Here is a 72,089-nt window from a genome sequence, read left to right as displayed (position 1 = left end):
ATGAAAACACACAAATAAACATGCTCATTGGCACTGTTCCTGGTACAGAGCTGTGCCCAGTTGGAGGGGCCATTTTGAGCAGTGTTCTTGGAGTTCATTGTGTCAACCCTGACACATTAGGCACCTTAAATGCACATAAGGGCTAATAGACCCGGCAGAACTGAATTTCTCTTGCACTTGAGAATTCATATTCCCTGACAATAAGGGATCTAGAAATGGAGACATCTTCCAAACGCACATGTTTGAATGTGATGAGAACAATAGTGACATCCTTGAACCAAGGGGCAGGCAGAGTGTTTGCTGGGAGTGTGTGGTTTTTATCCTGCATTTGAGTCATCATGAAGCAGTTTTTCACACAAGGAGCAAGATGTTGTTCACTGTGTATTCTGTTCAGCTGTGCAGTGAAGAGGAGAAAGAGAGGTACTGGGCTGGGTGGCAGCAGTTGTGTGGTGAGCCACTGAGTCTCTGTGATGAGATATTGCAATAGGCAGAATCAAGGCACCCTAAAGATGCCCCACGTTGGTCTCCAGGACCCATGAATATGTCTCCTTATGTGGATAAAGGGACTATGCAGATGTAATAAAGTTAAAGACCTTGAAATGGGAAGATGATCCTAGTACAGCTGGGAGGACACTAAATATAGTCACAAGGATCCTTAAAATCCATGAACCATTCCTGGCTGAGTTCTGAGTCAGAGGGAGAGAGGACCATGAAGAAGGGTCAGAAAGAAGCAATGTTGCTGACTTTGAAGAAAGAGGAAGGGGCCCGTGAGCCAAGGGATGTGGGAGGCATCTGTGACCTTAAAAAGGGAAGGACACGTTTTTCCACCTAGAGCTTCCGGAAAGGAATGCAGCCTTCTGGAATCTTGATGTGAGCCCAATGAGACCCATGTCTGATGTCTGTCCTGCATAGCTGAAAGAAAATAAATTTGTATTGCTTTAAGCCACCCAGTTGGTGATAATTTATTACAACAATGAGAGAAGACACATACAAACATTTCTTCTGAAGCTTATCCTGCAAACAAACCAACACACACATAAACCAACACACACATAAAACAGTACAAGGTCTACCTTAGTCATGGTTACCTGGTGCTATATAGGATGTGACCCACAATGCCCTTGACCTAGACAGGAACTTTCCAGAAGGGAGCAGTGAAAAGAGGCCATCCACAGGAAGAGACTTGAGCTGACCCTTTGTGGTTGGGTCTAGGGAACACCTATCCCTATTATGTCACAGGTTTATCCTGCCAGCACTGGATTGCAAAAGGCAGTATGGGATTAGGGAACACTCATGGAACTTATAGTCAGACAAGCCTGGGGTAAAGTTCTGCTTTATCCACTCACTATCTGCAAGGTCTCCCACAATCTTGCTCAGCTTAATTGGGGAATAACAGTATATAACTTCTGGTTGGTTTGAGAATTTCACAAGATAAGTAATCTATCTATCTATGACCTAACTGTTGCCACTAGAATCTAGTAGATGCTCAATAAATTATACTATTTTTATTATTTTACCATTTCCCTTTAGATCATGGCTTCATTTTTTACCAAGTATGGAAAACAAGCCATTTAAGTACCTCTTATAAGTTTCGAGTGACAATTAACAAGGCTTTCAAACCACAGTATTTCCTTTTTTGAATTTTAAAAATATTTATTAAAATAACAGATGAATATAATTTTAAAATCAAATGATAATACAAAGATTAGGACAGGAAATGAGAGTTTCCTCTTCAACCCAACCCATCTTCCAGATTCCTGCTTTGCAGAGGCAAGAGTATTACTGGTTTTTATAATATTTACTTTCAATTTTCTAAACAATATCCTTATGAGACTGACATTTATTGGCTTTCTTTTTTAAATATTATTTACTTCGTGCTGTGAGAGATGCTGATCTAACTCTCTTCAAATACACACACACACACACACACACACACACACCCCTCCCATGTAGTTTTAATTTAATTTTTTGATAAGTCAGAAGTGTTTGGATAAGTCAAATATTGAATCACATAGTATACTGAGCCTCATAGTATACTACAATTACACATTCGTGATGGTGAAGCTATTTTCCCTGGAGTAAATTGCTATTTATTATTCTTATTTGTTGTTTAATTTTCTAGATAGTTAACACTTATCCAGTTTTTTATTTTATTTTAATTTGAGATGGAGTCTTGCTCTCTCTTCCAGTCCGGAATGCAGTGGCACAATCTCGGCTCACTTCAAACTCTGCCTCCAGGGTTCACATCATTCTCCTGCCTCAGTCTCCCGAGTAGCTGGGACTATAGGCACCCACCACCACGCCCAGCTAATTTTTTGTATTTTTAGTAGAGACAGGGTTTCACCATGTTAGCCAGGATGGTCTTGATCTCCTGACCTCATGATCCTCAGCACCTACCTCGGCCTCCCAAAGTGCTGGGATTACAGGCGTGAGCCAGCACACCAGGCTTACTTATTCAGTTTTTTCCTTTAAAACTACTGTAAGACAACTCACAATATAGACAAACACTAGTAATTTACTACTACTGGTTTTTGTTTGTTTGTTTGTTTGTTTTTTCCTAAAATACCCATCCTTGATTTCTCTGCCCTGCTCCAATTGGACTGATTGTTTCCTAGGGTGGCTGCTTAAATTTAAGCTTGGGCTTCTTTTCACTCTCATCTTGGGATTTCTTTTTTCCCCTTTTCTTTGTCTACTTCCCCTCTCATTAATTCTGTGTCTTCTTTATTACTGGCCTAATACCTTATTATATCAGAGAATATATTCTAGAAGCTTCCTAAGAAGGCAATACATAATTTGATTGCTTATGATTTTTAAAATATCTTTATTTTATCTTTACCTTGATTAGAGTTTGGATGGGGTATAATTTAAGGTTGAAAGTCATTCTCTCTCACAATAAGAAAAGCACTGTTTGCTTTCTAATTTCCAGTGTCAGTCATTAGAAATCCAGTGGCCTACAGTTTTCTTATTTGAATATTTACTTTTGTTCTGTAAGTGTATAGGCTGCTGTGTTTATTCTGAAGCCCCATGCTGATGTGCCTTGATGTGGATGGTTTCATATTAACTCTACTGGCCACTTTAAGAAGATGAAATATATTTAAAATGAAAACCTGTGTGTTTCATTTCTAAGAAATTTTCTTGCATTATGTCTTGAAAAATTTTCTCCTTTTTTTCCCCTTCTGTTCTCTTTTTCTGGAACTGATATTGGCCAAACTTTTGGTTTCTTAGATTTATCCACTGATTTTTGTTATCCCATTTTCTATATTCTTGACTTTTTTGTTTGTTTTCCAAGGAGATTTTCCTAACTTCATCTCTTAATTCTCCTATTATAATTTCATTTTCTATTTTGCTTGTTAGAAATCAAGAGTTATTTATTGAACTCAGAATATTCTTTTATTGCACTCTAACATTTTTTGAATGTAATATTCTTTCTTATTTCCCTAAGGATAGGGAAATAATTACAATTATTTGCAGTTTTATTCTGGCCAGCACAGTCTCTATCTCCCTTAATTTTGTTTGTTGGTTTGTTTTAGTGACTATTTTATGCTCAGAGCTTTATTAAATGTCTGATGATACTTGGTTGTCCATTCCTATTTGGGAGTAAGGAAGTAAATATCTAAATAGAATTTTGTTCATGGGTGGGGCTTATCCACAACTGAGCCTCATGGTTGCTTAAATGGAAGACCCTCAAGTATCAGTGCCTGTAGTCTTCTCTTCTGATCTAGTCAGTTTCTCCCAAGAGGATGCCTAGACGCTATGTGTGATGCCAGCGTGCTAGGAGTCCAGCAGCAGAACAGGGCTGGAGGTCAATGTCCAGTGCCGCAGAAAGGCAGCTAACCACCCTAATTGCTTTCTACAGCATGACCTCTGGTTTCAGCTGGGCCTGGTTTCTCTAAGTGAGAGACACTTTGATAGTAACCCTGCATAAGGGGGGAATCTCTGGAGGTTTGAATATCCCTTAAACAGAGTTTAAGCCAGGCCTCCTATTTTCCATTCCATCTTGCACCTTGGTTCTCAGAAATACCAGCTACCTCCAATTTTTGAGCCTTCTCCAGGTTCTTTGGCACCAATCCTCTTGCTTCTTACTAGAGACGCCTGTAGATTATTAGACTGAAGCTTTTCAGCAAAGCTACTTCAATTACCATTTGTCAACTCATTTTACATCTTCCATAACTTTGTGGTCATCTCTCACCTGGTGTTGTTTTCTCTGCTTCCAAAGAGCTTATGTTCTAGCAGGGAAGACATATGCAAGCAAATAAAGTGCAAAATCATATAACGAGTTCACTAATAAAATTGTGAGTAGTGAATTACCCTTAAAATAAAAGGTAATTAACATTGTTTATAGGGGTCAAGGGTGGCTTCCAGGAGAATACAGTTTCTATTAGGTTTTGAAGAGTGAATAGAAGTTTTCCAGATGGATAGATAGAGGAAGAACATCTAAGAGGGATGGCCAGCTTGGGAAAAAAATAAAACAGCAGAAGAATCTGGTTGAATAACTAGAAGTAGGAAGGCATAATGTGAAGCAGGGGGACAGGGGGAGACCTGGAGCCATGATGGGGCCAGGACATGGGGATGGTTTGCCATGCTGAGAGGCTATCCTTATTTAGAGGTTGCAGGCAGCCGCGAGAGGTTTTAGAGTAGGGGAATCATACAATCACAGCTACATTTTAGAATGACCGTTTGTCTAGTGAACATGATATAATGAATGTTCGTATCTTGGGGTATCCTCCATGTGGTAAGGAGTGGTCGCACACAATGCAGACTGATATTTTAGGAAAAAACAAATAAACATCTCTGTGAATGCTTGGCCACAAAAGATAATCGCTGAGGTTACTTTTTAAAGATCTCCAATTTTTGAGGTTCCCGAGAGACTTTGAGAATTCATTCTTAGACATACAATCTAGTGATTTTATTTTTGCCTTTTTTTCCCCCAAGAAAAGGCTCTATTCTCAACAGTTTAGTTAGGGTTCGTGTATCATAATCACCAGGCATGGCATCAAACTTTCTCAAGAGTCTGAAACACCAGTCGTATTTCCTTGGCATCGATCTACTGCAAAGAGGAGGAGATGGGGCATTGAGGTCCTAATATGGGCCAGCATGCACACTAGGCAATGTGCTTGTGTTTTTTATTTTCTGGTCCTTTCAACCACCTGTGGGGAATCTCTTCAACCCTATTAAACAGATGAGGAGGCCAAGGTTTGCAAAGTGAGGTTACCTGCTTGGATTCCATGACTGTCCAGTGGCCAAAGCAAATGGCAGAGAAATGTCTGGCTGCTTCCCTCCCACACCTTCTCACTATTCTATGCTCTGCCCTTGTTATTACAGCAGATTTCCTGAAGATGCATTGTCTGCTTGGCTACATCGGTACTTGGAGCTAGGAACCCTACTTAACGTCACCATATGACAGCTGAGCAGCTGAGGATAACTTCGTTCACACGGAGACGTTATGACTTGATTAAGATCTTGCCATTCAACGATGATAGAACTGGAATTTGAACCCAGAAAACCGGCCTGGAAAGTGCGTGTTTCCCCACTGGACTAGGCACCATCTTCTCTCTTTCTTCCTTAAAAGTCCGTGAGGGCACGTCATCACTTCCAGAGTCAAGTTCAAGCTGCCTAGCAAGCGCACAAAGCATTTCGTCTCTGGCCCCTGCTCATTCTGTCTCCCTTTCCTACATCCTGCAAACCTGGCACCTTGCTTGCAAATCCAGGAATCCAGCACACTCTCTCTTTTTACAAACTTTGCTTATGCTGGGGCCCTCAGGGCACCCTGCTAACCCTCACTTTCCAAAATGCCTGGGCATCAGCAATTGATTGTTCCACACAGAAAGAAAGTCAGCTCCTCTAGGAAACCCACTGCAGCCCTTCTACCCCCCACAAGCCCTATCCAAGATAAAATACAGGCTCTCATTGGACCCTGCAGGGACCCAGTGTGTGCCTCTTTTGAACTGAACATGCCCTTTCATAGTCACCTCTTTGATCACCATCTATCACCCTGTGTTAGAAGGTCAAGGACTATCTGATCAACCTCTGCTTTTACCACTCCCAACACAGACTTTGGCACTTAGAAAGTACTTCAACATATTTATAGACAGAAAGAAAGAGAGAAGAAAGAGGAAAAGCAAGAAGAGAAAAAAACAAAACATAAAACAAAAACGTGAGCTGCAGTTGTCTGACTAATCTAAGCCCTTTTCATATTCATGTTAACATTCATATAAATACTGGAATTCTCACTGCCAAACTCAAGTTTGCAAAGCTTTAGTCTTTCATAAAATTACATCATTTAAGAGGAAATCACCATACTTTTAAAAAGACAAGCCAGATATAATACTAAGAAGTGTATAACAGGCAAATAATAATAATAATAATAATAATAATAACAACAACAACATTCAGAAAGGAATGGCCACAAATGTAATATTCACCCTCACACACACATATGTGCACCAAAAAAGAGTCTGCTTTCACTGGATCTATGGCAATTGAAGTCATTAATTACAACCATTTCTAAATCTACGTTGACCAGAGTGGTAAAGTTTGTAAGATTAACCATGTTAATTGGTCTGTTATGTGAATTCTAAAAATAAGAATAGTAATTTATATCAAGTGGAAAACAAAACATAGGTAGGAATACTCTTCTAACTACTGGGAAAAAAACCTTTTTAGACTAATAAATCGAAAAAAAGAAAAAGAAAAGAAAGGAAACCTCTCAAGTGGTTGAACCAGTGTATTGTGGTCTGTTCAGAGAAACATTTTCATTCTCTTCAGTGTCAAAAAAGGAAGACCTTTCTTTGTATTCATTGACCAATATCACCTTATCCTCTCTCCCTCAACCCCACCTCAGCTTCTGTTAACCATTATTCTCCTTTCTAACTCTATGTAATCAACTTCTGTAGATTCCAGACATATGTAAGATCACGCAGTTATTTGTCTTTCTGTGCCTGGCTTATTTCACATAACATAATGCCCTCTAGTTCCATCCATGTTGCTGCAAATGGCAGAATCTCATTCTTTTTCATGGCTGAATAGTATTCCATTGTGCATATGTACCATATTTTCTTGATCCATTCATTTATTTTTAAAAAGTCAAGAAACAAAGGAAGGCATTTGTAGTGGAGGAAGGATTCTCTCCAAAATCTGCTATGTTGAAAAACATTTTCAGGCTTATGACATGAGGACTATTCTCCTCCTTCAAAGGTTGGCTATTTGCTACAGGAACAAAAGCATACTAGGGTAGTTTGGTCTGACGTGGATCTTCCCCTTTAAAGTCAAGCTGGAGGAAGCAAGTTGAAATCAAGATGGATAGAATGAGCAGTACAAAGAAACCTGTTCCACAAACTGAGAAATAAAACGTCATCTACATATAAGTTTTCTACCACTTACTGATGTTGCCTTGCAGGTTAGGCCTTGTCACCTTGAAGTCTTAAGACTCTCACTATTGAGTACCTCCCTTGCTTAACTTGCCCTCCAACTACGATTGGCTACTGATCCTCTACTGGCTCCTTTACAAACTCTTTCCTTGAGGGGAAATAGAAAATCCAGGCAGGGTTTCAAGTTTATGTAAAGTCCTGCTGTGAAAACCTTACATTTGATGCTTCTTGTTCCATGAAAAAGTGTTTGAACTAGACTCCAGGTACTACACATTCAAAAATAAATAATTTTTTTTTTAAGTCTGACTTTTCTTTGTATGGAAGAAGGGGAAGGAGACCATTGCCGGAGGCTGACTTCGTGTCCCAATGTCTAACATTATAAGAAACTTTATAGTTTTGATAGACTTAATCCCTACCACAGGAATGTATAAAATGGCAGAGTTCAACTGCCAGCAAAAACCAGGACCACACTAGGAAAGTCATCAGCTTTCAAGGAGCTACCTGCCAGGTCCTGTCTGGCAAAAACCCCAGCTAATGAAAAATTGCACAATATCCCAATGTATCAAGCTGGACTTGGCTTTGCACTGGGTCTATATAAGGTCTGGAGTGACCATCACTTCTAAGCACACAGCTTACCTTGGCCAAGAAGCTCGACGTCCTTCAGAAGGGATGCGTATGAAGATAAGCTTTCCCAGAAATCCATTTGTGTTTTTGCAAATCCCCTGTGGGTTCTTACTGGTTCTTCTGGCTATCTATGTGTGTGTGAGTGTATATGTCAGTACTTTCTCCTGCTAACATTTCTTTAATGGATTATGACAACTCACAGATCTTTCTTTGTCTTTCGTTAGTTGCTGCCGTTCAGACCGATTTTTGTCTTGCATATGATTTTAATACAGCGCTTGTAATATGATTACATTAACTGTTGAGCAATATCGCCTCAGCAGAACCAAACCACAGTGTTCTTTTTTTAACTACACTGAAAATGCCTTAGCTCTATCCACAGTGTTAATTCTTTATTGTCGCCATTAAAGTACATTGGGCAAGTGGATCGTGTTTGAAGACATGTATGTAAATATATATTTGGAAGATTGGATGAAATGGCTCAGGAGAAAGATGTGAAGGGGGTAAATGAGACACATTTTTCTTGGAGTTGAAGAAAAGGTCTCCTTCCTCGCTTTAAAGATTCTGGCAATGTTTTGGAAATGTGCTCTCTTTCCAGTTTGGCCTTTGGTGGTATGAGCAGAAGTGGTTTCTTTTTACTAGTTCTTCAGAAAGGGAAATCCAATCCAGGATATCCAGGAGTTGCGGCCAGTGAAATGAGGGAAAGAACCTCTTCCACTGTGGTCTGTGTGAAGAAATATCTCTCTCTATGATTCTTAAGGTAAAATTAAGATTACCATTAGAAAAAGAAGAAGAGGAGAAAAAAGAGGAAGAAAAAGGATACATTGAGAAGGAGGACAAGAAAGAGCAGTAGCAAGAAGAAGAAGAAGGGAAAGAGAGGAAGAAGATTTGACTTGATTCCATTCATTTATTACTTCTATGAGTGTTTCAGTCCCCTTAGGCAGCCATAATAAATTACCATGAACTAGGTGGCTTGTAAACAACAGAAATTTGTTTCTTACAGTTCTGGAGGCTGGGAAGTCCAAGATCAAGGCACCAGCAGACTTGGCAAGTGATGAGGGCCTGCCCTCTGGTTCACAGATGACACCATCTCCACATGTCCTTGCATGGTTGAAGGGACAAGGCAGCTTTTGGGTCTCTTTTGTAAGGGCACTAACCTCATTCATGAAGGTGAAGTCCTCATGACCTAATCACCTCCACCTCCTAATATGGTCACTTCAGGGATCAGAATTTCAATGTGTGAATTTAGGAGGGACATAAACGCTCAGACCATAGCAATGAGTTCTAGAACTGTGTACATCTGTCCCAACTGTTTTATCTGCTTCCTTGTTTTCAGAACAGTTTGATGTCAGAACTTCTATCTGTCTTAATAAAGCAAAAAAGGTTCTACAATTCTGCTAACCACAGGATAAAAACTGTACCCCTTACACTGCCTCTTGACATGGAAATATTCTAAGAATTGTTTTCTTCAGACCACATAGCTAGAATTTTTCTTTTGACCCAGAGAAGGTAGTGATGTTTTCATTTAGAGAAAATGTGTGTGTGTGTGTGTGTGTGTGTGTGTGTGCACTTGCAGACATAGAAGGAGTTCTCTACCAGAGGAGACAAACACATTATAATTTATCTTCTGGTTCCTGCTTGTAATTCTTTTTAATGATTTATCTATTTTTATTTTTTCTGTTCATAGGCTATGGTTACAACTGCCTATTTTTAGACTACTTTATTGAGATATAACTAATACACAAAAAACTGCACATATTTAATATACACAATTTAATGAGTTTGAACAAACACATATACCCTCGAAACCATCACTACAGTCAAAGTAGTTATCATATCCATTGTGGTTCTTTTTAGAAGACACAGAAGCCACCCCAAATTTCTGGTCTATCCCCAGACACTCAAACCCAAATGGCTGAGATTTGTTTACTTTTTATTGTTACTTCTTCTTAACATATTATGAGTATACCATATGTGAATATATACTTTTTCTGTGAATTTTTGTTTCAGGTTCATGTCTGATGCTTTTTTCTCGACTTAGAGACTACAGATCTGATATGGACAACAAACGATGACCCCATCCTTATATCTCTGGAGTAGCTGCTAATGATTTCAATGGTTAAACAAATGTATTCCATAAAACTGCTTTCAGCAACAATTCCATTATTTCCTGTGTCTCTTCTCATCCTTCGATTCCAAGGCAGAAGGGTCTTCTGCTATCGGCTGATGTGCCTGCAAAAGGTCATCTGGAAATAGTCTCTTTCTTTCCCTGCTATGGAGGATGTGGCCTGTTTCCAGCAAGGGACACATTCATGAACACTCCTACTAACGATTTCTCTTGGCAGTGACACTTGTTAGCCCTATCCAAGGGGTCTTTAGTTCTCAGAATGTCAAGAACAGCCTATGCTGACGACCGGCAAGGTGTTGCTGCCCACAGTCCTGAGTCAGGGCTGACTAAAGAGACCCATCCTTTTGAAGTGCCTTGGGAGGTAAATCACTTTAAAAAACTGAACCTACTTACTTGGCAACGCCTGCTCAAACTTAACAAAAGGGTCAAGAATACTTCCCTTTAAAGATCCAAACTATAACAAGGACATTCAGAAATCATATTTTATTTGAGAACACATGAAAACTAAAAGCAGAGGGGCAGTGATGTGCCAGTAATGTTTACCAACTGGCTCCTGGTGAAACACCGCTGTGAGCTGTGGCATTAGCCTCTGCCTGTGGTGTAAATTCCTTCTGCCATGGCCAATGCCAAACTGCCAGCATGACATCTCTGAATCTGGCATTAGGAAGAGGTGCCTGCAGTTGGTCCTCTCAAGCCAGGACTAGCCAGTCGTAGCCAGGACTAGCACAGCCATGCTATAGACTGTGAAAATGGAGGGAGCAAGCACAGAACTTGGGAACAGGAGATGTGGGTTGGATTTTCCAGATATGATCTTTCCCAGCTTAGAAAAGTTACTTTGGATCCTCTGTGAGTGTGTCTAAAACATACCAGAATGAGCACTTTATAGCAGGGCTTTGATGAGGATCAAATGAGAAAACAGTTGGGGTCATTTTCTCCAGCAAGAGCAACTTTGTCTTCACCACCAACTAACATGACAGGGGAATGCACTGCACCATGAGCTTTTCAGCCTCATGCAGAGGATGGAGCTCATTTCATCCTGTCACATCTTCCAATGTGGGTGGTGTCATTTCTATCTCACAGAAAGAAAAACTGAGTCTTAGAGTGGTGAATAACTTCTCCTCCTCATGCCAGTGAAAGATACCAGCTCAAGTCAGCCTGTCTGCAAAGCCTACTCAGTTCAGCCCCATGAGATCCTTAGTGGTTTTAGCTTTTAAACTGGAAAAAATATTCATTATAGACAGGGGAAGATCCCCTTGAATCCTGAAACTGTCACACACCTCCTCAAGAGAGGGAGGTGGCTAACACCCCCCAATGCTATGCCATCTGAATGCCGTTTTTTTTCTCCTCTCATCAATTAAAAAGTGCTAAGTTGTATGCAAGAGACGTTGAGTCATAACCTGCATTCTTTGAACACAAGGTCAGTTGCTTTCAGGGAAGTACGAAGAACGGCTAGCCATATCATTAAGTGATTTATGTTTTACTCCTCAGAGAGGTCACATACAGAGGTCACAAATATGAAGTTACAGAATCCTGGCTTCTCCTCCCATCTCTTCTACTTACACGCCAGATGGCCTTGGTTGAGTCACTCCTCAGAGTATCAGAAAAGCCTCATCTATAAGCCAAAGGTATTCATAAATTCTTCATTCACTCATTGTGTCTCTGTGTGTATGTGTGTCTCTGTGTGTGTGTCTGTGTGTGTGTGTGCGAGAGAGAGAGAGAGAGAGAAAGAGACAGAGAGAGAGAGAGACAGAGACAGATACAGAGAGAGAGAGAGGCAGGAGAGAGAGAGAGACAGAGAAATGATTCAGATAATGATTGTAAGCTCCTTGAGAACAAAGCTTTTCTTTAATAGGCTCAAATCTTCAGGATTTATCAGCACTACTACTGTCCCTATTTGATGAATGAGCGAGTCAAGTACTTGGAACAAAAATTGTCACCCAGACAATTAGTAGGTGACTGTTATATTTATTCTGGTTCCAACAATCCTGTAAAATCACTCTTAGACTTTTGGAAAGTGACAGCTGTAGTTTTACAATTTCCAAATTGAGACTAGACATAAGTATATTTTTTAAGATGAGTTTACTTTCAATGTAAACAACCTTTCCAAAGCAGCAACAACAAACACCCAATAAATTGGGAATAAACAATACACTGCAAATTGCATCCCCAATAATCTATCATGCATACATCTCCTATGGATAATGCAACATCACAATAACCCTTTGGTTTAATTGGGCTTGTGAGCAGTAGCATATGCATCAAAATGGCCCCATTGACATTGTTTTGCACCCAAGGAATCAAATTAATGCCTACTAGCATACTAAGCACTATGTGGTCCTCTCTGCCTTGGAAGTGCACATGTGTTGCGATTAGCATTAACAGGAGTCAGGCCTGGGCTTTGAGGAGTGTGAACACCCCCCTGGGGTGCAGTAGAGAGGCCAGGCAATATTCTGCTGATTTCAGTGGGACTCTGTGTTCTGTGAAAAGCCCTGTAATGGTTCCAGAGGATATCTCTCCAGGTCTGGCTGCAATGTTAATAGATGTGTCTAGTAATAACAGCCTAATTATATGTGTGAGCATATAATATTGACATATACAGTATATCTTCCCCATCTTTGCCTCCAAACCACAGGGATGCCCTCTGCTAGGAACAATAGGAGCGTCTCCATTATCAGATGACCTCGCCCCACGTTAGCGGTGCTCATAAATACTAATCTGGCCAATTCCATCTCCTTTGGCGCCAGAAGGGCAGTTTAATTCTAGATGCTTCAACCCTCGTTCTCAGAGAGCAGAGTATTAAGCAGTGCTGATATGACTATCAGATCTAATACATTTTGCACCATCCTTCCCTAGAATGGATTAAAGTGCTGGTCTCTCACATCACAAGGCAAAGCAGGGAATGAAATCATTACATCATGCTGGCATCCCCAGGAAGAGGAAATAAACAATGGTGTGGACTTGCCTCCTTCTCCACAGGGCAGATGGTCTGTGTCCAGCAGGCCTACCTTGCGGAGAGCCCAAGGAACGCCCCTGCCCTGCCACCTGCATGATGCAAATCAACTTCTCAGACAAGCCCCCATTCATTGTCAGGCTGGAAACCCAGCCTTCCCAAGGCCTGGAGCCTGGAAGCTGAGCAGCACTAAGCAATTATCTGTTTTGAAGGAATACACTGATTTGACATTCTTAAGGAGTCACAGACGTCTGATTTCATAATATAATTTGTAGAAGTAAAAAAGGCAAGTTAAACATTTGCTTACACATATCATGTTTACATGTGTTCAAAGAACTTTCCAAAACTTTGCAGTCTCATCCAACTGCATCTTTTTTAAGCTCGCTTCGCTCTCGTAGGTTTGCAAACAAATTCCACAGCACATTCAACCGCAAATTGATTTACTTTTGGGGAAACTCCTTGAGTTTCACGACTTTCTTCTTGCTGTTTAACGTACACACAGATGCAAAAAAGAAAAAACAATCTCCTAACACAGGAACACAAATCTGGCATCCGGAGGAGTCGATTTTTTCATTTATTCTCAAAGTGAAGGGAAAGCAGTAATGGAAGTGATCCAGATTACCGAGGAGTGTGCAAATGACTTCTTGGGCCCCGCTGGCAGTGTGACTGACAGCCGAATCCTGGGGCAGAGCAGATGAGGGGGAGAGGAGCATCTTCACATGAAGGAAGACCATGTCTCATTTATGACATAACCTGGATGTTCATCTTCCCATCACTCCCTGGACGGCACTGCCACCCTCTCTGCATTCAAGTGCAGGAGGCATCTTCAACTACCTGTCTCTCTTACCTTCCACCAGATCAGTCCCCAGGTGCCACTGACGGTGACTCTTCCATGTCTCTTGAGTGCTCTCCCCTTGCCCAGCCTCATCCAGGCCACTCCATCACTGAGCATTTGGGCTCCTACAGTAGCTTCTCTGTGATCTTACTGCCCCCTGCCTCCTGCCATTCCATCTCTCGTTCCCCATCGCTGCCAGATAGAATTCTAACTTCAACATCGGATCCATGGGCCATCTCTTTGGCATGACTTTGAAGGTCTTTCATGGTCAAGCCCCTGCTTTCTTTCCCAGCTCCCTCTCCATGAGCGTACCTCACACTACATGCCCCAGCCAAGTTCTACGTGTGTTTGTTCTGCCCACCCTCCACGACTTTGGCACATGCTATTCTCTTGACCGGGGATATCCTGCTGCCATTTTTCCACCTGGAAAACACCTACTTGGTCTTCAAAACCGGCTCCGATTCCATTCCTGGAAACCATCCCTGAATCCCCAAGAGGGGGTTAGGACTTATTTCCCTATGTCTTTAGCATCCTACACTTCCGCACCATAGCAACTGACACTTTATGTGATTGTTTGCCTGTTTAATTAGTGTCTGTCTCATTCAAATTGAGTTGTCAAGAGAGCTGGGCTGTGTCATGGGTATGCAAAACTATCTCCTTTAGAACCATGTTTTTGTTACTCCTCTCTATACAACATCAAACATAGTTCCCAGGATGTGTTAGATACTGCATAGGGATTTTCAAGTAAACGAATGGACACACAAATTACTGAATTAGATCATGAAAATGGACAGGTGTGTACCCACTCAAAAGGCTCTGGGTCAGACTATTCTACCTGCTGGAGGCCCCTCACGAAGTGATCTAAACTTACTGCCAAGGAGTTAGATCACAGAATGCCGCGGGCTCCATGAGTGGTGAGAGGGGAAACTCCAGGGGTCTTCCTAAAGCAGCCTCATTGCATTGGTCCCTCATCCTCAGACTTTATCCTTCATTTCCACCTAGGCAGAGAACCCTCTGCCACTGCACCTGGTGGCCTCACCCTGAAGATGCTGGAGGGATCCTTCAGAGGAAGTGAGTGTGTCATGAGAATGCTAACCCCTGGAAGGGGCTGGAGGGCCCAAGAAAAGGAGGCCAGGCTGCCCTTTCTTCCAGCAGAGATGTCCAAGAGCTTACCTGGCCAAGGACCTCAGTGTACTGAGCTGACTTCTCCTTGGCTGCAGTTTCAGAACATTCCCCTGCCTTCCGTTCTGCTCCACGAGACAGGGAGCAACCTCTCCGACCCAGTGTCTCCAGGTGTGCATCTCATTACTTGCAGGGCATCTCCAGCAGCCTAGTGGTGATGTCAATGATGAAACTTCCAAGGAAAGGGCTTCACCGAATGCAACATCAACAGCATGGAGTTAGGGAGGCCGGCGTTTACCAACAAACGCGTCTTCCAATCTGCCTGACTTCTGTCCCTGAATAAAGGAGCATATGTCCAGCCTGGTGTCTTCCAAGGTTTTCAGTTTTGCTTTTGTTTATGTGTTTTCAAGAAGTTTATAAGTAATCCAGTGTCTGGGCCCTAAAGGGTGACTCCAAAAGATCTCATTTGTGTGCGACCTTGTTGGCGGCCAGCAGCTCCAGGCAGCCCTCCTCTGAAGCCAGAGCTCTGCTATTAGGGCTTGGAAACCCACAGCATTAATAGGAACCAGGCAGGGAAAGTGAAGTTGAGACCAGGAATGTGTCGGGAGGCTTCCAGCTCCGCTCAGCTGTGTGAGGCCTGGGCAAGTCACGCATGGCCGCAGCTCAGCCTGGGGCGCTCCAGGCAGAGGGGTTGGCAAGGGGGTGGGGCTCAGGCTTTCTGGGTGTATTTGTCCAAGTGGCTGACTGTCAGAACCCCCTCCCTGCTCTGGTTCCTGGGAGTTAACCTGGTGTTGAAACCCTAGACCCTCGTGTGCCTCAGCCAGAATCTGGCCATGGATTGGAGGTCTTCGATCTGTTTTTCAGACCCCTGCTTACAAGTCCTGCTGTGCTGGGGGAGTGGGTCTGAATGGGGCAGAGCAGACTCTGGGCAAATGCTTCCTGCACTGGTCTGTGTTACCATGCAGCATGCTAAGGGCTGCAGACCTCCAGGCATGACTCATGGACCAGAAGGAAGCAGGCATGGATGCTGACCTCCAGGGTGGTCACCCAACTGAACCACCCACAGAAAGTTAATTGGATGCCATCAATCTGCTGTGGTAACTTAGAGAGCCTCAGAAGAGCAAAGGAACAGAGAGGATAGATTTTAGCAAGGCTGTGGCCCTGATGTTCCCTTACTGGCTCCAACTTTTGCTAAGAGGCGTGAGACACCATCAGGTATCTGATGGTGTTGAATCCTACAACACCATCAGGCTCCACTCTGCTCCATGCTACATCCCACATGTATGCCACCTTGGAGCTGCCACATCCCAAGGGGTTCAGGGTCCCTCCCATTGGGAAGCACAGTGTCTAGGCTCTCTTCCATCCACATAGTGATTACTGCTGACTGTGGTGCCACCATTGGAAAGCTGTGTTTCCCCAGCCAATGACACTGCTCTGGTCAAGGGATGTCAAGGTGGGCAGGGTGGGAGTGGGGGTTGAGAAGGAAACCCCTGTGATATCCAAATCATAACTAGCTCTCAGGAGCTGAGGGGAGTGGAGGCTGAGCATGGCAGGGGTCTTCAGGGCCTGGCAATGCACTTGACACTAAATACATGATAAACGGATGATTGACCAGTAGTTCACTTTTCTACTTTTCTATTTGTGTCTTTTACTTTGTTTTTACAATGCTGGAGTGATTCCTAAGGCAGGACTGTCAAGTGAACTTCTGATAACATTCACAGTGTCTGCCACTGTGAATATTAGGCAGTTTCTGTGTGTGCACTCAAGTCAAGAGTGGCTATAGTTAACAATAATATATTATTATAGCTTCAGATAGCTAGAAGAAGGATATTGAATCTTCCCAAGAAGTGATGAATGTTTGAGATGATGGATATGCTAATTATCCTGATCTGATCACCACACATTATATATATCAGAATATCACTGGTGTACCACGAAAATATCTGTAATTATTATGTAACAATTAAAAATTAAATAGTGGATATATATAATTCTTAAGTCATAAAAGATAGTTTAGACAATTTGGCAAACACAGAATAGATAAGAAAATAGAAATCGTACATGATTGCATCACCCAGAAGTAAAAACTGTTAACATCTTGCTATACTTCATTTTTCCAGCACATATTATTTTACACATTTGAGATCACATTGAATAAACAATTTTGCATCCTGTTTTCTCCAATTAATTTGTATTGTAAGTAGTATTTCCCCTTCCTAGGGAAGGTAATTTTGTTTTAGGTTAGGTTTGATTTTGTCTAATCAAGATAAATTTTTAGTTTATTTGATAGAGTGGCAGAGAACAGAATTCCTGAGATAACTTTATGGACTTCAGCTGTTGATATTTGCTTATTCCCTGGATTTCTACAGTCTACTGGTAGTTTGCATCAAAAAGAATAAAATCATCTGCCACCATGCCCAAAATACTGGGCAACTCTGTGAAAGGAAATGAACTACCCTAAGCTAAGAGATAGCTGAATTCCCCCTTACAAAAGAGCTATGTAGCACTCAGAGAGACAACGGATTCCAATGTCACAAAGCCACTAAAGCCAGCTCAGAGACTGAAGCAGGACAGAGAGTTTCTTCAAGACACTGCTCCTGACAACTCAGTGGCTAGGCTGCCTGGATGATTTACTTTTATTTTGTATTCTGCTTTTGATTAGCAACTTTACTACTACCTGTATTGATTTACTCCAGGAGTGGATATCCACAGGTAAGAGATAATCTTATCCAACTTTAAGTAAGCATGGTGTTTCTTAGCCAAATTAAAGGCATTCAGACCAGACCTGGATGAAAAGTTTAGTGAGATTTCAATTGATCAGTCCAAAAGGAGACAGGCATATTTTCCCCCTTTTTAGTTGAATAGGTGTGAGTTTTGGAATATGAGACTATAAGAGGCAGGAAATAGTGGGGTAAGAAGCAAACTGAATCCTACAACAGCATCTGACTTTTATTTTATTGTGCAGGGATAAATTTTTAAAAATGCTGGGTTGAGCATTCAATTTACCAATTTGTAGATATGCCCATATTTGTGGAGATACACAACGGTTCATTTTATCTGTGAGTTTCTCCTTTGCGTAACATACCATGCCAGATGAAGCAATTCTCAAATCCAAAGACAAGTTATGTCTCAGACTTGCATCCAGGAGCTTTGTAGCCATGAATCAAGGAAAAAAATGGGAGAAACTGCTATAATGTTAATAGATGTTACAAAGTAGAAGTGACTATAAGTGTCTATATAACACTTATAGTCACTTCTACAGCTAAAGCAGAACTATAAAAGGCAGAGGACCCTTATTTCTATGTGGACATCAGAATAAAACCTCATACATCCTAAAGAATGGTAATTAGATCAAAGAATGTTAGAGACAGGCATGGGTTTTGGAATTGTTTCTTAGCTGGGTGGCCTCGGACAAAGCCTTTCCTCTCTCAACTCCTCCATGTTGTCATCTGTACAGTGGGACCAGTGTTGGCTCCCAGTCTCTGTGCCTGGTGAGGCTGTTGTGAGAAATCAATGTCATCATGGACAAAAGCACTCTGCATTGTACTTGCGTACATTAGGTACTCACTGAAGGGCAATTGTAGGGAGGATAAAGTTATTATCATTCACTATAATCAATAAAGGTTTCCATTTGATACTAACACATCAGATTCTAACCTAGGACTGGTTTTGGCGACTTCTCCCATAGGTGGCTATCCCAGTCCAGTTGGGGTGCCTGAAAAGGAGAAAACAAAGTCATACCTGCTTATGGAATACCTACTATGTGCCAGTGTAAATGCATTTCCTCTAACTCAACAACCATTTGAATAATGACTGGGGTTTGAAGGAATGACCTGCCCCCGCTTACACACAAGGCAGGGGACACACTGTGCACACCTCTCCATGCTCATCCTTTCTCTCACAGGACTGGAGAAGATTCCAGGGGATGACATGAGCCAGGATCAGATGCTTCACGTATCTATCCTATCATTACTTTATTCTTGCCTTTAAAGGTTACTGGACTCCTATGAGTCAGGACCTACGGTGGGTGCTGGGGTATTGAGCTGAATGGACCCTTCCTTTCTTATTTCAAAGGATTTCATATTCAGAGGGGTGAAGGCCACATGGAAAGTAAATGCAGCGAGTATAATAAAGACTAAGAGAACAGTGCTGAATATGCAACCTCCCCTCCCCTTTCCCTCCCTCTCCACCCTAAACACGTATTTTTCCTCCTTGTCTGGATTGTCTCTAATATCTCTGTTTGGACAAAGCCTTGAACTTCCATATCCACTTTGACCTGGGAAACAGCTTCTCTGCTTACTTATGACTGACTGAGGCCCTTCTGCTGGGGGCCTTTCTTCTCTCTGACATTCTAACGAGGACCTATATAGCCCATTACTTGATGTGCAAGTGCCACTTTGATCCTGTAGTTGTTTCTTAACTTAATCTTGGCTTATATTTATGGGTCTCCCTCTAGCTGAAGATCTACAAGCTCACAATTTTCACTTTCCTCAGCACCGTCCTCACAGCAGGCACACAGTAGGTGCACAGTAGGCACACAGTAGGTGCACGGTAGGCAGTTAGCAGAAATACTGTGATTTGCCAACTTTGAAACCTTCTGAGAGTAGAACAGAATGGAGACACACATAGCCACAGAGAGATAGGGCTGGTGTGAAGTATTTCCTCCAGTCACAATGTGGAGTTCTTGAACAGCCTGTTTCCCTCAAGGGAGCATGGAAATTTGATGGACAACGGAATCAGATCCAAGACAGCCTCCAGGACTTGTGGTGAACCTTATTCAGTCAGGAGAAATGTGAGAGAAGCAAGAGAAAGGTTTCAGTGTACTAGAAACAGAATATGTCTATTAGTGGGACCTTTCTATATTAGTAGGTCAGCACAGAGAGCTGGGACAGTGCTGCCAAAACTGAACCAGTCAGAAAGTTAGTTGCAATCTCCTCTGTCTAGATGGTCAAAATGATTGGATTTTCTTTGCCGATGTGGAATGATTGAAGGCAGATCCACATTGCCAGTTGTTGATTGATGTGTGCGTTTTGTCAATTCACTCACTGCATGAGGTTTCATGTCCACTCAGTTTGGCTTCTTAGGAAACCTTCGAGTGCCAATCTCAAGCAAAGGACCAGACAAGATTCTGTGCCAGTGAAACTGTCCCTTAAATCAAGTCAAGCAGTGAAACTGCTTCTACCAGTCATGACTCATGACTTGGGCTTTTGTCTCTTTCTTTCTTTCTTTTCTTTCTTTCTTTCTTTCTTTCTTTCTTTCTTTCTTTCTTTCTTTCTTTCTCTTTCTTTTTCTCCTTCCTTCCTTCCTTCCGCCCCTCCCTCCCTCCTTCTTTCTCTTTCTTTCTTTCTTTCTTTCTTTCTTTCTTTCTTTTCTTTCTTTCTTTCTTTCTTTCTTTCTTTTTTCTTTCTTTCTTTCTTTCTTTTCTTTCTTTTTCTTCTTTCTTTTCTTTCTTTCTTTCTTTCTTTCTTTCTTTCTTTCTTTCTTTTTTCTTTCTTTCTTTCTTTCCTTCCTTCCTTCCTTCCTTCCTTCCTCCCTCCCTCCCCTCCCTCCTCCTCCTTCTTTCTCTCTCTTTCTTTCTTTTCTTTTTTCTTTCTTTCTTTCTTTCTTTCTTTCTTTCTTTCTTTCTTTCTTTCTTTCTTTCTTTCTTTCTTTTTTTTTTTCTTTCTTTCTTTCTTTCTTTCTTTCTTTCTTTCTTTCTTTCTTTCTTTCTTTCTTTCTTTCTTTCTTTCTTTCTTTCTTTCTTTCTTTCTTTCTTTCTTTTCTTTCTTTCTTTCTTTCTTTCTTTCCTTCCTTCCTTCCTTCCTTCCTTCCTTCCTTCCTTCCTTCTTTCTTTCCTTCTTCTTTCCTTTTTTTTTTTTTTGAGATGGAGTCTTGCTCTGTTGCCTAGGCTGTAGTGCAATGGCGCAATTTCGGCTCACTGCAACCTCTGCCTCCAGGGTTCAAGCAATTCTCCTGCCTCAATCTCCCAAGCAGCTGGGACTACAGGCACGTGCTGCCATGCTCAGCTAATTTTTTTGTATTTTAGTAGAGACGAGGTTCCACTATGTTGTCCAGGCTGGTCGCGAATTCCTGAGCTCAGGCAATTTGCCTGCCTCGGCCTCCCAAGGTGTTTTTATTTCTTTTGTGTTTACTTTTGGGGTTGTTTGTTTCTTTGTTTGTTTTTGTTGAATTCAGACTTAATATTGTCATCCTCTCGGCATCGGCTCTTTTGAAAGGTAAGGTTTGCAGACTTCTTCGTCAGCTTTAGGCTCTAGGGAGCACAGAGTTGCTGAGCCAGTGAAGAGCCTCGGTGGGTTCTGCTTAGGCTCCAGCTAGAAGAAGCCTAGGTTATTTTTGCTGCTTGCTGACTATGGTGGCCCTTTGGAAGTGTGAGCTTGAATATATGCCCAGATCTGGTGGAAGGTGTCTATATGTTCCCTTGAGATGATCCTCTTGGCGAAAATAAAGCAAGATGAAGGAATGGTTTTGTGTTCATTTCTTTAGCCAACTCTACTTACATGTTTATCGTGTGTCAGGGACCATAGGAAGGACTAATGAAGAATAGATTTATAGGGAAGAGCTTCTGTCCTCGAGATCCTTGAGGCTGGCTGGTCAACATGAGGATGGCCATGCAAGAGGCGCCTTCTGTGGGTGTGAAGTGGTCCAAACTAGAACCTGACTGAGCCTAAGTGGGATGTAGTAGTTATGAACTCTGACTTTGAGGTCAGACAGAAAATGGGTCCCAACCTCAGCTCTGCCCTATTTTAACTAGGCGTCCTTGGACTTGGTTTTGCTATGCAAATATTTCTGGGTTTGAATTTTCTTTTCTGCTATAAAATGTAAGATCAGGTAAAGTCTGAAAAGCACTTAGCTCCCAGCCCCAGCACATAATTCCTGCTGAACACATGTGAGCTTTGTCATTATCATCACTATTATTGTTGTTATTACTATCATCATCATCCTCCTCATCATCTGTATTTACTGAATGAGAGAAGCCTTCACAATAAAAGAGATGATCAAAAAAGATTTGGAAAGACTGCCGGGGTTTGCCAAGGTACCTGAAGCCAGGAACTCCTCCCAGAGAAAAGAAAGAGTTTGTGCAAAGACTCAGAACTTTGAGCGCGAGCTGGGCTATTTTCTGGGATTGGCAATAGTAAAAATGACTGGATTTCTTGATTTTTTCTGGGTAAAAGGTGTTGGTGTACGAGTCTTTTGAGGATCTAAGGCATAAAATAATAGACGGTGGTCAAACCATAAGAGGTCTTGAATGGTATGCTATGAAGTATTATTATTACTCTGGAAATAAGTAGAAGTTATGGACAACATTGGATCAAAGTTTAGCGTGACTGCCAGAATGAAATCTGGGTTAGAGGGGAGCTTGGAGACACGTATGTCTAGAGAGTTCAGGAAGGATAAGGTACTCAAAGAAGCGGGCTAGCACTAAAAGCAGCCAAAAAAAGGAAATATAAGAAAGTTGACTAAGGTTTTCCTCCAAGGGCCATAAGATGGACTTTATCCCCCTCATACACCTGAAAAAGCCTTTGCCTTCTTTAGTTCATGAAACAAATTTGCAAGAAATTATATAACTGCAGGACTGAGTCTCAGCTGACTGCAGATTTAAAATGGTGAATTCTCTTTTCTGATGTCTCAGTTTGTTGGCCATGAGTGGACTGAATCCCATACAGCCAGGAGAATCTGCTTCCAAGATTTACTCGCCCCTAGCAAATGACATATGCAAGTCCAGATCTCTTAGAAGATCGGAAATAATTATTTGGAGAAAAGAAAGGAAAGGAAAGGAAAGGAAAGGAAAGGAAAGGAAAGGAAAGGAAAGGAAAGGAAAGGAAAGGAGAGGAAAAAAAAATGTATGATTTCTTCCTGGAGTACTAAGTTTCCTGGTTCTATTTAGAAGACATTATAATTTAAAAATGTATGCCCCCATCTTTTCAGGAAGATTTCTACTGTATAATGTGACAGACTCCTGAAACATTGCTTTTAGTTTATTCAGAGCTGGTGCTAAGAATATGAAGATGAACCAAATGTTGTTCCTGCCCTTAGGGAGCCTGGTGTCCAGCACAGGACACAGACATGGAAGTGATAGATTGAAGGTTTTGTGGTGACAGGAGTGGGCACAGAGAGGAGATGCATCCTTGTCTGCCTGGGAGAATAAAACAGAGCTTTGCAGGAGGATAAAGACAAGCCGTCTATGTCACAGTGGTGGAGATGCATTTGCCATATGGTGACCATATTTTCTGAATCAAAAATTGAGATGCATGATCTGACACAAGGTTTGATGATGGGACAGAATTTTTGAAATCAAGGCTGTCCGAGGAAACCCAGGACATATGGCCGCCATAACCAATCATTACTGTGCACACAGGGGGCATGGTTTGATCCACGAACAACCAAAGCCAGAATTCAGGCAGGCAATTTATGTCAATGCTTGACTCCATATGTGGCAAGCTATATTTTCTGACCCTATCTATTGGCCTGGCCACGGCTGGACACTCATTCATTCAGAGCAATCCTAAACAAAGTTGGGCATGCCGGAATGCAGCAGACTTTAGAAACTACCTGGTCCAAACTGCACCTTACCACGCCAGTGGAGAAACTGAGGCTCAGAAAGGGGAAGTGACACCCTCAAAACCATGCAGAACAGAGCTGGGTCTGGGTGCTTTTCCTTCCTTTCACCAGGGCTGGATTTGAGGGACGCAGCAGAAAAGCCCATGAATTGAGAGAAAACCTGACATGCCAGCCTTGGTGTCACTAAGGCCACAGTCAGCAGATTCACTCCTGACTGAACAACCAAAGTGTCATATTTGATGGCCTTGAGCTCAGATCTCTCCAGAATATTGATGAGGCTGCCAAGCTGAATGTGAGAATGCCAGGCTGTTTAAGACGCAAAGGAGGTTGTTGTAACACGATTTGTCAATGCCAAAGAGTTCCAAGGACTCTGAGTCTTCAACATTATATTCTACTGATCTTTCTCCATTGGTGGTGAAGCCATAATGAAAAGAGAAAGCTCATAGAAATAGAGTGAGGTATTCACGTACACACATTCAGGAGAGAGAGCCGAGTCCTGGCCGGACAAGTGGAAGATCAAAAGTCCTCCTGCCTTTCCCCAAGATGGCACTGGAGAGGGAACCCACCTGACAGCTACACCCATTGATCTTGAATCTCTGGTCGTTCTGACTTGGGAAGAGGCTGAGCTCCAGACGTACATGCTGCCAAGAAACACTTAGTGCCTTCACAGCCAAAAAAAATGTAACACGCCTGCCCAGCATGTGAGAAGGGCAAAAAAAGAGAAGTGGTTTTTCTTCTGGGGCTGACAAAACCCAGCCCAGAACGCTGAGATTAAAATGCATGACAGGCATTCTCTCCCTGATGCGGGTCTGGACTGGAGAAATAATTTAGAAGAACTGATGGAATGACCTGTGCTTGGCATGCATGCCTCTTCCTCTGGAATTCCGGCATAGTCCCACCTCTGGGATCCAGAGCTGGTTGTGGGCATGTGGTCCAAGCTGGGGATCACTCATGTGTTTTCCTTCCTTTCCTCTCCTCTCCTTTCTCTTCCTTTTCTAGTCTTTATTTTTCTCTACTCATTTCATTTGTTGTCTTTTGTCTTTCTTCTCTTTTGTTTTCTTTTCTCTTCTCTTCCATTTCTTCCCATCCCTTCTCTTTTCCTTCCTGCCTTCTCTTCTCTCTTTTCTTTTCCTTGTATTTCTCCCCATCTGGGATAACATATAATCATGCAAATTAAATATAAATTGCTTTGTGCCCAGATGGTGTTGGGATCTGAGATGCTCTCCCAGCTTACTGATCGTTCTTAGCCATCCATTCAATATTTTCATCCATCTACCCGTCCTACCCATCACCATCTCCTGCCATCCTCCCAGCCAAGCATTGATCTATCCTTCTCTTCAATTCACATCATCAAGAGGCATTTCCTGAATCACCTATAAGCACCAGGCACCCAACAATACGCTATGGCAACAGAAATAAATATGACCTCGACCTGGAATTTAAGAAGTCACCCAGTCTAGGAGGCAAACTTATAATTATTATTCAGTAAATGTCTGATAAGGGCACAGTCTTCAGTCCATCAGTCTATTCTGGGCAGTCTTTTTTTTTTTTTTTTTTTTCTTTCTAGAGACAGGGCCTCATTTTGTTGCCTCAGCTGCAGTGCAGTGGCACTATCATAGTGCACTGCAGCCTTGAATCCGGGCTCAGGGGATCCTTCCTCCTTAGCTTCCCAAGTAGCTGGGACTGCAGGCATGTGCCACCATGCCCAACTAATTTTTTGATAATTTTGTAGAGAAGGGTCTCACTAGGTTGCTCTGCATGGTCTCAAACTCCTGGGCTCAAGTGAACCTCCTGCCTTAGTGTCCCAAATGCACTGAGATTACAGGCCTAAGCCACTGCACCCAGCCTCGATGTACTCTTTAGGTGAATAGGAGTTAGTCCTCTGAAGGGGAGTGAAAATACCAACTCTCTAAGTTGAAGGAGCACATAGGAGGTGCACATAGGGTGACGATGAATTGTCCTGAATTGCCTGGAACTGAGGGGATTCTTGGGATGCAGAACTTTCAGTTTTAAAGCCAATACAGTCTCAGACAAACCAAGATGGATTGGTCACATTGTGTATGCATTGGTCTGTGTGGCAGGCATAATAACAGCCACCCAAAGGTGTCCAAATTCTAATTTCTGGAATCCTCAAGTATGTCACCTTATAGGCCAAGAGGGACTTTGCAGATGTGATTAAGTAAAGGATTCAAAATGGGAAGATTATTCTGGACTACAAGTGTCCTTATAAGTGAATGAAAGACGGGGGTGCGAGTCAGAAAAGGAGATGTGCTATGGTAGCAGAGGTTAGAGTGATGCAGTTGCTAGAAGTGCCCCACAGCCAAAGCAAGCAGGTGACCTCTAGGAGCTGGAGAAGGCATGGAACAGATTCTCCCCCAGGGCCTCCCAAAGGAACACAGCCCTTCTGATGTCTTGATTTTAGATCCATGAGACCCATTTTGGGCTCTGACCTCTAGAACTTTAAGACAATAAATGTGTGTTGTTTTAGGCCCATAAGTTTATGGTAACTTGTTACAGCAGCAATAGCAGACTAATACATTCTGCTTTCCAAAAAATCCCCCAAAGACTTGGATGCAGGTTGCCTTGCTGCCTTTCCATTGCACCAGGGCAGATTCCGGTTTCTCCCAAAATACCATTCCTTTATTAATGAAGGAGGCAGTGTGGGAAGTATTGAGAGCACATTGAAACACAACCATTTACTTATCATCCTGCTTAAGCTGGAGCATTAGAGTGGGAATCCAGATGCTTCAGCTGCATGTTTGGCTCTGTCTTTCCTTGCTCTGTCAGCTTGGTCTACCTCCCTGGAATCTCGGTTCTTACTTATCTCAAAAATGAACTAAATAATACAGAATTATCATCTCAAATGTATGAACTTTGGTAACGTTCTTAAGTGATCATGCATTCATAATGTGTTCGTGACTGAGTCCAGAGAATATGCATTTTTTGGGGGGTGACATCACACGAAGATAATTAAAATGGATTCTTGGAGGAGGGGCTCTTACTGTTTCTATGTTTTAGAAACAGGTGTACAGATGATACATAACTGAATACACAGTATACCTGTGATATGGAAGGTTCATGGGGTGGTGACTAGGAAACGTGTCCAACACATCTCCTTCCAGGTATGCTAATGGCAAAGAAAAAGGCTGAGAATCATTTGTCTAGTGATTGCACTACCTGTTGCTATTTGATAACGTGTGTTCAAGGGCACGGGAAAGATGATGAAGCAGAGGAATCTCAGGAACTTTCTGGAGTTCGATGAATATAAATCCAATTCTTCACATGGTTGTAGATTTGTGCCACTCTGAGATCAGTCTCTTTATCTATGACAGAAGATAGAACTCTCCTTAGGTTGTTGATGGCATTTCATTAGATAAGGCAGAGAGAGATACAGATATACAGGCAAATACAAATTGGCACAGGGCCTGGCCTTCAATGATGTGTCTCCCCTTTTCTTCCTCATCTTTTTGCTCCTTACAAAATGTCATCATGGAACCATTTCTTCACTGCCCACCCCTTACTGTTGTGCCCCCTACCTGACACATACTTTTGCTTGTAAATTGAATCAACATATGGAAACATCTAGCTTTATTTCATTCCCTGATTAGTGGAGCGCCAAACATGTGTGTTTGATTACTCTGGAGCCCAGGGCGCACACAGCACTGGAATAGTTTGACCCCTTTGGCCAGGGAGAAAAATTAGGCCCAAGGGGTGGGCTGGCCAAGCTGCCTCTGTACTGCAACGTGGTCACAGGGTTCCTCGCACCTTCCATCAGGCGACAGTCCAAATGCAGAGGGAGCTGAGGGTTTAGCATGGAGGTCGTTCCACCGGGTCGGCTTGTGTTACAATCAGTTTGTCTTCAGAGATAGCGCCGGTGCTTCCAGAGACAGACTTTGTGCTTACCATCACATCTTCCCTCACTACGGAGTAATAGAAGAAAAGAATAGTGTTCTACGGCCTGTTGCTGTTAGGATAAAGATTCCATGTCATGCCGTAGTGTTCTTTTAATGAATACCCACGGGGAGGAAAAATAAATCTCCAGGCTCAATAGAGGGGACAGAAAGGCTTCTTAAGGACATTTTCCCCTTTTAATCTGGCGAGCATCATGCACTGGAATTCATCATGTTTCCTTCTGCGCTTGGGCTGCCAGGAAACTCAGAGCCAAATTTGTGTTATAGTCCTAACATCTGTACAAAGCCTTTCTGATTTTTTTATGTTTTTATGTTTGATTTGTTCTTTGTAACTTTATCTTCTCGGTTGCTCCTGGTTCATTCCCAGAATCCTAGTGGGCTGATGTGCTCTCTGGGTAACTAACACCAGTGAGTATTCCCAGAAGATGTTTATTGCTATTCTCCCCACTTCCCTCAGTTCTGAACCCACTAAGGATTCACAGTCCTGCCTTTTTTCACCAAACATTAATATCACACTTACATTGTGATCCAGAAGTCATGACCCACAAGGGACCACTTGGACCTTGTTTCTTATTTGATACCTAACTCCAGGAATTGCCTCTTTAAAGGCACTGGGTGAAAAATGATGGACCAGGCTCAAGGAAAGAAAACCTAGTCAAAGTTCAGGTAGAAAAATATGTTTTGACCACTTAATCTAGGTATTGTGGAAATCAAGATGCATGGACTGTCGTTCTGGAGCCCACAGTCTCACTGGGGTGACACACAGGGAACAGTTAGTGTAGCACAGTCTCCTAAGTGCTGTGGCAGAACAGGTGCAATGGAGCACTGGAAACAAGAGGGAGATCAATGTTGCAGATCCCAGGGAATCAGGCAATGCTTCCTGGAGGAAATGGCATTTGAGCTTAATTGTAAAAGGCAGGCAGTTGAAAACTCATGTCCACATAGAAAGCTGCACACAAACATTCATAGAAGATTGTATTGATAATTGCCAAAACTTAGAGGCAATCAAGATGTTCTTCAATAGGTAAAGGAATAAACAAACTGTGGTACATCTGTGCCATGGAATATTATTCAGCAATAATATTGATATGGAGGAAACTTACATGCATATTATTAAGTCAAAGGAGGTTAAAAATCTATATGCGTTCTGACTCTAATCATAAGATATTCTGGAAAAGGCTGAATTATCCAGAAAGTAAAAAAAAAATAGTAGTTCTTAGGGGTTTGTTGGCAAGGAGGAAGAGATAGAAAAAGAGAGAGAGAATGAAAGAGAGAGGGAAGACAGGTGTGCAGAGTACAAAGGTGGTTAGTAAGAAAGGACATTCCAGTTGGTGGCAATCATAGAAGCCAAGGCATAATACTGTGAAAATGCAGAACCTGATTCAATCAGGACAGGTCAGGCTGTGTTGCAGAAACTAAAATACAAGAGAGGAATAAGGAGGATGAGGCCAGTAGCAAGTGGACCAGAGCACAGAAACCTGAACTTTGTCCTTGTGACAATGGGGAATGTTTAAAATAACTTAAGCACAAGCATGCAATGGCCACATTTATTGGTCACTGCCACCAAGAAGCTGTGGACTTAAACCTGCAGCTTTGCCTACTTCCCCTACTCCTCTTCCAAGCCCAGTCAGTGGAGAGTAACATGATCAAGTACACTTTTTAATGTCTAGTCTGTGAATATAGTTCATCAATGGTGCCCAGGAATGATGGGGCAGCCTGGAGCCAGACCATATCACAGTCAATAAAGAAAGACCAAAAGTATAGCTCAGTGAAAACAGAAGCATTTACTGGACAAACTGTAGAAAACTGCACATTCTCTCGTTCTCTCTCTCTCTCTCTCCCCCTCCCCCCACCCCTACCTTCTTTCTCTCTCCTACCCTCTCACTCTTCTTCCTGCCCCCCCCCAAAAAACAATGTTTTAGGTTTGGTTTATTATTCCCATGCATTGACAAAACTGAGGCTGATTGCCATGAAGCAATTTTGCCTAATGTCAGAAGAAAGTGAGCCCACGTCATTGTGCCCCAAATCCAATGCTTTCTATTTGAACTGCTTTCAAACTTGCTAATCACCTCTATTCATCAAATCTGAACTCTTTCAGCCTCTGCCAAAGAGGTCATTTACTGGCACACTGAATCCCACTGTGGAGAGGGCTAGAACAGGTGTGCCCTGGCCATCAGGTCACTACAATTATTATATATAGACTTCTGACTTCTGCATCCATGATCTCACAGCAGCATCAATTATTGTTACCCATATGTGTTATTAATAGCTTCCTAAGGCTGATATAACAAAGTACCAAAGCAGGGTGGTTTAGCAAAATAGAAACCTGCTCTCTCATAGTATGAAGGCAGAACTCTGAAATCAAGGTGTCAGCAGGGTTACTTCCTTTGGGGACTGTGAGGGAGAATCCCAGCCATGCCGCTCTCCTGGCTTTGGGTGTCTGCCGGCAATCCTTGGTATCCTTGGCTTGCACCTGCCGCACTCCCGGTTCTGCCTCCATCCTCACGTGGCCTTCTTCTTTGGGATCTCTTCTATGTCTGCATATGTGGAATCTTGCTTTCTTTTCTCATACAAGGACACCAGTTGTTGGGCTTAGGGTCCTATTCTAAATCCAGATGACCACAATTACTTCTGCAAAGACCCTATTTCCAAATAAAGTCACATTAACAGGCGTGGAGATCAGGACTTGACCATATCTCTTCGGGGGACATAATTTAACGTGATACTGCATAGACGAGCAAGAGGAGTTTTCACGAGGTTCAGTGACTCGTCCCAGCACACAGCTAGGAAGTAAGGGAACATTAAGACAGAAGACCAGCTCCTTCTACCACAAATCCAGGCCCCTCCTGTCTCTAGGTATCAAGGTCATTATCTTTGAATGAAACCCTTGGTTTACAGACGTACATACAACATTCAGAGCCAAGGAGAATCAAGGATGAGTTCCTTGGAACTTGGAAAAAGAAACACCTTTCTTATTCTACAGTGTGTTTATTATATCTTGCTGTGTAACAAACCCCCAAAGACTTTTTGGATTAAAACAACAGACATGTTTTATCCCCCAGGTTTTGTGGGTCAGCAATTCCAGGTTGCTTAGCTTGGACATCTGCAGCCAGGTTACCCCCAGGCTACCATCAAGGTATCAGCTAAACCTGCAACCATCCCAAGGCTTGACCAGGAAAGGGTCGGCTTCCGGGCCCACTCAAGGGGCTGCTGGAGGGCTTGGTTCTTCCTGGGCTGTTGGTCTGAGGGTCTCAGTTCCTTGCTTGTTATTGGGTAGAGACTGTCCTCAGTTTCTGGTCACCCGAGGCCTCCACAGAGCAGCTTGCTCACTCAGCCAGAGAAGGGATGGAAGAACAAAAGCATGTCACCATCTACTGTCACCTAATCTGGGAGCTGACATCTCAGTCATTAAGCCACCAAGCCTGTCCCACACTCAAGAGGAAGATATTACACAAGGGTGTAAATACCAAGAAGCAGGGATCACTGGACATCACCTTAGAGACTGGCCACCAAACAGAGCCACAAAAGTAGAACCTCCTTGTCTATGGATGGAGTGATGGGAAGATGTGAGGAACAGAGCCATGGCAATCATTTCGCTGCAGTGTAAGTAGAGCTGGGGATTTTGAAGAAGGCATGGCATGGAGACTGAGGACAGGGTCAACACCAAGGAATACAGAAAGAACAGTCTTAGAAGAACCAGGTCCTTGAAGATATGATTAAGTCTCTTGTTCAGCCTCCCCTGCAGCCAGAAACCTGTGAAATGTTCAGATAAAACATGAGATAATAAATGCCACGGACAGAAAGTCCTAACAGATGCATGACCCCACATATAAATATGGCCAAGGTAGTGAAAATAACCTCCTGAAGTTGTTTGCCTCTGGACACAAGCCGTGTTTATCATTCATCATCATTTGCTCACACGTGATTCATATCCTTACTGTGAGCTGGCCTGGGGTGACCATCCACAAGCTCAGGGCTGGGTTTCTAGCTGCATCCATATTCCCTTTATATGGAAGAACACCTCATATTTTATTAAGAGCCCTGAAGTCAAGAATCTGATGAGGTTAAGGTCTGTCTACACCTGAGCACACAGCCAAAACCCCCAAATCCCAGGGACTATTCATTTCACTGTGTTCGCAGGTGGGTTTTTAACAAAATTAGTAATGAGATCTTGCCTCCAAATCCCTTCTCCCTGGTGAATTCACTGGGGGAAAATCAGCTGGTCTGGGGGGAGGCTGCGTGGCCTGTTTTTTTCAACTGATGTTGAAATTCTACCATCTCCCAGCTCTGCCCTTCCACCCGCACCCACCCACACAGAGACAACTAACCATTAACCTGTCTTTTCCCATTTCACTGAAGAATTTGCGAGCACAGGCTCAGCACCCACCCTCTCTCTCTGACTTCCTCAGACTCCAAACAGCACTTATAGAAAGTCAAAGTGTAATTGTGGAGATGTATTTGTGCTCTGGCCTTTTCAACATTTTGAGAATCACACACTGTGGGCTCCCCCCAGCCCTGCCCTTCTCCCTATCCCATAAACAATGTCTGATCTATAGCCTTTGAGGTAGGTTTCTGATGGGAATTGCAGGTGATGGAGCCACCTTCTGCTTCAGGGACCTCCCCCATTCCCGGGTGGACACCGCCTCCCCCACAACCTGCTCTGCGTCATGCATAGAGGGAAGCAATAACTATTCCCTGGAGATGCTGTATCTGATTCATAAGGAAGAAAAGGGATTTGGGGGGAAGATAACAGGAAGGATTTTGTTTTGTTTTGTTTTGTTTCTCTTTTCACATTTTATTTCTAGAAGTTTAACGACTAGTTATCAATGTTCCGTTTTATTTTATCTACTTTCAAAATTTAACGAATACTTCTGGCTATAATTACCTAATTTTTATACTTAAAATGACTGGACACCTGTAGTTTGGAGCACATTGTATTCCAGCGTGATGGCTTATGGTATCAAGTGCTGCGTATATATGGATTAATCAATAAGCAAATTCAATTCTTATGAGGTGCAGTTCATTCTTTAAATTGAAGAAGCATTGATAACAAGAGGGAGAGGGTTTAGTGCTACTCTCTTAGGATGAGAATCTACCATGAATATGTTCACTTCTCCTGTTGTTCCTTTATTATCCAGGGAAGTGGCTTAATCTTTTCTAAGTGTGGCCATTGTAAGCAGGCTTGCCTATCCTTTTTTAGATGGATTTCTTTATTGGTGACACAGTGTATGAGTAACCTGAAGAGGAGGGTCCCAGTGCCACCTCAAACCATTCAATTCTATAAAATGCCCAGGAGGTAAACATTGGAGGACTCCACTTCTAATAGGTGTGGAAAATACAATTCTACCCTCTCTAGATGTGGGTCCTGATAAGGCCAGAAAGCTCAGCTTTTAAAGTCATTGGTACTCTTTGGTATAATGACAACCACCATTGGACTAAGTACCAATTTTAGGGCATGTGTCTGAGGCACTATGCCAGGTACATCACATACAAATTCCAGTCTCACAGCAGAGTGTGAACTGGTATCTCCATTCTACAGATAAGGAGGTTCAAGGTGTGATAGACCGTATCACATGTGAAAGTCATGTAGTTAAATCAGGAATATCTCATATCTAAGCGTTTTTTTTCTCCCACTCTATTACATTAATTTATTGTTTTTTCTCCTTTTATTTCTTTCCTTCTGGAGTACTCACACTAACCCTTCTCACATTCTGTTAGAAGCAAGGCTCATTAGAATAAGAAAGGCAATTGCCTGAACCTCACCATCTTTTGCTGGAGCTTACGGAGAGGCAGTCATGGACCTCTTGAGACCAGGAGGCCCAGGTACAGGTGATAAGAGCTCAGCTGAGACCAGAAAGGGCAGAAGGTGAGGACTAATGGACTCCCACCACCCGCCCACTGGAACCCTGGGGGCCTGGAGGCTAGGAATTGTGAGCCAGACTAAAAGAGCATTTTCGATTATCCCAGGAGAGAGGTGTTTAGACAGGACAATTAGGTCATTTAAAGTGACCATATTTTGTGTTAGAACCAAGGGAATTCCTAGTTCAGCCTGCCCTGGCTTTCTTAACATCACTGGGTAAAGACACTGATGAGGGAAGAGAGGAGTCTCTCCACAGCCTGGGGGCTCCCAAGGTGTCATCTGAGACCTCTGTGGAGGGTCTACAATCAGGGGAGGCTTGTGGGACAAGGTGCACAGAGCAGGTAAGGATTCATGGAATGCAAAACTGATGAGAGTTTTCATAATGTTAAATAGGGAAAGAAGAGGAGGGTCACAAGGTAAGAAATTGTAAGCCACAGGGTGTGTAAAGGCTGCTTTGATGAGGGAAGTTTGGACCACTCTGGGTGACCCACCTGAGTGAGAAGGAGAGCTGTTGGGGTGGGGCTGGTGGAGAAAGCATCACCTTGCTAAGGCCATAAAGATGGCCAGGAGTTAGCAGGGAAGAGGCGCGGGGAAGGCTTTCTTGGAAAAGGGGCCGTAAGTATTGGTATAGTGACAGCTTTACATTTAAATTTAAAGAATGTCTTGATGGATTTTCAAGGTGAGCTTTTTAGGTCTTTCCACCTTCCAGTGTCTCCTGTTCCCCATTTTCCCTACAGATCAAATGACCAAATTCAAGCTGCTGTGGCATTTGACTTTCAAAGCCCAATAAATTTCATTCTTTGTTAATCTGTTTATTCGCCTCTTAGAAATACTCTTTCCACTCCCACCCCAGTTTCACCTGGAGGTCTCACGCAGGAGTGCCTTCTCTCTGCTATGCTCTCTGACTGCTGTGACCCCTGTGCACCCGGATGGGGCCACAGTCACTCCAGAAAGTCTCCTGTGCTGGTCCCACATCTTTCTCTTCCTCTTTCAGCCTTCTCTGGATGCTAACAAAGCTGTTGATAGCTGTTGATGGTTTGGCTATGTCCCCACCCAAATCTCATCTTGAACTATAGTTCCCATAACTCCCACATATTGTGTCATGGGAGGGACCTGGTCGGTGGTAATTGAATCGTGCGGGCAGTTACCCCCATGCTGTTCTCATGATAGTGATTCTCACAAGATCTGATGGTTTTTAAGGGGCTTTCCCCCCACTTCACTCATACTTCTCCTTGCTGCCACTACGCGAAGACGGATGTGTTTGCTTCTCCTATTACCAAGATTGTAAGTTTCCTGAGGCTTCCCTAGCCCTGCAGAACTGTGAGTCCATTAGACCTCTTTTCTTTATAAATCACCCAGTTTCAGGTATGTCCTTATAGTAGCGTGAGAATGGACTAATACAGCTGTGTTCTGAGTCTGATTTTATCTGTTTTATGGGAGTGTGATGGCCCCAGCTCCGCTGTGTACTCTTGGAGCACAATGCTCTTGCTGTAGAATTCCTCAAATTCCCCAACAGACCCTAGACACCATGGATCTTTCCATAACACTCTACAATTAAGGGCTGGTTCCCAATGACTGACTCTTGAAAAATGCTAGAGTTTCTTCCATTAACAAAATGAAACAAACAATACCACTTAAACTTGACCATAATGTGTTTGAAATCTCATCTTCTCTTAACCAAATGTCCTCTCCTTTTTTAGTTGAACAACTTAAATTACTTAGAAATTTATTATACAAGTTAGAAGCCTCAGGTATTAGACCTTCCTTTTTTTGATTACTGGTGGCAGTCTGATTTGTTTATATAGTGCTTCAGAATTGACAGAAATCTTCTGGCGCCATTATCACTTTTTCCTACTCAAAGGACTGAGAAAGAGTATTTTCTATCCATTTGACAGCTGAAGAAGCTAAGCCATGAGCGAATGAGGAAGAGTGAGCCCAATAAGCTGCAGGAGAAGAAAGGGATCCAAGTCTACTTGACAGAAAATTTTCTGCTCATTTTAAGGCACTGGTCCTTTTCTTCTTTCTGTTTTTGAGACAGAGTCTGACTCTTTCACCAAAGCTGGAGTGCAGTGGTGCAATCTTGGCTCACTGCAACCTCCGCCTCCCGGGTTCAAGCGATTGTCCTGCCTTAGCATCCCGAGTAGCTGGGATTACAGGCATGTGCCACCATGCCTGGCTAATTTTTGTATTTTTAGTAGAGAAGGAGTTTTGCCATGTTGGGCTGGTCTCAAACCCTGACCTCAGGTGATCTGCCCGCCTCGGCCTCCTAAACTGCTAAGATTACAGGCATGAGCCACTGCACCCAGAATGGCCTTTGTCTTATAAATTCTAAAAAGCAAATACTACTGCATTTACCTAAGACCATTGACAGGGAGTCTGAAAACTCATAAACATTCATTGGAGTGCAGTGAGAGGTGGGAAAGTGTGTTGTTTTGGTGGAGTGAGGCTCAGATGCATTTCTCATTCTTTCTATTCGTGTAATCCCAGCACTGTGGGAGGCCGAGGTGGACAGATCACCTGAGGTCAGGAGTTCGAGACCAGCCTGACCAACACAGGCAAACTCCATCTCTACTAAAAATACAAAAATTAGCTGGATGTGGTGGTGCGTTCCTATAGTCCTGGCTACTCAGGAGGCTGAGGTAGGAGAATCGCTTGAACTTGGGAGACGGAGGTTGCAGTGAGCCGAAATTGCACCTCTGCACTCCAGCCTGTGCAACATAGTGAGACTCATCTGAAAAAAGAAGAAGAAGAAGAAGAAGAAGGAGGAGGAGGAGGAGAAGAAGAAGAAGAGGAGGAGGAGGAGGAGGAGGAAGGAAGGAAAAGAAAAATTGTGTTGGAAAATATTGTGTTTCCTTCAAATTCAGATTAAGGGTGTTGCAAAAAGCAGTTTAGGAAGGAAAAGGGATGGAGCAGAGCCTTCAGTAATATTTTAAATCAAAGGGATTGGCTATAAAATGTGGAGACCAAAATAACTACTGAGAACACAATGCTTTCACATAAAATAAAAACTTGGGGAGAAGACTCCAGATAAGAAAGACTAACAGTTGACACTTACATTTCAGTGTTATTTACCAGCAGGAAAGGACGATTTTGAGTGATTGAGTGGAATGTGCTGAGCTGGAGGTGAGTTTAATATGGCTGCAAAGCTCGGTACTGTCCTGGTCATTGTGCCTTCCGGGAGAGGGAGAACGACTGTGAGTTCCTGAGCCCAAAGGTGATCTTTTCTTGCTTTGTAGTTCTGAGGAGACTGCACCTGGACGAAGTTGTAGAAATTTGGGCTGTGTGGTATGAGATGCATGCATGCAGACTAAAAGGCATTCAGCCAAGGGATCTAAAAATAATTAAAAGAAGAGTGAGATTACCTCTCATGGATGGACACGAAGACCAACTGTATGTATTTACCCTAAATGACAACAGAAGGAAACCAGAAAGATAATTGAAGGATTGTGAAGATCAAAGGGCTAGAGGATTTGCTCTCTCAGGCACAAGGGTCTAGAATTGCAAAAAAAAAAAAAAAAAAAAAAAAAAAAAAAAAAAAAAAAACAGAAAAAAATGCATGATGCTAACATGTAGTTTGCCTGGCAGAAAACCTTAAACAAAAACATAGGGGAATTCCCTTGGAAGAACTCAGATTTGGGGGAGGGGTGATTCAAAATCTACTCTCATAAACCGTCAAAAGTACATTGGGAAGACAGGAACTATGTGCAATCAATGAAAGAATAGTTTAGTGGATCTGCTAGGACAGTTCACCATTGCCTACTATGGCAATGTGACATCAAATAGGAAGCCCCAGTTGTGTTGCTCAATTACGTGTGCATTCTACAAGCAGAGCCTTGAGCATAGAACAGGACCCCTACGTTTCTTACAGCCATGATAGAATGTAGAGTATCTCTTTGAAACAAGCCCCTACATAAGCCTCAAAAAGAAGCAAGTACAATTCAGAAGATGTGAACTCAGGGATATCCAAAAAAAGAGGATGAAAAATCAGACTGATGGGGAAAGAGACTGGTATACCGTTTTTTGAAGCCAAGTACTGCTAAGTTAATCCTGTAGTTGATCTCAGTAAAAAGGAAGACATTAATAATCTGCCCCAAAATACATATTTCAGTGTATTTGATGGAAGGTAAAGACTTAGAGAGAGAAGAGCCCTTTGCAAAGACTAAGAATAGTTCAATATGGCTGCAAGGCTCAGAGGTGCAAGGTATAGAGACTACAAGCTATTTAGAAACCAGACCAAAATCTCTATGATTCATGCAGAGTTTTCTGAGAATTACCCCAAGTCAGCAAGGGGGATCATTGGGAAATCACACATATAAAAATGGCACAATAAAGTTCGTGTTTTGATCATCCTGTAAAGATCTGTAAAGATTGTCCTGGCCCTGCAATAGTGAATAGATAGGAAGAGTGAAATAATAGAGGTAGGAGATAAATTAGGAGTTTGTGGTAGAAGTCCAGAAAAAAAGATAATGAGGCCTAGACTGAGAGAATGGTGGAAAACAGTAGTGGGTTGGAGAGATTGAAAAAAAAAAAAAAGAAAACTATTGAAAAGATAGAATCCATAGGCCTTGTTTCTTAATGAGATAGGTGGGTCAATGTTGAGGAAGGACAGGTAAAGACATCTAGATTTCTCAGTTGGGCATCAAGTATGTGGTAATACCATGAATCAGGGGACACTGACAATGGAGTAAAGACGTGGGGAGGAAGATGTTATAGGGAAGCTAAAGTAAAGTCAACTTGAACATACTGGTTTTTTGTTTGTTTCTTTGTTTCTTTGTTTGTTTCTTTGTTTTGAGATGGAGTCTTGTTCTGTCACCCAGACTGGAGTGTAGTGGCAGGATCTCAGCTCACTGCAACCTCCCCGCCTCCTGGGTTCAAGCCATTCTCCTGCCTCAGCCTCCTGAGTAGCTGGGATTACAGACATCTGCCACCACACCCAGCTAATTTTTGTATTTTCAGTAAAGATGGGGTTTCACCATGTTGGCCAAGCTGGTCTTGAACTCCTCTACCTCAAGTGATCCACCTGCCTAGGCCTCCCAAAGTGATGGGATTACAAGCGTGAGCCACCATGCCCAGCCAAAGATATCAGTTTGAAGGCTCTGTGATATATCCAAGTCTCAAGACAGACATTACATATATGAATGCAAAGGTCTGGGGTCTATGGAGAATCAGGGCTGGGAATGCAGCTCCAGAGTCATCACCATGAGTGGTTAATGCAGTCTGGGAAGCAGAGAGATCCCAGGAGATAATGTAAATGAGATAATATGAAATTATTTATAATATTTTAAATGGCCTATGGCAAACCTTGAGGAACATCAACATCTAAAGACTAGTGGAGAAAGACAATCCTGGAAAGGTTAATAAAAAGAACACTGAAAAAGGCAAAAAAAGAAACCCAGATCTAGGGGCCATTAAGGAAGTCCCAGGCAGGACCCAGGAACATTCTTCAGGATAATGGCATGGCTCAGGGCACAAGTACTAAGACTCTATTATGGGTTCAGCTTTTTTGATACAGACATGAGTAAGAGTAACATGCCTGGCCTAAGTGCCCAGAGAAGCCAGGAGGATTTAGAAAAAGAAACACTAGGATTATGTCTTGAAGGCTGAACAGGAATTTTTTGGGAAAGGAGAAGTCATGCCAAGCATGAAGACCTGAATATACAAAGTCCAAGTCATGGCCCAACATGACGTGGTTGAAGAACAAGAAGCAATTCCATGTTGCAGGTTCAGTGGGTTTGTGGTGGAAGGGTGCCTGGGAGGATATGGGCACATGGGGATTTGGAGTGGAATGGAAGGCTGTGCTAAGAAGCTTGAGTCTTGTCTTACCAAATGTGTGGACCCTTAGAGCTTTACAAGAAGATAAGGGGCATGTTTCATCCTAGTTCAGAAGATGTCTTTAGTAGTGATAGCCCTAGAGACTAAAGAACTGTGTGGAGAGGAGACATATTTAGGAAAGAGACTGGGTATGCTTTGGATATTAATGCAGGGAATTCAGGGGTGGGTATTCTGGGGCTTGTCTTGAGCAAGAGGGAGGACGATTCTGTTTTTCCAGGAAGAAAAGAGGAGGACAGTTTTAGAGTCCAGCAAGGGATAGTTGAGTTACAATAAACCTAGTCCTGATCATTGTTGCCTATTATTTCCATAACAAACAAAAACAAAAACAAAACCAGAAGCAGTGGGGAGCAGCATTGGCTAGTGTCAGGAATTTGAGAGGAAATGAAGGGCTAACCAAATCTTGGCGATGAATTCTTTTTGACTTTCTGGAGCTGAATCAGAGACCATGATCATAGACCATGGCACAACCTCTGATAGCATCCTGTCTTTCAGAGTCTTTGGTAGGGAGGGCAGCAGCATTCTTTGGAACATCTCCTCTGTTCTAAGACCTTAACCCACATGATCTAATCAATGCTAATACCAACACTATGAAGTCACCCTTAGGAAGCTTGCCTTTCCCTGGGTCAGACTTTAAAAGTGGCTGAGTTCAATTTCTAGCCCAGCTGATTCTGATTCCCAAGGGACTTTTTCCTTCTTTATATCCCTTTATCCATTGATCACACTGTCTGGCATTATCTGGCATCACCCTGGTGAAACAGTTGGCTGAAACATCTTTACTGAAACATCTTTACTGAAAACTCCTGACTCCTTAGCTTGCTGAATTGCTATGGACCAAAAGTGAGACTAAAAGTGAGTTAGGTGGGGCAGAAGCAATCAGGATTTGCATTATCATTATGGTGGTTCTTGTTGACATTGCTGAAAACCCGATCAGGTGAAGGGCAGAGGAGGCTGTGTCTAATTACGTTTTATTTTTATCAATGAATAAGTGCTTCTTTTTCTAGAAGCCCCCATTAAAAGCCAATAAAAAAGGATCAGTTGGGACAGAGTCCCCAGACACTCTTCAATTCCCATCCCCCATACACATTCAGTGCTTCCTAAATGAAACATGGCATGTGATATTCTTCTCTCAATTCTCCAGTTGACAAGGCAGTCATGTCCCTGGAAGGGTCATGACCAGGACAGAATACCATACATGGATCTCCTAAATCCTCTCTGCTTGGGGTTGGCAGCCTCCTTTTCACTGCTGTGATGGAAACGGATGAATAAATGAGCTAGAAACTATGGACCATCAAAGAAGTTGTCATGACTTAATGATGACTGAACCATTTCTCAGATGAAGAAAATGAGGCATGAGAATTAAAAGTTAGTGCGTTAAAGATCACATCTCAATCTTCGTCTCCATAGAAGTACATGTATATTTCTGGGTAACTGTTTACACATTCCTCTCCTCCATGTGCTGTGAACAATTGGCAGAAAAGGTCTGTCTTCCAACTTTGGATCCCAACGCTTCATAGTGTTGGCACACATAGACTGACTACGAGCTCACAGCTACATGTGCTGCTGAATGAGAGGCTATTGTTTGTCAGGCATTTTACTGGTCCTGGCATTTGAGTAATGATGTTAATCACTTTTATCTAGTTCCGTCTCCAGTTTCATGTTACACTTGTTGTCCATTTTAATCCTCTCTTCCTTGTGAAGAAGACAGTATTATTGTCACCATTTTTGCAAGTGTTGTAACTAGGAACCTAAGAGTTTAAAATCTGCCTTAGTTCACGAGGCTCCTAAGTGGTAGATGAGAACTTGAACCCCAAACTTCAGATTCTGAATCTTAAATGGATGTGTACAGCTACTGAGACGAATAGGACCCCATCTGCACCCTCAGGAAGATTCTAGTCTCAGAAAAGTGGTCTCATAAAATAAACTGAGGGATGTGCACTCCACTCCTTTGTTGACAGGGGTCTTCCCGTAGGTCCAGTCTATGGGTTTGCACTTCTGAATGGGAACAAGGTCCTGCTTGGGGGAGGAAAAGCAAATAGACAGGGCTGAGAACTGGTTCAGTCATCGTCAATGTCATGACTGCTTCTTTGATGGTCCAGTTTCTAGCTTGTTTATTCATCTCTTTTCATCACTGTACTAAAATTGAGTCTGTCAACTCCAACCAGCGAGGGTTCAGGAGATCTGTGCACAGTATTCTGTCCTGGCCATGACCCCACCAGGGAGCAGGCAGGAATTAAGTGATGAAAAATGCTGGTATGAAATATTGCCATAATTGCTTTCTGGAAAACAACAAGCTTAATTCCCAGTAAAACAGCATTAGAATTTTCCAGGACCTCTGATGGGGAAAATAAAATGCCCTTCCTAGAAATTTCTCACGCTCTGTGGTTTCTATGAGATGATGAAGACTCTGTAGAGGACAATGTGGTGATAAGATTTTGGAATCTATGCTCATTGCCCTGTTTCATCAAATGTATACGGGACTCTTATTAAACAGACAAAAAAACTCCAAAGCCCAGGCTGATACGTATTTTAAAAATCTCTATGAGAATGAAAAATGACCCTAGAGTCACTCAGCTTGAGTTCCATCCTGTTCCTTAATAGGTAGGAATCGCTGAGTACGTTACTTAAGGTAGAAAGCTCTGATTTTGTTGTCTGTAAAAATGAGACTAATACTAGAATTTTCCTCATAGATCTGTCAGTACCTTTTAATAAGTTATTCCAGATTAAACACTTAGTCTTGTGCCTGGTGCAGTACATGTTGGCAATGATCTTAACACTTTTACTGTTTCTCTTGTTCTCTAAGCTGATATGTTGAGACTGAGCTGTTTTACTTCAATGACCCTTTCTTCTGTGCCATCACTTCCTTTCTGAATTCACTGAATTATTCTAAGTACAGAATGTCCTCACAAGGTAGTTTTGTGGACCCACAAAGCCCTATGATGGCTCCAGAGTCATGTCTTGTGCTGGATAAATGTCTATGGCCCTGAACTTTTAGGGGGGAGGATTGGTGAGTTGAGTCAATACGTGTTGAACTGTACAGCGAGAAGACTCAACTCCCTTCTTGTGATCATTGAAATCATTTCAATCCATTTCCTTCTTGGTTGGACAGAAACATGTTTTCAGTAGTGAGCAAATCTTGAGGGAATCCACTGACCTGAACACTCATATAATGCATGAAGTTAATGGACAAAAAATGACATTCATCTTCAGTTAATAATAGCATTTTCTTCTGCAGCACCTAAACTTAGGGGTGGTGAGGGATACTGTTGGTGCAGCCACTGTGCCACCAGCAGATACATGACCTTTGTTGTATCTAACTATAATTGGATCTATGGTGAAATAAAATAAGAACCAACACAAGTTTTGACACTAAGATAATAAATTATAAATTATGGAAGTCTATGCCACCAAGGATCTTGTAAACAACAGGCTGGTCTCTTAGCAACAGACCAAGGAGAGCAGGTTGTTGATAGGAATGGAGCAGTGATTACTGCAGTTTTGCAGTGATTACTACCAAAGACCAGGAACTACATTTCAACACCTGCCCAAGGCCCCATCTCTGCCCAGCCCTTCTTTGTCCAGTGGCCAGTGCCCCTTTCCCAGTGACCCAGGTGATCAAATCCCATGGAGGAGACAAAAAAGATGTGGATTGAAGGACAGAGGTGGGCTGAGGATACCCTGTGGGAACATGAGGGAATTAGAGAGGGGGCAGGAGAAACAAGTACATTCTTATTTGATATTGTTTGAGATTAGGACTCTAAACAGGGGATTCTGCTTTTCCCTGCCCCCAACTCCCTTTGGTTTTAAAAATCTCACTGAGAGTGGTTGTCATGAAGGAATTTAGACAAGACTTTGACAAGGTGCCAAAATGGTTTATTTTAAAATGTTGTTCCCGAAAGCACCGGAATATTAAGTTGGAGCAAATGTTGCTTGGAAGAGCGAAGGGGTTGTGGTCACACAGACTTGGAAGAAGGGTGATGGGGATTAAGGTGCTTGTGACCTGGAACTAACAAAGGCAGGTGGACCGAAGGACTCAGTCACCAGGAAGCTTTTTTTTTTTTTTTTTTTTTTACAAATACACGGGTAAGAGAGAGTGTGTGTGAGTGTGGGTGTGGGTGAATGTGTGTTAGTGTTTCTCAACTGTGGGGCATTTTCAGAGTTGGGGTGCAGAGGGAAGTTTTCTTTAATTAATTAGATGTTTACCTCCAGCATCATCCCTCAGTGGTTTACACAATCATCTGCCCACATGTTAGGAGTGAGATTCAAGAAAGCCTCTTGGAGTGAAATTTTCCTGGAAATATCCTGATTCTTAGCACCACACGCCCTCTCCCTCTTTCTGTGGTAGAAACAGCCAGTTCTGCATTATTCCAAACCACAAAGCAAGCGACATGCCATCCCAACTTAGGATCTGAAGGAAATATCAGCCCCCTAATTGCACAGGGGCCACACAGCCTGCATCTCGCTTCATCGTCCTGCCTGCATACATTTTATTGTTTCATAATAAAAGTGGCCAGCTAAATTATGACTACTTGTGATTTATTTGGCATGTCATTTTAGACTTTTCATATGTATAAATTTGCCATTTGAAAAGAAGGAGAAAATTCACTGCTATTCCCCAAGCCTCGTTTTTGCGGGGCTCCTCTAATATCATGAACAGAGACTTTGTGACGTTCGAAGTGATTAGCTCCTATCCACAGGTTTTGGAACATATCTGTGTTCACAAGCAGTCTGCCGGGGTGAAATTCTATCTGGAATAGTGTCCTAACCCCATCGGAGAGAGGCTCTGGATTTGTAAAACGCCTGTTAAGGACCCCTGGGTATGAGCCCCCCACAAACATGTCTGCGGCACCCACAGCTATGCTGCAATGAAGGCCCCATTGCTCCATTGCACAGATGAAGTTGCAAAGGCCCAGCAATGTCAGCCAACTTCCCCAAGCTTAATGCCAGGGCCTGCTTCCACTCCAGGACGAAGTGGCTTCAAAGTCTATACGTTCCCCACCATGGTGGCCTGCCCTGGGGAAGGTCACGGCCAAGAAGGCTCCAGGGCCGTCTTGCAGCTGCTGCCTCTTCTTCTTTTAATTACGAAAGAAATGAATCATCATGAAAAATCAACAATTCACAAGATATAAAGTTAAAAGGCAAAGTCTCCCTTCATCCTCTCTCTCAGCCCCTCAAGTATATTAGAAGATCTTTTTAGAGTTGAATTTTCACTCTGCAGGAGGGCGTTCTGTATACAAAGAATATGACCCTTTCTTCCTCTCTAATTTGCTTATAGCTGGTACATTTCGAGAAAATAAAAAGTGACCCATGCCTTTGATGTTTTTTATTTTCCCTTATTTTTGTCAACATATCGTGGAGAATGCTGAGTTCTTTGAATTGTTTTCCCCTTTTTTCCCTCTGAGAGCAAATCACCAAGATGTACTTTTCCAGAGCCTAACATCCTTGAATTCACAAAAGTTCCAGTCTGGAGTCATAATGTGGAACGGAAGCAGTTCTAGTCAGTTCTGATCTTGGCAACATGAATTCTCCCCTTTCCCCAGGGAGACTCAGAAACCTGCATTTTCACAAGATTCCCCAAGTGACATGTGTGCACGACAGGGTTTGAGAAACCCCGCGCCGGACTCAGCTGCTTCAGAGAGAAGATGCAGAACAATTGCCAAGCTATCAAGGAAAGCTCAGACTGACAGCAGAGAACTCAATAGAAATACCCCATCCGACTCTTGTCACTCAGGCCCTAACTACTGCAAGAGAGTGGAGAACTGTTTCTCCCCTGAAAAGACTGGATTTCGACTAAATGAAAGCAAAACTCTGGGGACAATTTCCCAGCGAGTAGCTTGAAGCCCTACCCGGTCACCAAATTGGCCTAGCTGGTCCTATCTGCATTTGGTAAGAGCCGGGGATTGGGACCAAGCAGAGAGCAAGACCGAGCTGGTTTCCTCTCCGGTTTCCTCCGGGGTGGCTGGGTCCCAGGTCCTGCCCCCGCCTCGCCCTGTGCAAGCTGGGTGCAGTGCAGCCCCTCCGGCTCTCGCCCCAGAATGCCGTGCGCAGGCTGGCAGCAGTTCAGCTGAGGACTAAACGCTTGGCTCAAGTTCAACACGGCTGCCAAGATTTGGCAACCAGAGAGTTGCAGGGAAGCAGCAGGCTGCTAAACCCTTTCACATTTTTAATTAGATCCACACACCCATGTCTTTGAGCTATCATAAATATACAGATGACATAGAGAGTATTATTCGGGGTTAAAAAAAAAAAAAAAGGAAGCAAACTCTACTAAGGTACAGCTTACCTTATTGAAATAATTTCCCTATCACTAGTTTGAGGGCTGAGGAGGAAAAACAGAAGGTAGTGATATTTGCTTAAGTAGAACCACGTCTGACAAGGGAATCTACACAGGATCTGGAAAACACAGGTCTCGGCTGCCTTGCTGTCATCCTGGGCTTCGAGAATATCACCAGAAGAGGGCATTCTTGGCGTCGGCTCAGCCCTGTGCAGCCCGGAACTGCCAGGGAGCCGTGCTGGAGGAGTCATCCCTCAGGCCACTCCCACCTCCCGTTCTTAGGGATAGCTTTAACATCGCCACGGAGCAGCGAGGTTGCCTCCTTCGCCCTAAATGCAGCAACTTTTATATTCCATGTTGCTTTACTGTTTTTCTCGTTTTATTTCCTTCCCTGGATTGTTTTACGGTATCTTCCCCTGGAAAACAATTGCCGACGCTTCTAAATTTTTCTAAGTCCTGTGCCACAATATGCTCAGCTTCTTTCCCTCAGAACCAGCCTTTCCCCTGCACTCAGCCCCTGGGCGATTCTCCCTCTGGGGAGGAAAGAAGATTCAACTCTTGATTCAAATACTACCGGGTTTCACTTTGGTTTCGCTGTGCGGCTTTGGACATAGGATTTCAAAGCCTTCATGTTGGTTCCTTCATCTGAAAGATCCCAAAGCAGTTCTGGCCTCACAGAGTGGCTCTGGGGTTTAAATCGTATGTACAAGACTCATAACACAGTCAGCACCCAATACTTAATATTTGATAGAACATGTGCCTTGTAGACAGTCAGCTAACAAACAACTACCAAAACAACAGTGTTAGTTCTTAGTCTTCTTCTTCCCTGACCTGCTTCTCCTCTTGTTTGTGACAAAGACCACCCACGCTTCTCAGACAACTAACCCTAGTCTGATCAACTTGCCGTAAGATAAGAGTGAGCCCATGCATTGGTGTGCATACCCTTAATTTTAAAGACATGTTAAAAAGGAAATTAAACACTTGAAATGCGGGAAAGAAGTGCCTCTGGTTGTCCTATCCTAGAGCACAAAGTTTATAAATAGAACCATCACAAACATCAAACATGAGCTGTGCTAAGACATCAAACACACACACACACACACACGCACATGTTTGTGTCCTTGGCTTATGGTGAACTTTTTGTACACCTTCCAGTTGCCCCTGCAGAAAACCAGAGCTTGTAGTGGACACTTGGCAGCATTTGGTCTTTTCCCCATCCTTCCTTCATTTATTTATTTATTTTTTTCACATATGACTTGAAAATAGAGCATGTTTTACTGTGGCAAAATTCCCTCTGTACTTGACCTGCAAACAGGACAGTCAGGCTAACTGGGATGACCTGGTCCAATGAAATGGGCTGGAGACAATTCTACTCCCAATATGCATCTTTCAGCAGATTGAGAGGGTGAGGACAAACAGAGGTTGGTGTGCCTTGACATCCTCATCTTTTCCTCTAGTCCCTTTTGCTCCCTGAGACCTCACTTTCTTCCCCAACCCACAGGCACAGAGAATTTCCTTTCACTAGAAGAAGAAATGATACAAGCTTCTTATGCATGTGCACACACACACACAGACACACACACACACCCCTATTCGTGCGCACAGACACTGAAACAGGACCCTTACGCCAGGACTGTTCCACCTGGAATAGAGAGAGCAGCGATGGCTCCCACAGCCATGAAGTCCCAGGTTGAGCCCCACTTGCCTCTGTGGTCCTGATCAGGCTCCGACAGGGAGCGCACTGCTGCTCATGGTGAGTTATTTATACGGGAGGAAGCAGCAAATTTCTATGAGAGTAAAGTAAGGTATAATCCGTGTCATGCTTTCATGGAGCAAAAAGGGTCATGCTGAAGCGAGTCCCATTCTCTGAGCTATTGCGAGCTGCCCCTACATGTCCTTCCCACAGATGCATTGAAGGAAACGGGCCCTGTGACACCCTGACCCTTTCTGCACTTTATGTAGGGTGAAGGAGGTGGACTGGGAATGAATACATCCACTTCATGTATTTAAGGGCCATTCTCTGATAGTGCTCTGAGACTTCCTGGGAAACATTATTAACTCAGGACTGACAGGTATTAGTCTGCTTAAGCTGCTATAACAGAATACCACAGACTGGGTGACTTAAATCCCAGAAATGTATTTTCTCAGTGTTCTGGAGGCTGACAAGTTCAAGATCATTTCTGGCTGGCTTGGTTTCTACTGAGGGCTCACCTCTTGTCTTGTGGACAGCCACATGGCCCTCCCTTGGTGTGTGTGCCTGGGGAAATAGCATTCTGGTGTCTCTAATAAAGACACTCATTCTATCATATCAGGACTCTACTTTTATGACCTCAGTCAGTCTTACTTCCTTTGAGCCCCCATCTCCAAATAGGGCCATACTGGGGTTTAGAGCTTCAGTATATATATTTGGAGGGATAGAAATTGTCAATCCATAATAAAAGCATTTTCATACTTTTGTGCATTTTGTACTTCTGGAAGGAGATGGAGTCAGATGGAAATTCTACTCTCTCCACCACCCCCTAGCCGTGTGGCCTTGTATAAATCTACTAACCACTCTGAGTCTTATTTTCCACTTTTAAGAAATGGTAGTTAAAAATGCTTTCCCTAGAGTGTGATTGTAAATAATAGGTTAGGTAACATACACACAGTGCCTGGCCAAGGGAGGCACTCAGAAAATGCAACAGTCATAGTGGTAGTTGATACCATTATTTATTATTTGATATTATTATTTGTTAAACCACCCAGATCGTGTTGCCTGAAACACTGGCTTAGAGCTTTGCATCCCAAACGTTCTCTGTGCTGCTGTTTGCATCTCTTTATCACCAATACTGACATGAGTCAATGAAGCTCATGAGGAGTGTGACCATCTATAATAATATCTTCCATGGGGTCCAGAGGAAGCAAACATGCTCACTTCCAGAGAAGTGACTATAAATATTCATATCACTTTACGTTTAGGGCATTTTGCAATAGTTGTTGATACCATTATGCATTTAACATAGTCATGACAATTAGATTTGGAACTCTTGGTTAAAGCAAAAGTCCTGCAAGAAAACATAAATGTAGCTACATTACACTTGGGGAGCTTAACGTTGAGGGAGCCAAGGATTGGAATTATGCAGTTTCAAAGGCCATACCCTGAGCTTCACAATCCTGCCTGAGTCAGCAATTGCAACAATAATGCTGTATAACAAATCATCCCAGCTCAAATGCTTGAAACACTAAGTATTTCTTATGCTCATTGGTTTCTAGATTTACTGTGGTTCTGTTGAGCTAGACTTGGCTCCGCTGATCAGATCTGCTGCGGGTTGCGTGTCTCCCGAGTACGGTTTTAAGCTATAGATTGGGTTCTCATCCACTTGATGTGTGTTTGTTCTGGGATCCTAGCTTAAGGGGTGACAGCTACCTCAGGCACATTATAGCCTAAATGCAGAGAAAAACAAGCACATCTAAGGTCTCTGATTACATCGTGTCCACAGGCACTCCAGTGGTTAGGTCAAGCCACATGGCCAAGCCCAACCTCAGGAAGTAGGGAAGGAAATTCTGCACGGTAGTATTGGGGATGAGGGGAATGAGGTTTAGCTGAAAAATAATCCAAACTATTGAGTACCCTGCAAACAACAGCATACAGAAAACTAGAATAGCAGCAACCACTATACCTTCTTTATCAGCAGAAGGCTAATTCCCTTTAAGTCATTTCTAGTGGTTGACAGCCAGCATCCATTCTGATTGGTCAAGTGTCAGTTTTGCTTGGTAGTGCCCTAAACTCAATGGCTTTAAAATATCTTGACTATCACCCTGGATTGTCAGTAACTACAATGATACCAGCAAACACCAACTTTCTAGGGCCAGCGACACCAGCACCAATGAACTTCCATTCAAAACCCCCAAAATTCTCAGGACAGGGTCCTAGCACTGCTGAAATTGTGATGTGGATACAGGTTTCAGGGTGAAGGAGCTAGGAGTTTAAATAATATCTCTGATGTTTCCCAAAAGTGTGACCCTAGGCAATGACGTGGCCTCCTGAATCTCAGGTCTTCAGTGGGGATGCTTGTGGTGCTGCTGTGAACAGTGAACTACTGGATGCATGGAAATCAGCCAACACAGGGCCTATAATTTACAGTATGCACCCACTAAATGGTTACTCTCTTCTTGCTTTACCATTAGCTTGAATCTTATGGAATTGGCAGAAATAACCAAGGGTTGGCAATTTCATACAGTTCAACCTAACAGATAATAAAACCCCTATGGGCAAATATAAAATTTTGCTTAAGTCTATTCCTTGCAATCCTGGGTCATTCCTCATCTGTGGAAATGAAAGCCAAATATGGGAAATACCCAGTGAAAATATGGCCAAATGTCAAATGATGGAGCAGAACAGACACCCCCTGTGTTAGTGTCACTCCAGTGGTGAAGATGGAATGATGGGGTTTAAGGAGATATAGACAGATAGAGTATAGGTAAGTGAATCTACTGTTTATCTGCTTGCCTTCCACCAAGGTGGGGAGTGTCAAGTAAGAGCGATGGCATAAGGAAGGGTGGGTGTTCTGCAGAGGTGCAAGGGGCTGAGAGGCCACAGGAGAAAAATCTGTGCCCGTTTTTTGATGTGCAGAGATGATCATGTAATTTGGAATTAAGCAGATATGGGGGTTTTAATGCCAGCTCTTTCAAAAACATATATAAAATCTTGGACAAGTCACTAATTTCTCTGAACTTTTCACCTGTGAAAATGACATAGTCCTCACAGGAATATTGCAGGCCTCTTGACGATGGTCTAGCTATCAATATCTAACAGAGAGCTTGTTTACTGGCGGGGGGCGGGGGGCGCTCAGCCATCTTGGTGATATATCACTATCCCATTTTTTTTTTTTTCTCCAGGCTAGTCTTGAAGTTGGCGCTAAATGAATGCAGAGCAACACAATTCTAGGGTGTCTAGGTCTTCTTAGTGCAGACTTTAAAACTATACCAAAGGAATTTGCCAAGAAACTCACTGGCATTTCCTGAGCAAACTATTTTCATTTCCCCCACTGGTGCTATAGCAGCCAGAAACTTTGCTGCAGTCCTGCCCTCTAGACACCATCTAAAAGCACAAGCAAGCTGTAGACATGGGCAGTGACTGAGTATCCAAGGAAGGCAGTCATATATACAATAATGACCGAAATTAATTTGTCTTATCCCTTCTAGGCCAAGGGATAAAACAAGAGGAAAGCTGGGGGAAAGAAAAAAAAAATAACAAGGGAAAACCCTAAACGAACTTCAGGATCAAAAATAGATGCTCTCTAACGTTTGTAGAAGACAGTAATATTATCAATTGTCTTCACCTTTAACCAGAATAAAGCATTTAACAACTTTATTGAGTTCCTACTTTGTGCCAGGCACTAAACCAGCCACAGAAGCCAACATTGAAACAAGCAAGATGCCTGCATCCCAAAAGCGTCATACAGAGTGGAAATACGCCCGAAGCATCCTGCCATCGAGACGTCTGTTAAATGAACAGTAATTAGTAACACCACGTTCTTTATGCTCCTTCTACATGCTCAGCGTTGTCCTAGGAAACGCAGGGAGTAGGAACAAAATATGAAGTCTCGCTGCTCCTCTCCAGAATTTAAACTCTAGCTCAAGAGACTGGATTACTGTGTGTGCAGAAATTGCAAAGAAGACAAGAAAATATTGACTTTATTTATTTTCATTGTAAACAGAGTTCATCTCCTTGGACTTCCTTTTGGGAAAGGATTTAAGGAGCTCACATGCAATTTGTTTAAACGGCTAATGGCCAGGAATAGAAGTCCAGTACCTCAGCTAACCACCAGGTTTTTCGTACTTACTCTATCTGAGCCCCAATTTGCTTTTGAGTTCCCTGGCAGCCAAAGCAAAGGAAAAATACGGTCAATTGCAAATGTTTGCTTTTATATTTGTTTTGTTTTTAAGAAACAGGACACAAAACAAATCCTCTGGGAGATCTAGTTAGCATCATGGATAAAGTCCAAAACACTAGCTTTTAGAATAAATACTCACCTAATTTCATAGGATTGTTTTCCATAATGACTCTCAATAAAACTCAAAGATGTAACAAAACATTACTTCCAAGTAGGTGATTTGGCAAGGGGCTACATAAAATGGTCCAAGTCTATAGCTTTCCAGGGATCTAACTTAAAATACCTTAACTCAGCATAGCAACTTATACGAGTGGATAAATAACATGTGCCTCCAACAGTCTTCTTTATCATTTCTCTAAAGATGAGTTTTGGTAAAAGTTGGAAAGTAGAAGATCTGAGATTATGCTTTCTTGCGGGCACCTAGATAAATGGTAAGCTGTGTTGCTAACTGATGGAAAACCTACACAGTTTGTAAAGCAACCAAGTGGATGGTATATATAAAAGTATATTACAGAAAAATTGAATGGGCAATCAGTCCATTAATGAATCCAATGACTATCCATAGACCACCATCTTAGCCATTCAAATACCTGAGGCATAGGCAGTGGTATTCAGTAGGTACTCAGTAAATGCTTTTGAATTGAATTCCTAGGAAATGAGAAGCTTAGGTGGCAAAACCCTGGAGGGCTTCACCCATCCTTGAAGATGTCTAGTGACTATCAGCATTCCAGCATCACCTCTGCCATTTTTGGCCTTTGTGAGCCAGAGCAGGTGGTGGCCCTACGATTTGCCAAGGCTAGCTGACCCCAAAGGATTGTGCAAAAGCTCCTACTACATCCTGTCAAAGAAACCAAAACGATCATGTCCTTGGGGCAATTACTGTCTTTTGAGCATCAAGTTTGATTCTATAATTCGTGTGTACTTAGCTCAAGCTCTGTCTGACACAAGCTGTTTTGCCAGGCCCACCGCCTGTCTCATATCCCTGGGTCTTGCTTTTAACATTTTTTGTGAGTCTGCCCTTGATGATCAGTTCTCCTATTATCCCACCTCAAAGGGATGACTCGCCGTCTAAGGAACAGCGTATATCTGTTTTTTTGCCCATCATCCTTCCCATTTCCTGTTCAGAGATTAGCATGGCCTTCCTGGACCATTGAAACACAATCCTTCCTCCACCTTCCAGGCGGCTACTCCAGCCCTGCTGTCAACATTCAAAACCAACCATAGAACACCCACTGATGGGCATCCCATCAACTCCAGGACCAACACCTTTTGTGATCTGCTCCGCTGACCACTCCTGGCTTCTCCCTCTATCTTTCAGCAACTGGTATTTGCTGTGTATTTTTATTTTGGAGTTAGAATTCATACATAACAATTCACCTCCCTGAAGAGGCCATTTTTTTCTGGCCATTTATCTGAAACAGCAAACACTTTAGTTTTCTCTTTACCAGTTATTTGTATTTGAAATTATGCTATTTGTTTGTTGGCTCTCTACTTTACTAGGATATGAGGTCCCAGAGGTCAGGAACTTCACAGTGCTCCCAGAGCCTGGGACCAGGCCTGGCACACTGTGATCTCCAATGAATGAGTGAAGGAATGAAGGAATGAATGAACACCTCCTCACATAGACTATACTGTATTTTCTTTCTTTACCTTTGTGTTTTGTTGTTGTTTGTTCCTTGCTTTGCATTTGTTCAAATCATTACCCTCTGCCCAAAAAAAAAAAAAAAAAAAGTAATAAGTTTCTTCTTCTTTTTCTCCCTTCTTTTAAGCTTTGGGTTAGATGTCAGGTGCTGCCTTATTCAGAAGCTCTCCTAACCACTTCTGTAGCTGTCTGTTCTCTGACAGTCCACAGTCCCCTCTGTTTGTTTATTTGTTGGTGCACTTGCTCCTTGGGATTATAATTGTCCATTTGTGTCACTATTCCCCTTAGGAGACATTTGCCCCTTGAGGTCCTTGACTAGAGCTCACTCATCTCAATGGTCCTTCTGTAGAGAATAGTGCTTACTGTGCTAGCTTATCAAATTTTTCATAGCTTATGTAGTTAATACTCTATCTCGCTCATATTAATGTATTAGACACCATATACTCAAACCATCATCATTACCATGATTTCATATGTGCTGAAACTGAGGTTTGGAGGAGGGAGTGGCTTGCCCAAAGTCACAGCGCTCTATGCTGGTGGCTGTGCCCCGGATCCCAGACCATTGGCCTCCAGTCAAATAGTCAACTTCAAGACATATGACCATCTAGCGGATCCCTAATGTTTTTCGCAATTAAATCTGACCTTCCCATCAGTGCGGTAAGCTTCCTGAGGACAGAGAGTGCCTTCCACCTTCCTTGTATGCATAGAGGGAATGGAGCTGCACTTTAAACATAATCGGCAGTTAATAAATGTGTGTGGGCTGAACTATTAATTTGATAACAAACTGCTAGACAGTTTTCTGCTTGGATGCATAAACATAAACATATACAAGGGAATATAATTAGCCATTTTCTTGCCATTTTAATTTTATATGTATTGCATATGTATTTCCACCAGCTATATTGGCTTCCTCTTATAAGTGGAAAAGGTAAGAATCAATCAGTCTCTCAATCAGTCAATCATGTTTTTGTCATTTACTGTCCTTTACAGTAGAAAATCTTGCTGGATTGTTTGTCTTGTTTTTATTTTTACAGTTTAGCAAAATGGACGTTGCTTTACCTCTATTTCACAATTAAGAAAGAGAGACCCCTGAAATGTTGCCCCAAAGGCATGACCAACTGGGGAAGACTGGGGAAGTACATGAGTAATGGGTCCCCGATATGGATGCCAACAAATAGTGTTGGATTCTATATTTTGAAGCTGAAACAAGATTCAGAATAATCTTGGCCAGATGTCAACAACTTTTTTCTCTTTTATTTTTTGTAATGGGGCAGATAGTAAGTATTTCAGGCTTTGTGGGCCTTAAACAGTCTTCATCATAACTACTAAATCTTACTGCTGTGGAGCATCAGTAGTCATAGACAATATGCAAATGAATGACCATGCCTGTGTTCCAATAAAACTTAATTTATGGACAATGAAATTTGAAATTCATATAGTTTCTGTCATGTGTCATGAAACATTATTCTTCCTTTGCTTTTCTTTTTTTTTAAGTTTATTCTTAGCTCCAGGACCATACAAAAATAGGAGATGGCTAAATTTGCCACACAGGCTGTAGTTTGCAGAGCCTGATCTAAGAGCATCCCCCTTTCACCTTGAAAGAAAAAATGGAAGAGGAAATTCGGATGGTGAAATCATGGCCATGCTCCATCAATAGCCCACATCTTCTGGTCCTTCATGTTTCTGTCTGGTGCATGGGATCTCCTTCAGTTCTCTATCTCCTCACTGTAAATAGCTGGGCATCTAGTAAATAGAAAACAAATTTCTGGATGAAATGATGACAAAAATACCTTTGCAAGCCAGTGCCGGCAACTGCCAGATTGTTCTTTGAGGCAAGCAAGGCCCCCAGAGGATTCTGGGTACACACCTTCCTCATGTCATCAACAGACCAAATGGAAAAGCCTCCTCCCTATGTGGAGGTGAGACCCCCACACTGAAAGGGTGGTGGAACTCAAGCCAGAGCCCTGAGGATCTGATTGGCAGATGTCTCTGATCCACAAAGATCTTTTAACTGATCCTGCAAATGACCTTGAGCTTGAATAGAAAAAAAAACAGGCTTCAAGTACATCACAACTTGCTCCCCTGAGTAAAGTCACATGAAAAGGCATATCCAGCAGGTGGGGACTCAGGTGATGCACCCTCCAAAGAAGCAGGATATAACGGGTGACAAAAGACTCCGTAACCAAAGTCAATGCATTTTAATACAATATTTAAAAAATCAAAATTAGTGATGAACATCTAGACAAACAAAGCATCAAAATTTTAAATAAAGTCAAGATTGAGTCCTGTACATGCTTGTCTCACCTCCCTGGCTTCATAATAATATTCCCTGTAGTTCCTGCCTTTATTGAAAAATTTGGGGTTTTTTTAGCATAGATGATTTTACAATCATTTTGAATTTTGGAAGTGCTGAATTATCCAGAAAACACTGTATAGAATATAAAGAAGGCAAAAGGAGACATCCATAGTTTCATCTTTAAGGACGACAACAAAAACACACGTATTTGCCCGAGCACAAAGAATCCAATTGTAACCCATGAGCATTCATATCTGTTTTGCTGCCATCCCGAGTTGGTGAGTATCATGCAGGGGGAAAAAAAAAAAAAAGAATATGTCCACTTGAATGTAATCCCAGGCTAGTTGCCTCTCTAAATTATAAAATGTTTGACTGTAAAAGCCAATACTACACTAAGTGGAGTGGTCACAAACCCTACGGTAAGTCTCAGTACTCTGTCTGGTAAGGTACTGAGTCCTCCTTGTCACAGGCACTGAGGCTAGAATGCAGTAATTGATAATTTTTCACCAACAGCAATGTTTATTACCTACTCTGCAAAAATAGAGCTTCTTAAAATATTATAGAACAAATTTTTCCTAAGAATGTCCAAAATTTATACTCAAAAATAACACTGATGCTTTCCTCCCCTTTCACTAATAGAAATATCATTTATTTCTCAGAGTCCCCCACACAAGTGGCTAGAGTAGAGAAATTCCTACAGAATTTCATTCTGATCTTGACTCCTAAGAGTCATCAAGCATGAATCCTTGAGGCTACCTACGTCCTTCTCTCTCTGGGAACCCTCTTCACACGTCCTTGGCTAAATATCTCTTCCATTACTGATGCCTTAGCCTGAACCAAATAAGACATCTGAAATAACAAGCCAGTCTTCTTTCCATATCAATCGTTGACAGCCATAAGCATCTCTTTGATGTTTGTAGACAGAAGAAGATGGAAGAAGGCATAATTAGTTGGTGTTTTAATGTGTGTGGTATTTTCCACTTTTTCTAATTCCTTTTTTAACTAAGGTTCAAATTGTGCAGTCAAAGAAGGCGTTGGCAGAAGGAGTGATTATATGTTTCAGAGGTCAGAAGCCTGACCCTTTGCTGTGAAAGTGCCTGAAGGTGAAATTGAGCCAAGTTCAAAGGGAAGTCTAATTGGCTTTCTTGAGAACTGGTGCTCTTGAAATATTGAGTTGCTGCTGTAGGCTGTCCAGAGTGTCCCTCAAGAGGTAGTCTTTAAAATGCCATTGGATAGCATCACCCTCTTGCAATAAGTTGGCTTCTAGGGTCCTCCCTGAGCCTAGATCATTTATTCATTCAACTATATGTATGTGTATATATATATACACACACACACACACACACACAATGTGTATATATATATATAGAGAGAGAGATGGAGTATTGCTCTGTTGCCCAGGCTGGAGTGCAGTGGTGCGATCTTGGCTCACTGCAACCTCCGTCTACCAGGTTCAAGCGATTCTTCTGCCTCAGCCTCCCGAGTAGCTGGGAATACAGGCACTTGCCACCACACCAGGTTACTTTTTTGTATTTTTAGTAGAGACGGGGTTTCACCATGTTAGCCAGGATGGTCTTGATCTCCTGACCTCGTGATCTGCCCACCTTGGCCTCCCAAAGCGCTGGGATTACAGGCATGAGCCACCACGCCCGGCCCAACAACAAATATTTTTTAAAGCATTGACTGTGTGCCAAGCTCACTGTTCTTCCATGGGAGCTGTGTTCAAAACCCTTTTTTCAAGGGATCAATGCTGCCTAATGCTAGAAAAAGCCATTTATTCTTCCTGCCACATCCATGCCATCCAAAAATCTGTCTTTGCTGAAACAGTGGCAGATCAGTTATATCATTTATTGTCAAAGCCCACCAACTAATGGAATCTCCCCTTTATCCTACTCCATTGAGCTTCACTAAATGCCTCCCCCACCCCTACAAATGCCCAAAAGTTTCTTTCTTCCTTTCTCCTCTCCCTTGCTTATGTTACTATGGTGAACATTCTGTCCTGCCAGCACCCTCATGAGGGCTAGTCTCAGGTCAGACCAGATTCCCAGAACAGGGTATAGGATGTTTATTTCATCTTCCCTTGGAGAAGTTCTAAAAGCATACCAAAGAAAGCCACTAAACACTAAGACTCACATTTCTCATTGTGATTCCAACATTTTTCTTTCATTATATAGATGCTTAGAGATCTGGAGAAAAAAAGTTTAATTAGGCTTTGTATATTTGACTAATAAAGGTGAAGGGGTTATGACTACAAGATGGGAAGGGCCTTTTGAGTCTGTAGGATTCAGGACTCTGTCTCAGGTAGATCTACATACAAACAGGAAGAGAAGATGGTTGGTGAAACTGACTGTTACTGTTGTTGGTCTTTAAATTACCTCTAAGAAATTGAAAAATCTCTTGTGATATAGGGCCTGTGAACCCTCTGCGAAGGCATTTGTAAGATCTATTAAAGTCAGCTTCCCCCATATGGTAGCTAAATGGACAACTAGTGACCAATATATGAGTTATTGTTGCTGCATTTTACCTATTACTTGCTCCCAGTCACCACATCCAGGCTGGCCTCAACATGGCTGATAAAATTGTCTTCCTGAAACATAGGCCAGATCAGTGTCACCTTTTTCCCCAACCTCAGAAGGCTTCAGTAGATTTCCACTGCACATTAAATGAAGTACCCAATAATTAACATGGTATGGAAGACCCTCAGTCATCCATCTGTATGCCTGGAGAACAAAGACAGATGGGCTTTGGAGCCTGGAAGACTGAAGTTCAATTTTATTTCTGCCATTTGCTAATTATTTTGCTTTAGGACTGAGCCTCAGTTTCCTCATCTCTACATAAAATGGCAATTAGAACCTCTGTCTCCCAATGCTATTGTGAGGATTAAATAAAGTGAGACTTGTAAAATACTGAGGAAGATGTCTAGCACAAAGCAGATACTCAGTAAACTTTGTTATCTTAAGTCTAAACCTCACTAAAAATAATTATGTTCTCTGTCACCTCTCTGATCTCCAAACTTAATTCCTATCATGGTCTTCCTCTCATTGAGTGCTCCATTTGAGACATTTCTCTATCCTTTCCCAGGACACACTCTGCTAAATCCAGTCTTCCCCCAAAAACCCTGCTGTGGCTACTCCCAGAAGTTTACCTGTTCCATTCTAACCTTGCTCATTCTCTCAATATCTGCTCTTTAAGGAAGTAATTTTCGTTTTAGGTATATATTTTTTCTTGCATCTGGACTTGATTCCCATGACACTTTTTGAGAATCTAAGGTGGTACTTACAGTCTTCAGCCTATTTTTAAAAGTGTAGTTTACTCTACTATAATTGCAGGTTTGCAGAGGGTAAGAATTGTGTCTTTCGTATCTCTCTATCTCCCCAAGGCACAGATAAAGCTGTATCCATCATGATAAAGCAGTATGATGAGATCTTTTACCAGGTCATGCTGAAGTAACAAACAATCCTCAAGTCTCAGGCGCTGACTACAACAAAGGTTTCTTGTCTGCTTGCATGTATGTCAATCGTGGGTCAATGGCAGCTCTCCTCCTTGTGTGTCTTTTGTACTGAGATCTGGGCTGAAAATGTATAGCTCCTCTCTGGCACTTGACCTTCTTGAGGCAGAAGGAAACGAGTTCATGGCAGAATGGTGCAATGGTCCTTGGATTCTCTGCCGGGGAGCGGTGTGTGTCACATGATGTGGTCAAACATGGCACCACTGGGGTGGGGAGAGCAGATGCTTTCCTGGGATGTTGCACCACACACCCCATGGAAACAGGCAGGGGTGTAGCATCACCCAGAGAAGGGTGGCAAATATTTGAACACGTTATTGCAGTTTACCACCCTCGTACATCAGAGACTGTCAAGGAATGCTATGAAAATCAAGTCAATTTGCATCATTTTAAATAACCTTCTGAAACCCATGGTCAATGGCAGTCAGAATATTACTAAAACCAGTATTTACTTAATTAGAAAATGTGCCCTTTGTGAAGAACTACCAGTGTGATTCCCCTTAGCTCTATGCATCAGAGGTAAGTGTTCTTTTACTCATTACCTATGAAACACTGTTCATTATTTTCCTGGCTACTAGGAAGCTCCTGCCTAAATGACGACTCCCAATGGTGAATTACACAGGAATTTATGGAAACCTTTTCAGGATTGACCTTATGCCTGGCATTACTGCATTTTACTTCTACCTCTATTCACCCAGATGTAATTTTGTCATCTGTAGTTTTCATAAACTACTAAAAAATACATGGATTATGAACAAATGAGCTTATCTTAGACATACCCTTTGAGACTGTTTGAAGCTTCTCTGCCCACTGGACTTTATTGTATTCTTGCTTAATGCTTTAGCTCTGCTTTTAAGGAATAAATGAAAACACATGTGGAAGACAAATCACTCCTTGTCCTTCCAAATATGCCATGAACTGCCTGATCAAAGGGAAATGAGAAAAGCCACTTTTCAGACAGGGCCCCAGGGGTCCCTGAACCAAACCAGTCTCTCTGGGGCCAGGAAGGACAGATCCCCAAATCTGCCCCGGTTCCCCAAGGCGCCTGCTGGACCCAGCACCTTTGCCCTCATCATCAATGAAAGGAAGCATCAACATAATCCTTTATGCTTGGTGGGACTGTGGGAAATAATAACACAGACAAACACTGGACCCCCAGGAGGGGCCTTCTTCAGATGACAGGAATGCAGACACAATTGCAAATACCTTGTGCCTGTGTCTTCTAAGACAAAACAGTTGGACTCTTTGGACACACGGCTGATCTTCTCTCCACACATAGGGTAAGAACAATTCTATTCCTTACCCTGTGGCTACCAAAGTGATGCTTTCCTAATGCTGGGCTGACTGTTTCATGTATCTTTATGAGTACCACGTGGAACTTCTCACTGACTTTAGGATGAAACCTGAATCCCTAAACTCGGATTTTGGGGCCTCCAGGAGCAACTTCCTCATTCTCCATCTCTTGTGTTTCTAATTCCCTAAATTTTACATGCTCTTCCTTAAGTCCATTCCTTTGCAGTTAACTTTAAAATAATGATGATGACAGCAAAAATAACAATAATGATACGAATAATACAGTAAGCCCTAGATGAGCTATATTCATCCTTTCCACTCAACTGAGCGCATCTTTAGAGAGTCTTCTCTTTCACCCCAGCTGATGCCTCTATATATTGTAATACTGTGTTTTATCAACTTGTCTATGATTCCTTGAGGCCAACTAAAGGCCATGTTCAAGCTCTTCTTTCCATCCCTAGCCACTAGCTCAGTATCAGGTGTTTAGGAGTTGCAGAATGAATGTTTGCCCAAAGAATATGCACATGAGTTAAACAGGACCCCAGTCGGTTATATGGGTTTAGTGAGTCACAAAGAAGAAAACAGTATGGGGACGGTTGGAGGGAACAGAACAGGAAGAAGTAACACCTCCTTGAATCAACAGTGTCTACATCACCTCAGGTGAAAGGTGAGAGAGAGAGGCAGGCACTTCCTTCTTTAGAAGGATCAGAGGGAGCAGGAGGCCGAGAATGTGACTATTCACCCCACTGAATTAGACCTAGGGATGGTGACATGCCCTGCAGAAACTCCTGTGTGGGGCTAAGTCATCTTGGCCACGCAGGCAAAGACACGGTGAAGCAAGAATCTCTATGGGCACATTTTGTAAAGAAGAGACCATCGAGGATGTGGGGTTTTACAAACAACCTTCGTCATTATGAGAACCGTTACCACTGTTACTACAGGAAACTGTGCACAGAGTAAAAATGAGATGGCAAGCACAGGCTCTGTCACAGAAGAAGAAATGGAGTACATTTCCTGATAGTAGAGTAAGAAAGAAAAAAAAATTCTGAGCCACTGTGGCGCTGCCTAATAAAACATAGTGAGAGACTCATGTGTAATTTTAAATGTTCTGTTAGCCACATTTCAAAAGAACATAAAATGAAACAGGTGAAATGAAGTTTAATGATGTATTTGACTTAACCCAATTCATTCAAAATGTTATTTCAATTAGCAAACCATACAAAATTATCAATGAGACATTTCACTTTTTTATGGTATGCTGAATATGAGAACTTGAGTTTGTTTTCCACCCACGGTGTATCTCAATTTACGCTGGCCACAGTTCCAGTGCTTCATAGCCTAGTGTGTTGGTCACTCTGTCCTGGAGGGCATAGGACCCTGAGCACTGTCTTTACACGATCCCTTTGTCTAATGTGTAACTGACTTTGAGGAAATATGAACAAGGGCTTTTAATGACAAGAGGCAGACGCTGAGGTGGGTCACAGGTCACAGGGATAAGACTTCCGCTTTGGTGGTCCTGAGGCCAGCATTAAGAGGTGCTGTGTGATCCTAGAGGAGCCCTTTCCATTCTTGATGAATGATCTGCACCAACACCTACAAAATAATAGTTTGGTCCAGATGATGATAGTCTCTTAAAAGTATCTGCATGCATCATCTCCAACCTGGACCACCACTCCAGAGCTGGAAGTCAGACTCAAAAGTCACGCTGGCCCTCGTATGTTGGGTATGACATTGAAGGTCACATTCACAACCAGCCCTGGAGCCAAGGTGGGAGCCTACACCTGTGAGTCAACTCACTGGCTTGTGGCTAATAGTTAAGGGCACTTTGCTTGTTATTCTAGGAAAAGATATTGGAACTCTGAATTGTGCCTATGCATAACAGATTTTATTTGCTGAATTGATATGAATGGCTACATCACCAGGTAGATGACCTCTGTTGTGTGGTACCTCCTGCCTTCTCAATTAAAAACTTTGCAGGCTGCCTCTCATCTTACTTAGGTTGAAACAAAAGCGCATTTCAAACATAGCTTATATCTTCCACCTCTTTCTTATACTCCGGTTGGTTTGGGCTCTTGAGCATCCACAGAGACAGCTCCCTGTCATTTTCTTCACTTTTTCCAAAAAGAGGAAATGGGAAAAACTATCAAGACACCAGGCAGGTTGTTGATGCAGCATCAGAAATCTCAGTGGGAGCTTTGTGAAGTCACTGTCCTCCACCAGGAAGCAGGAGCACACCTCTAAGGCATTCTGAAGCTACCCAGACATTCAGCCCAGCCTCCCTCTCTCTACTCCACCCCAGGCAGACCATAAACACTTCTCCTGCCAGCCTTGGCCTGCTGATGTCAAGAAAAGCCCATGCACCAGGTCCTGTCCCAGGGCAGGACCGGGAAGAATAGCTTCAAGCATGGGCTTCCCTCCCAAACAGACCTGGTTCAAGTCCCGGTTTCCCATGTAGCATGTGGCTCTGGGAACATCTCTTATCCTATCTTCCTCTCACGATCCTCACCATAAAAGTATATTAGTAATAATACCTCTTCCCAGGGGCTACTGCTGGTAGGAAGTGAAACAGTGCAAGTTAGTGCCTAGCATGTGCTGGCACATGGGCAATGCTCATGAAAGCTCACTAAAGACCATGGCCATTATCATCACAACAAGGATTCAGTGAGCGCCCTGAGGTAGACCTTGAAGCCATGTGAAAATACTTATCACATCCTCCCCAGAAGAGCCAACTTATACATTTTAAAAGAATATTTTACTGAAAATGCCATCAGAACATACAGAAATGTTTTTCATTAAACACTGTGTAGCAAAAGGCCATAAAACCTTCCTTTGAACCTGCTCTCCTCACCCCGTGTTTCCTGTCCTGGTGTTAACTTCTCTTCACCATTCTTTCCTTTCCAATGACCTCTGCAAGCTCCCCATCTGCTTGGGCTTACAGCTTTGTCCCCATTTAGAATCACTCAATTCCAGCCAATATCATCCCACCTTCAGGAAGCTGTGGACACCATCCAGGCCTATGCTAATATGACACGCCAAGCATCTTATTGTGATTATGAATATATAATCCCTGACCTCAAAAAATCGAATGTCTAGAGGAGAAGACAGACACGTAAAGAGGTGAGTACCTGGGAGAGAGGAACAGGCTTTCGGAAGCATGTATCATAAACCCGAATAAGGTACGGCTTTTGGAGCCCAAAGGTATCAAAGAGACCTTGACAGAGGTGTCCTAGCCATCAACTGAGAGATGTGAAGAAGTATTCCCAGGGGAAAAAGAAATTCAAAGTGAAATTCTAAAGGACATTCTAAATGTAATAGAATATGCCAAGGTATAGGACTGTGGAATGTTTGGGAAAGTGCAAATCATTCCATACTGTTTGTAAGCACCCTGTCCTCCCTGGGAGAAAAGGAGTAGAGATGATGGGGGTGGGAGATGAAACTTAAAGGAAGGCTTCGTTGGGCCTGTTAATGCATTTGAACTTGATCTTGAAGATAACGGGAAGCTACTGAAGGATTTCAGGGTGAGAGATGGCATTGAAATCTCTATTTTAAAAATGTAAACCTGGCCGTTATGTTGGGGAAGAAATAGTGAGAAGAAAGAAAGGGACATGGGTTTGTAAGCCATTTTGGTGATGCAGGTAGAGAATGATGAGACAGTATTCAGGTCCAAAGCCTGGCAAGTAAGATGTGTGAGCTTGGGCAATTGGAAGACAATGCACATATTTCACTCGTAAGCAGGAGAGTGAGACTCAGCCACAGAAGTTTCTGTCACAGCTATCATAACTGTGAGATATCGAGTGTATTAGTAAGGATTTTGACAAGATGTTATGCACCAGACATGGGTTTTTCTGATGGTTTGCATGTGGTAATCCTAAGTGAATATTCTGGGGGATAACCAAGTGAAATTTGGGATTCCTTTTAGTCACCAAACTCATCATTCTCTCCCGTGTTTCCATGACTCCCAGTTAGGTCTCAGAATGCTCAACACACTCTGCGAAGGGTGCCAGTCATCCTTTTTCTGAATTTGTTACTACCTTTCTCCTGCTGTGTTTCCTCTCTCCACTAAGAGGGGACATGCTGGACTTGACTTCCTTTGTGATTAGCACCACTGGGTTCAAATTTATTAGTCCCAGGAGCAGAAGGCTAATGAGTTAAATGCCCTGATTTAATTAAGCCACCTAATGGTTTCAGCTTACATAAATTCTCACCTGATCAGTCCGGCATCTCTTAAATACATTATCACCAGCGCTCTGCAGGAAGACAGCAAGCTAGATCCCTGAAACATGAGGCAGGTCCCAGTCCCTAAGCACTCAGCTCACATATAATAAAGAACAAATCTGTCCTCTCTCAATGCTTGCATCTTTGATCACCTCAAATGCAACAGTCCACCAAAGGTAGTCAATGTCCCGAGGAGCTGGCTTCTTTCTGGGACAGGTAGTAATATTTGGATGATCCCTTACTCTGAGCTCTGCAAACCTGTCTTATTCCTGGAGAGGAAGTCCAGTGCAGTGAATTGGTTCATGGTTTGGGTGTCAGAAGCATGTGACTGGGTCTCTTACTATCTATGTGATCTCAGCAAGTTATTTAACCTTCTGGTTCCGGTGCTCTTATCTGCAAAACAAGCACTGCAATGCCAACATTGCTACATCCCTGTGAGGGTTAAAGAATGTAATGAATATAGCACACATAGCTTCAGTAACACTCCCCTATAATTATTTTCATCCTGGTGTGGACAGCAGGAGATGAATTTAGGCATCCAAGGCAGGTGCTACCGTATGCAAGGGAGGAATAATCCTGGGTAATCCAATAGAGGCAGCATTGTGGCCTCTGGTCCAGGGTTTTGCAAACAGCACGGTTAATCTTTTCAACCGTGCTAAAAGATGGATTTGATGAATTTCCCAATTTAAAGTGAGGACAATGAAGATCAGAGATGTGAGATTATGTGCCCAGTCTCATAACTAGTAAGTCTTCCAATAAGGATGGCAGGTCTATTCCATCAGTGTTTTTTATTACACATCATCCCTACATGGTTTTCTAAATCTCAAGCCTATGGAAAAAAACAGAAAAATAGAAAGAGTATTACGGATAGACAAGCAGGCAGAAACATGGGTGGTCATAAGGCCTGATCAGGAAGTGAATGAGGCAGAAAAACTATGCAAAACAGATTTTTCACAAAATGTGATCTTGTACCATTTAGCAATTAAGACAAACAGAAGTTCCCATGACATTTTTTCTTATAGGATATGCTGTGTGTTTACTGTGTTAACAAGGCTATCCCTGAATCATAAAGATAAGCTCATGTTCGGAAAACTCATTTTCAAGAAACAGAAGACATAGTGGAACATTCTAAAAAGTTGTTTTTATCAAAAATGACGAGATAAAATATTTGGGGCTTCAAGGAAGAAAGTTCTGTAGCAAAGTGTCTGGCACATAGCACACACTCCAAACAAATGCTGACAACTGAATCAACGAAGAACGCGAGAAAGAATCAGCACATCACAGCCCGTGACCCAAGAATTCCAGACACAGCGATTCTGGGCAATTTTGACTCTAAGAAGACTCTTCCCTTGTCACTGCCATGGGGTTGACCAGAAAGCTGGGTCTCTCTGTACTTGTGCTGTTTGATGTATTTGATTTTTGTGAAGTTTCAGGATACAAGAGCATGCTCTTTCTGCATGATAGGGGTAGGAGAGGAATACAGTCTGAACGTTTCTCTGCCCCCAAAATGTGTATGTGGAAATTCTAATCCTTTAAGAAACAATATTAAGAGGTAGAGCTTTTGGGTGGAATTATAGGTTGGTGCCATTACTTTTAATTATTTTTTAATGGCAAAAACTGCAATCACTTTTGCATCAACCCATAGATCACGAGGGTGGAGCTCTCATTAGTAGGATTAGTGCTCCTATAAAAAAAAGACCGAGGGACTTTGTTTTCTCCACTATGTGAAGACAGAGAATTTGTCATCTGAGATGAAGTGGGCCCTCAACAGACCCATGCCTCAAATCTGCTCACGCCTTGATTTTGGATTTCCCAGCTTTCATACCTGTGAGAAATACATGATTGTTCTTTATAATCCACCCAGTTCATGATATTTTTGTTATAAAAGAATGAATATACTAAAACAGAAAGAAAGCACAGCTGAAGAGAACGTTTCTTTGCTCATTGAATATCTAAAAAATTCTGTAGATGATGCTGTATTTAGAAGCATTTTGACTGTGGAACAACAGTGTTTTGGAGCTCTCCCCGGTAAGACTTAGAGTATATCAATAAGAAATGAAGAATTTCAGTTTAAGCAGAAACTCCAGAAAGATTAAATATCAGTAAATGGGACCTTTCTGAAAGTCTGTGGGTGGAAATCAAAGGCAGAGAACTATTCAACAAACACACACTGAGTGCTTAATATGTCCTTGAAATGGTGCTTGTACTTGGAACACCAGAGGCAAGGTCAGGGCAGCCAACATGCTCAGAGATCTGTTCGGAGCCTGGCAAGTAAGCTTGCAATGGACTGAGAGCCTCCAAGAGGCAGGCCCAGCACTTCTGTCCATTTAATACTCACAGCACCTCCGCAAGGACAGGGTGGGTGTTCGCCAACCCAATTTTAGAGAGAAGGAAACTGAGTCTAAGAGAGGTTACATAACTGGGTTCAAACAGCTAGGAATCTACTGATAATGATGATAACAATAATGATGAAATAAATTGTGTGTGTGTGTGTGTGTGTGTGTGTGTGTATAATTATCAATAAGAAAGAAGCTTCCATTCCTTACCTCCCTGAAAACAAATGTCAAAAGTATTATGAGAATTTATATTTGGCGGGGATGGTCCTGTCTGTACTGCTGAGTACTGTGCTATATCTTCTTTTTGAAAATATGACCGTTTTATTCAAATAATTTGACTATATATATATATATATATATATATCCCCTCAAATTAGAGCCCACTCCCCAAGCCAAATCACTTTGGGAAGACTGAAATGCCAACCCCACTTCCCACGAGGTCAAGACATGTTCTCCTGTCCAGTTTCCTAGACACCCCACAGGCAAATTCTCTATCAAACTCTGACACTTAAAACCCTGATAGATTTTTTTCCTCCGGATACCATCTGTTCATTAAAGTCAACATTACATCTTCCTGTCCCAGAGAGCCCCAGGCAATCCTCAAATTTTGCTGGACTGGAGAAAAAACAGGCACAAATTTAAAGACCACAGAGCATTCATCTTCCAGAAAGAAAGAAACAAGAAAGAAGAAAGGAAAGGAAGGAGGGAGGAAAGAAAAGGCTAAAACAGCCGGGCGCGGTGGCTCAAGCCTGCCAGCACTTTGGGAGGCCGAGACGGGTGGATCACAACGTCAGGAGATCGAGACCATCCTGCCTAACACGGTGAAACCCCGTCTCTACTAAAAAATACAAAAAACTAGCCGGGCGAGGTGGCGGGCGCCTGTAGTCCCAGCTACTCGGGAAGCTGAGGCAGGAGAATGGCTTGAACCCGGGAGGCAGAGCTTGCAGTGAGCTGAGATCCGGCCACTGCACTCCAGCCTGGGTGACAGAGCAAGACTCCGTCTCAAAAAAAAAAAAAAAAAAAAAAAAGGCTAAAACAGGAGTTCCCTCCACTTCACATATGCTGTGAATTCAGGCTCAGGATTGATTTTTCAGAAATTCTACCCTGTGTTCAATATCCTGTGTGTGCCCATCTTGGGGACAGGTGATAAATTTTTGTTCCCTGGCAGAGCAGTCTCAATTATGGATCTGTAAGCAGGGGTTGTGATACCGCTTGGTGTGATTCTTATCCTTTCTTCTTCTTTCTTTTGTTCTTGGGCGTGAACATTCAGAAGTGAAGTATGGACTTATTTAGGCAGCCCAACATGCATTTTTCTTAAAACCGCTTCATTTAGTTGGAAAAGTGAGTTGTGCCTTTGTATGCTTTGTGGAAGAAAACCAGGCTCTGAGGAATCACAGGCAAATGCATATGTTTAGTTACTGCTAAAATCTGTGGACATGAGGAAGTCTCTCTCTCCCCCTCCCCCACATTGAAATACACAAGCTACCAACCTGCAACCAAAAACGGAACGGATTCTCAGGTTTTAGGAAACATTTTCCTACTGAGGGGACTCCCATACCTCAGGAACCCAACGTGGAGAACACAGTTATATGAAGAAAAGGAAGATAAGCATGCTGAGGGTATTAATCATTATCGAGTCAAGTTGTCATTCATGTGCCGTGATTATTGTTTCTCACATTCACCGAACACTTTCCTGATAAGAACAACACTTAAATAGCAAGGTAAGAAAATGGCAGGGGCAGATTTTTTTTTTTTAATCTAGGTGACATTTTAATAATAAGAGTGTACAATATTCAGGATATTAAAATCTTATTTCCCAGGCAAATCAGAACAACGTGACTCATCCCCAGAAACTCAAGAAAGCAGCTAATAGAAATGTATTCATTCATTCATTTATTCATTGACTCATTCATTTCTTTAGGCCAGAGCATATTCGCAATTTGGGGAAGATATCCAGGACTCTTCATGACAGGAGGTAAAAATTCAATGGCCTGCAGCCTTGACAGGTAACATAGATAAAGTCCTGCATCAAGTGGGACCTGGGCAAAGCTATGACATCATTCCAGGTCAAAAAGAGGTGAAAAGTTCCCTCAGCTCTAAAACATTATGATTTATCCCACTATGTTCTGTATTTTTTTGGGAACTATGTGGGTTATAGCGCCTCTGGCCACAGTAACCCAAATGATCCCTCAAAGTGGACCTCCCATCAAACCTTTATTAAGGTTCACCACCCAGATAAGAAACATGGGGATATTTTCATTTGATAAAGTCATCTACTTTCCTTCCAAACTTCGTCATCTGTGTAGTTGCTTTTCCTGAATTCTTTCCTATCTCTCCAAGAAGATGCGGGGCATCCAGAATATCAAGAAAAACTCCAGGAAGCTACCATGTACTGTGAGAAAAAAAAAAAAAATCTAAAGGCCAGGAATGACATTTTCTATGGAAGGAGTCAAATATTGGTCCAGTTTTTGTTTGTTTGTTTTTTGAGACAGGGCCTTGTTCTGTCACCCAGGCTGGAGTGCAGTGGTGGAATCTCAGTTCACTGCAACTTCTGCGTCCCGGGTTCAAGCAAATCTCATACCTCGGCCTCCTGAGTAGCTGAAATTACAGGCATGTGTCACCAGGCTGAGCTAATTTTTTTTTGTATTTTTAGTAGAAAAGGGGCTTCACCGTGTTGCCCAGGCTGGTCTCAAACTCCTGAGCTCAGGCAATACACCCCTCAGCCTCCCAAAGTGCTAGGATTACCGGCATGAGCCACCACACCTGGTCTGGTCCAGTTTTTGTAATGAAAGACTAGTCATAACACATGTATACAAATAACACACACTTGCATTGGCAGATGCATACCCCCACACATACTTTCCAATTCACCAGCTTTCAAGGCCTGGATCAGATACCAGTAATACCTCGTTTAGGTTGCCTTCTGGGCTGGGCCAACTAGAAGCTTCCTCTTCCCCAGTTCTGTGCCTTTGTCTCCAACACTGGGGGATTTCTAACTTGTTCCATAATTCATTAGAAAGTAGTATGGTGTGGTGACTCATGCCTGTAATCCCAGCATTTTGGGAGGCTGAAGCAGGTGGATCACCTGAGGTCAGGAGTTCGAGACCAGCCTGACCAACATGGGGAAACCTAGTCTCTACTAAAAAACAAACAAACAAACAAAAAAATACATTAGTTGCATCGGGGGCCACACTCCTGTAATCCCAGCTACTCGGGAGGCTGAGGAGGGAGAATCACTTGAACTCAGGAGGCGGAGGTTGAAGTGAGCCAAGATCGCACCATTGCACTCCAACCTGGGCAACAGAGTGAGACTCCATCTCAACAACAACAGAAAAAGGAAAGGAAAGGAAAGGAAAGGAAAGGAAAGGAAAGGAGAGGAGAGGAAAGGAGAGGAGAGGAGAGGAGAGGAGAGGAGAGGAGAGGAGAGGAGAGGAGAGGGAAAGGAAAGGAAGAGAGAAAGAAAGAAAAAGAAAGAAGGAAGGAAGGAAGGAAGAAAGAAAGAAAGAAAGAAAGAAAGAAAGAAAGAAAGAAAGAAAGAAAGAAAGAAAGAAAGAAAGAAAGAAAGAAAGAAAGAAAGAAAAAAGAAAGAAAGAAAGAAAGAAAAGAAAGAAAGAAAGAAAGAAAGAAAGAAAGAAAGAAAGAAAGAAAGAAAGAAAGAAAGAAAGAAAGAAAGAAAGAAAGAAAGAAAGAAAGAAAGAAAGAAAGAAAGAAAGAAAGAAAGAAAGAAAAGAAAGAAAGAAGGAAAAAAGAAAGTAGCATGGTGTAACTAAGGGGAGAGGCCAGTTAACGTGTACCAAGTTTCAGTTAGACAGGATGAATCAGATCTGGAGACCTACAGGATGGTGACCACAGTTACTAATAATGTCTTGTATACTTGAAAATTGTTAAAAGAGTAGATCCTAAATGTTCTCACCACAAAAAGATAAGTAAGTGAGGTGATGGATCTGTTAATTAGCTTCATTTAATCATTCCACAATGTATACATGTGTCAAAACATGTAGTACCTTGTCAATACGTACAATTTTTAGTTGTCAAAAAATAAATAAATAAGGAAAGTAGTGTGGTATAACTAAAAGACTGTAGATATTGTATCACACTGATCTGGTTTAAATAATGATCTTGTTGCTTAATCTGTTCTCAGATACCTAATGAGCTAAAGGACACTTAGAGCTTTCATCAGGAAAATGGGCATGATAATATGTAACTTCTAGAGATCTTGTTAAGATTAAGTTCCTAATGTAGCATAGGCTTCAAAGAAGATTTATGTTCTTATCTGCATATTTACATTGTATATACATTACATTATTTCTACTAAATTGCAGGCTCTTTGGTGCAGTCTATTTCAAATTCATTTCTAATTCCTATACTACCACGTTACGGAAAACAAGAGTAATAGTCCATAAATGTTTGTCGAATGAATGTGTAACTATATTGCTATTCATGTCTGATTTCATGTTCACTACTTTTTGAATCAAATTGGGTTTTCAAGGTTCTATCAACCACCATCCGTGATGTGGATAGTAAAATAAATTGAATGTAAAAATATGGGAAAATTAGGCAGAAGGCCTTATGTTACTTGGAAGTGAAACGAATCATATCAAATTTTCAAGACTCTATCCATGAATTATCTGTGATGTGGGTAGTAAAATAAATTGAATGTTAAATTATGAGAAAATTAGGAAAAGGGCCTGATACAACTTAGTAATAAAAATGGATCCTTTTGTACATGAGTGTATAAATGATGTCTATATATGAATCATGTATGTTGTTTGCATTTTTAGTAGTGTTACTTAACCTCTCTACCAACATTTTATTGGATTCTTGAAAGTCATTCTTTGTGCATTTACACTATTTTAAAACATCTGCTGCTTTGGGGTTCAAGCTGTGCATTAGGGTTCCAAGAATTCGCAGAGAAATTTCAAAGCAGGCCTCCCGTCCGAATAACTCGGTGGGAAATGCAGTAGAAGCCTGATCTTTTATGAGAATGCTTATGGCTGTCCTGAAATATTTGAAACCCAATTCCTTTGCAATTGCCTTGTCTTGCTATTTCCTTCCAAACAACATTTTTTTTTTTTCTATTTACATCTCTTCAGGGACACTATAGTCCAGCTGAGTCAAGGGACCCAATGTAGACAATTCAGGTCTCCTGATTTTAGGCTTAGATGCTTTCCTTCTAGCTCTGGGCCACCTATAGCAGTGGATTAAATTGTCTGAACATCTTTCAAACCACCACATCCATCTCCAACTCACATCTCGTCATACCTGCAGCTAGGGACCGATGCAACCTCATGCCCCTGCCACTGAGCCTCTTGTTTCCATCCAATCCACACATCCTCAATGAGCCTGCTTCGGATGCTAAGTTGGCATTTGATCTTTCCCCTCTTCTCAATTACAAGTATCCTGGTAAATCTCAACACTACTTTAGCTCCCCTCCTTGTCTTCAGTGCAAATCCGTTATCAATTTACAGCT

At 42.4% G+C, this 72,089-nt stretch overlaps 1 long non-coding RNA gene across 1 annotated transcript; it reads right to left on the bottom strand.

Moving 5' to 3' along the window:
* Nucleotides 1–27,156: 27,156 nt before the first annotated feature.
* Nucleotides 27,157–36,527, bottom strand: LOC126958759 (uncharacterized). Its single transcript, XR_007727286.1, has 2 exons — nucleotides 36,409–36,527; nucleotides 27,157–27,502 (listed from the first exon to the last, which is right to left on the bottom strand). It is a non-coding gene; the product is annotated as an uncharacterized LOC126958759 (long non-coding RNA).
* Between the last annotated feature and the right edge of the window lie 35,562 nt (nucleotides 36,528–72,089).

Source organism: Macaca thibetana, chromosome 7 (assembly GCF_024542745.1).
Source record: "Macaca thibetana thibetana isolate TM-01 chromosome 7, ASM2454274v1, whole genome shotgun sequence".
NCBI classification, from domain to species: domain Eukaryota; kingdom Metazoa; phylum Chordata; class Mammalia; order Primates; family Cercopithecidae; genus Macaca; species Macaca thibetana.
This window is presented reverse-complemented; position numbering and strand designations above follow the sequence as displayed.